General features: G+C 39.5%; 6 protein-coding genes and 1 non-coding gene across 7 annotated transcripts; 4 read left to right on the plus strand and 3 right to left on the minus strand.

Annotated features, from left to right (window-relative positions):
* Window positions 1-4,561: 4,561 nt before the first annotated feature.
* LOC103108348 (beta-defensin 107A-like) lies at window positions 4,562-7,774 on the minus strand. The gene is made up of 2 exons (XM_007517273.3): window positions 7,714-7,774; window positions 4,562-4,704 (listed from the first exon to the last, which is right to left on the minus strand). Exons 1-2 carry the CDS (start codon window positions 7,769-7,771, stop codon window positions 4,562-4,564), a joined length of 201 nt encoding a protein of 66 aa, XP_007517335.2. The 5' UTR covers window positions 7,772-7,774.
* A 3,574-nt stretch (window positions 7,775-11,348) lies between these two features.
* LOC107522219 (beta-defensin 105-like) lies at window positions 11,349-14,026 on the minus strand. The gene is made up of 3 exons (XM_016185599.1): window positions 13,957-14,026; window positions 13,548-13,589; window positions 11,349-11,485 (listed from the first exon to the last, which is right to left on the minus strand). Exons 1-3 carry the CDS (start codon window positions 14,024-14,026, stop codon window positions 11,349-11,351), a joined length of 249 nt encoding a protein of 82 aa, XP_016041085.1.
* Window positions 14,027-18,012: 3,986 nt separating this feature from the next.
* LOC132537317 (U6 spliceosomal RNA) lies at window positions 18,013-18,115 on the minus strand. Its single transcript, XR_009548768.1, has one exon. It is a non-coding gene; the product is annotated as a U6 spliceosomal RNA (small nuclear RNA).
* A 7,832-nt stretch (window positions 18,116-25,947) lies between these two features.
* Window positions 25,948-29,333, plus strand: LOC107522218 (beta-defensin 15-like). Its single transcript, XM_016185598.1, has 2 exons — window positions 25,948-25,996; window positions 29,191-29,333. Exons 1-2 carry the CDS (start codon window positions 25,948-25,950, stop codon window positions 29,331-29,333), a joined length of 192 nt encoding a protein of 63 aa, XP_016041084.1.
* A 3,697-nt stretch (window positions 29,334-33,030) lies between these two features.
* On the plus strand, window positions 33,031-35,068 carry LOC107522217 (beta-defensin 104A-like). Its single transcript, XM_016185597.1, has 2 exons — window positions 33,031-33,118; window positions 34,908-35,068. The coding sequence occupies exons 1-2, from the start codon at window positions 33,031-33,033 to the stop codon at window positions 35,066-35,068; spliced, it is 249 nt and encodes an 82-aa protein (XP_016041083.1).
* Window positions 35,069-38,084: 3,016 nt separating this feature from the next.
* Window positions 38,085-44,587, plus strand: LOC132532802 (sperm-associated antigen 11B-like). The gene is made up of 4 exons (XM_060171916.1): window positions 38,085-38,145; window positions 40,063-40,203; window positions 41,356-41,474; window positions 44,350-44,587. Exons 1-4 carry the CDS (start codon window positions 38,085-38,087, stop codon window positions 44,386-44,388), a joined length of 360 nt encoding a protein of 119 aa, XP_060027899.1. The 3' UTR covers window positions 44,389-44,587.
* Window positions 44,588-54,019: 9,432 nt separating this feature from the next.
* On the plus strand, window positions 54,020-56,631 carry LOC103108347 (sperm-associated antigen 11A-like). The gene is made up of 2 exons (XM_007517272.1): window positions 54,020-54,074; window positions 56,459-56,631. The coding sequence occupies exons 1-2, from the start codon at window positions 54,020-54,022 to the stop codon at window positions 56,629-56,631; spliced, it is 228 nt and encodes a 75-aa protein (XP_007517334.1).
* Window positions 56,632-70,946: the final 14,315 nt, after the last annotated feature.

The following is a 70,946-nucleotide window of genomic DNA, read 5'->3' on the forward strand; positions in this document are numbered from 1 at the left end:
GTCCCCTGATGTCACCACAGGGCCTCCCCTTGATGCTTCAGTCTTTGAGGGCAGTAGTCAATGGAGACTCACATTTGCATTTGGTGAGTCTTAGGGGAGTCCTCTCCTCCCTTCACCAGTCTTTTTGGTGGCAAAACAGATAGGAGATGGTGCCTCAACGGGTAAACTGCTGGACTGTTACCAGGCACTCAGGAGTACAAATGGGCCTTAGCCCCAGTAATTTTTCCTTAGTCTCCTCTCTGTCCATGAACCAACAAGTTTGCACTCACCAGTGATTTGGTATATTCCCAAAGTCATTCTACTCCTGCCTTGTTGTGGTCCCAGGTAATCTCCTTTGGTATTCCTAGTTGACCTGGGAGAGGAGAGGAGTGAAACATATCTGCTGTTGCTCCAAAGCCCCGCCTCTGGAAGTCTCCGGGAAATAAATATTCAAATAAATATCATTCTACCCAAAGAAACCTACAATTTTATTGCAAATCTATCAGGATCCCAATGATGTTTTTCAAGCAAATTGAACAGCTCATCCAAAGATTTTTCTGGAACAAGAAAAAGTCATGACTACCCAAATCACTTTTGAGGAAAAAAAAAAAAAAAAAAAAGGAAAAATGTGGAGGTATCATACTCCTCAACTTCAGTTTGCATGACAAAACAATAGAGCATGGTATTTTAATAAAAATAGATACTTGAATCAGTGGCTCAGAATTGAGGGCCCAGAATTAAGCCTACACATATGCAACCACATAATATATAACAAAGGGGACAAAATCACTTAAAACCTTCAAGAAAGCTTTTCAACAGATGGTGCTAGGAAATTGGGCAGCCACATGAACTATAAAATTTAAACAAGAAAATATCAGTGAAATTCAGGCTCTTCATTATTAAAGATGTATTAGCCATAGGAACTGACAACAAGTGTAATCAAATGGTGTTACATGAGACTAAAAAGTTTCTACACATTGAAAACAAACTACACTAGGATAAAGAGGCAACTCAGTAACTGGGAGATAATATTTGTACATTCACATCTGACAAGTGATTAATATCAAACGTTTATTCAGAGTCAGCTTCCTCCAAATCCATTAGTCAGATTTCCAGAGTTGAAGGTGGTGTTGTATTTGTACTTCAATATTTCTAGTTCGTGCCAGCAATTTACATTCTGCCTGAGAGTCTGTTGGTCTCCATACCCAGAATATGGATGTCTCTGCAGATTAAACCTAATCCTGCCTGTTTCACAAAGAGACAGAAAAATGAATATTAGTCATAGACAATTGCATATTGTCTTGTTTCAGAAATTGTGCTTCATGTTATTGCTGTTGTTTTTTCTATATATATATATATATCTATACAGCAAGCCAGTTTATATAAAAAAGAAAATTCTCTAGGCTTGAGAGATTTTTTTTTCTATTCTGGAAGTGTTATTATAATACTCTGGTATGATAAAGGAAAAAAAAAAGCCCATGAAACATATTTTGCTCTGCCTGAAACCTAGGGGCTCCAATCTTAGGCAAGTTTGGCCAAAGGTAAGTTCCAGTTTGCCTGTATAATTGCCTTCAAGGAACAAATATCACAGTACATCTAGAGGGCTTTGGAAAATATCTTTTATTTTCAGATTATTTCAACTTTTTCCTTTATCTAACTGCTCACTTAGGTTGCTATAACATTCTTTTTAATCTTAAGGACTGGTCTGATGCTGTAAACAAGACTAGAGAGATATGAGGATTTGGACAGAGGAGAAACTTTATTTATATTAATGGGCCACAAAAAGAGCTCATGCTCTCAAAGAATTCTAGGCCCTGAACAAAGGGTAGGTACAGCTTATATAGAGGGCTACAGGCTAAAAGCAAAAAGCATTCTCATAGAAATAGGCTGCAAGGTTAAGGGGGTGAGATTTGTACCTATTGTTCAGGGTCTGGTTGCCTTAGTTACTGTTATCTTTTCTTGTATAGCTGTGTCTGGAGGAAGGTTATCCTATCCTATAGTATTTAAAAGTTTTATGACCTGTCAGGATAGGATATACCACTCAGGGGTGTGGGGGCCTTTATCAAGGCTTCCTGTTATCTTGGCTTCTCTTCTTCCTATAGTTTGGTTAGGTAACTCTTTCTTTGCCTTAGCATTATCCCTTTTTATTTTTAATTCTAGGTCATTGTCATTCTGTTCAAAATGCACTGTTATTTTTTAATAGTTATACTAATAAGTCAAGACCAAAAATCCAGAACCCTGAACATAGGTGTAACTAAATCATTAGCTAAGTGATCTCCTTGAGCCTAGAGCTCCTCATCTATGATGATATTATTAAATTATATTCACTCTAGGACCTTACTTTCTAGACCATAGTTTGATAAGTTCCCATTGCAAATGAGCAGAAGAAAATTGCTACTCAATCTGTAGCAAATATGAAATTTGACATAGGCCAATTTTCTTTTTGGTAGAAATTTGATGTTTTACATCAGACATGGAACAGAAGATCTTTTTAAAAAATTTTTAAAAATATTTATTTATTTATTCCCTTTTGTTACCCTTGTTGTTTTATTGCTGTAGTTATTATTATTGTTCTTTTTGATGTCTTCATTGTTAGATAGGACAGAGAGAAATGGAGAGAGGAGGGGAAGACAGAGGGGGAGAGAATGATAGACACCTTCAGACCTGCTTCACCACTTGTGAAGCAACTCCCCTGTAGGTGGGGAGCCGGGGACTCAAACTGTGATCCATATACCAGTCCTTGTGCTTTGTGCCACCTGTGCTTAATCTGCTGCACTACTGCCTGACTCCCAGAAGATATTATAGAGCAATGTCTGTAAAGGTGGAGGAGAGCATATGGCTATGTTACTACTGAGGCAATTACAGTGCATATCTAGCAAATAATCATTTACAGTATGGTCGAATTTTCTCATGTTATAGATACAAGAATCTTAGCACAGAAGACTCAAGGTCACACATTTGTTTGAAGCCAAGGCTATGACTTTAGAACTCTGTCCATCTGAATCTCAGACCTATCTTTCCATTCCACATATTTTGGTTATTGATTTAATTATGCATTTATTGCTCAAAAATTAACAGTCTTAGAGGATGTGAAAGTGAATAACACATGAAGCCTTCCCTCGAGGATTTTATAGCATAGAAATAACTTTTCTCTGTAGCATCAGAAACTGAACTAACAACTTCAGAAAACACTTAAGTGTCTGAGAAAGAAGATCCAGAGATGTTTGTCATACTAAGGTCACAGCAAGAATAATTAAAAAATTATTATTTAAAAGTGATTTACAATATTATAAGATAATAAGGGTACAATTCCATACCACTCCCACCACCAAAGTTCATCCCTCTCCAGTGGAAACTCACTTCTAAGGTGGCTGCATTCACTTACTTTCTAAGCCGTAGCTACACCTATTACAACTTCTAGATGTCCTTCCTTATTTCTCTTCCCTCTCAGATAAGAGAAAGAGTGCCTGACTTCCTCAGGTATTACCCTGATTATCTTTCCTCTCAATGATGGTATAAAAACAAAGATTCTTGGTCACAAAAGTTCTGGGTTCTATTGGAATTAAGGTTCAGAGCCTTTTGGTCATCTTCCCCCAATATTTCTCTGTTGGTATGCTTCTAAATTTTGCTTCTAAGACCCCTTCTGTTTCATTGGTTTAATCCCCCCTGCTTAACACTGTATTCTGTTTACATAACCACTGTTAACTAAGCACTACCCTGCCTGCAGGGCATTGGTTTAATCCCACTGGTTCATACTCTCTTTTTGCTCCGCCCCCTCTCCTTGTCACACCCTGATTTCCACCAATCTTTTTTTGCTCCACCCTCTCTACGTCACATCCTGTTTCCACCCTTCTTGGAGTGTATATATATATATATAAGGACAAGATTGTTATTAGGGATAGTTTAGCTTAGATTGCGTTGCATTCCACATGAATAAAGACTGAACTGCCTACCACTCAGCCATGAGTCTCTGGTCGTCTCTGTCTCCCACCCGGCATTTCTCTCTTCCGGGAGTATGGACCAAAAATTTTTGGGGGTACAGAAGGAGGGACTTCTGGCTTCTGTAATTGCTTCTCCACTGGTCATGGACATTGGCCGATCTTTCCATATTTCCAGCCTGTCTATCTTTTCCTAGTAGGGTAGGGTTCTGAAGAGGTGAGGTTCAGGGACATATTGGTGAAGTCATCTGCCTAGAGAGGTCAGGAAGGGATTGCAGCGGTATAGGGAACTTAATGACTTAAAGGCAGTAAGATATAAAGTGGGACAAAATATTTAATAAAAAGAGACCAAACTGAATAGAGCCTTAAGGTGGAAAGAAGCTACAATACCTATTTTAGGTTTGTTCTCAGCAGCCCAGGGACTTTAGTAATCTTTGCTTGAGCTTGGCAGGTAATATGGAGGTGGACTAGAAATATTGTCTGTGAGGATAATATCAAGAGTAAAGAATAGAACTTGAAAGCTAGGTTAAAGCAGAGAGTGGCTCCCAAACTTGAAAAAAATATATAAATACAATGAAATGTTTATCACATCTGTCTGACACAGCAAGAACATCTTTACCTCTTGTTATGATTTCTTCTGAGCATTAATATTTACTTAATCTTTTGCAGCAAAGTGGAGTCAAATCAGATCTGCAACCACCAATCTTCACTTCAAAGGAAAGACATTCAATTTCACAGCGACCATCCATCTTCTGACAGTATTGTGATCTGTAAAATCCTGCCCTGCCTAAGTGAAGAAAGCATCCATCTTAGTTACCTGGTAGTTAATTGCTGGAATGCAACATTATGTCACTCAGGTCATATTCAGAATCCTTGAGTACTGAGTTGTCTGGAAACCCAGAGTATAAATCTAGAGAATAGACATTCCTGAATAGCCATGTTTAAGTTTGGATCCCCAATATTTAGTGTCCTCATCTGATATTCATTAGAAAATTTAAAAGCAGAAATTAAGCCTCTACCACAATCGTTTCTAGGATATAATAGAACCAAAACATTTCTTTATTTCTTTCTTTCTTCCTTTCTTTCTTTCTTTCTTTCTTTCTTTCTTTCTTTCTTTCTTTCTTTCTTTCTTTCTTTCCCTTCCTTCCTTCCTTCCTTCCTTCCTTCCTTCCTTCCTTCCATTTATTTATTTATGCCACCAGGGTTATAGCTGGGGCTTGGCGTAGATACTATGAATCTACCACTCCTGGTGGCTTTTTTTTTTTTAGATAGGACAGAGATAAATTGAGGGGGGGGGCTGGTGGTGGTGCACCTGGTTAAACACACTACAATGTGCAAGGACCAGGGTTCAAGCTCCTGGTCTCCACCTGCAGGAGAAAAGCTTCATGAGTGGTAAAGCAGGGCTTCTGGTGTCACTCTCTCTCCCTATATACCCCTTTCCTCTCAATTTCTCTCTGTCTCTACCCAATAATAAAAAAATTAAATAAAAAAGAAATAGAGAAAGGATGCTAAGATAGAGGTAGAGAAATATAGACACCTGCAGACCTGCTTCACTGCTTATGAAGAGGACCCCCTAAAGGTGGGGAGTGGGGGCTTGAAACTGGGTCCTTGTGCATGGTAATATGTGCACTTGACCATGTGCACCATCACCCAGCTCAAGTCAAAATAATTCTTCTTTTGTATACGACCTAATTCCAATAAATGTTTTTTCCTCTGGTTTCTAAATTAATAGCTTTTCATATTACAAATGGCAAAGACTTTTATTTACATTGTAAAAATATCAATGATAGACCATATGCATTGGCATTTAGTTGTGAAGCTTCCAATTGTGGGATACAAAGGAAAACAAAACAAAACATCCCAGTAATACTGCACAGGCCTCTCGTATTAAGTGTGATAAGTCAGAAAGAAAAGAATGAATATGGGGTGGTTTGACTTGTGGTCAAAATTTAAACAAGCACAGAAAGGGGAAATATAAAGTAAAACTTGGATTGGTTTTGTGTATTGCACCAAAGCACAGGACTCTGAGGAAAGAGGACAGGAAGGAGGGGGAGAGGCCTTTCTGGTTCAGGTACCCAGAAAATGATGGGCGTAATATGGGGGTCAGAATGTTTTTTAGACACCTATCTTGGTTAGAGGAGAAATTGTATATGTGTGCTTATAAGTATATTACAAACCAATAATCATTAACTCCCTGCTCCCCCCATAAAAAGATTATCAAAGGAATGACATTTTAAACAATTTATCAGGAACATTCAGAGTGGTAGAGGCAATGTTCCTTTGTTCAGAACAAAGAGACCAAGTTATAGTGTTTAGTGTTATCATGAAAAAGTGTTGAGCTGGGTAGAGATAAGCATAATGGTCATGCAAAAATAGCCACTAGGAGCAGTGGAATCTATTTTCACGTTCACTAATTATTTCAAAATCAACCTCAGATTATTTTGAACCATTAACCCTCTCCAATAAAATGATAAAAAATACCTTACCTAGAAAATAAAAAAAAAGGGGCAGAGGGTAGATAGCATAATGGTTATGCAAAGTGACTGTCATGCCTGAGGCTCCAAAGCCCCAGGTTCAATCCCCTGCACCACCATAAGCCAGAGCTGAACAGTGCTCTGGTAATAAAATAAAATAAAATTAAAAAACAACAACTTTATAATAGAAGTATAAAGGAATGTTGAGGAGAAACACATATAAAGATTTCCTAAAGATTAAGTCTTGAATGTATTGAGCAAAATGAGACATTTCAAATGAGTCATTGACTTAAGCAAAATAATCATAGATTTAAATGATGCAGTTTTCCCGTAATATGTAATAGCCACAAAATTCAAAATAATCTGAGGTTGATTTTGAACTAACTAGTGAACATGAAAATAGATTTTATTTTATTTTATTTATTTGTTCATTTTTTACTGCCACCAAGGTTATTGCTGGGGCTTGGTGCCAGCACTATGAATCCACTGCTTCTGGTGGCTATTTCTTTTTCCTCCCCCACCCCCATTATGCTTGATAGGATAGAGAGAAATTGAGAGGGAATGGGGAGATAGATAGACAGTCAGACAGACAGGTAGAGACACTTGCAGACCTGCTTCACTGCTCATGAAACATCTCCCCTGCAGGTGGAGGGCAAGGGCTCAAACCAGGGTCCAACTGCATGGTAATATGTGTGCTTGAGTGGATTCATTGCCACCCAGCCCCTGAAAATAGATTCTTAATAATATGCTTTATTGGACCATGGCTGGGAGATAACTCAATGTGTTAGAACACAAGATTTGCATGTCCAAGACCCCAGATGTCCTAGAATTGAATGATCTTGTAGTTCCTCTCTCTCTCTCTTATGCTTTTTAATAAAATAAACAATTTAAATGAAAAGGATATGCTATTTTAAGTAACCTAGACTACAAAGATGTACCTGTATAAATTAACAAGTGAGTTTGGAGTTTGCCTCTAAAATATTTTCTCATCTTCAAGCATTCGTTTTGGTATATAGTGAAGATAGGTTTGGGATTGCAGAAGAAGGAGCTAGATTCAAAATTAGAGATGTATATTTGAATTCCTTGTTATAGCTATTAGAGAAATTGCGTAGATTTGTTTCTGGTTGGAGATAATCTGAATTACTGTGATCTCATTTTGGGTCTGAGTTCAAGAAAAGATTGCCAGTGAGTGAATTGCTCTGGGGAAACTTATTTCCAACACAGGGATGAGTTAAGCACCTTTGTAAATGCTGAGTTATCATATCAGAAGACAGATACTGACTATAGAGTCATTCTTATACTTGTAAAAAATTATTTCTTACCTGAAAAAATCTGAGCAAGAAGAATGAAAGCAGCAAATATAAATGCAAAGATTCTCATTGTTCCAGGGGTCAGTGGACTGGAGGGAAAGAAGAGGTGCAGTAGTTGAATTGAAATTCACCTCTGAAATCAAGAGAAGACAATTTAAACAAATCCTAGAGCTGAAAGGACTGGATGGAAATTTTGGTTTGTAGTATTTATTAAGGATGACATTTTTTCATGCTCCACTGAATAATGTGTGGGCTGATGAAATAAACTTTGCCTAAATTGCATTCATGGGGGAGTAAGGTAGATAACCTTATCTTCTATCCTGGAATACTCTGTTTTACATCTCTGCTTAGACTTTTAGTTTCCCTTCAAACTTAATTTCAAGTACCTTCATTCCAATATAATCTACAGCTACCCTTCCCTTTCTTTTCCTATTTATCTAATACTTCATGCACAGTCTGCTAGATACATTTCACTGTTAGAAACAGATGCTTATGTCAGGCTTTAAGCCAGCCCCCATGCTGGCTGATCCTGCATTATTGATATTAGGGCCTATTTACATAATCATTGTTTTGCCTGAAAGATCCCCACCCATCCCAATTGATCTATCTTCTTTCTACCTGGAGAACCAGACCCGCCCTGCCTGCAGGGTAACATTAATCCCACCCTGGTTAAAACCCTCACAACAGTTGCTAAGGAAGCTTCTACCTTCCCAGTGCTTTTGACTCTCTCTACCTTCTTTCCTAGCCATTTCTGTTTCTGACTTGTCACTTCCGGTTTTGTCCTATAAAAGCATTGGCTCTCTGATCAATAGATCCTTTTGCATTACCTCGCACCACATGTTTGGTTCCTGACTCATCTATTTCCCTAAATGAGTAGCAGCCCAGGCTGAGTCCGGCCAAGTTCCCTCCAACCCAGAGAGCATGCGCCGGGGATGAAGCACCCCCACGCTAGCCAGGCATGCTTAAATAGTCGTTTTTTAATACATACAGAGGCCAGGCAGTAGTGCACCTGTGCAAGGTCCAAGGACCAGATTTTAAGCTCCTGGTCCCCATCTGTAGGGGGAAAGTTTCACAAGTGGTGAAACAGTTCTGCAGGTATATCTTTACCCATCTCCCTTTCTATCTCCCCCTTCTCTTTCAATTTCTCTCTGTTTTATAGCATAAAATTAATACAATATTTAAATAAAACAATAATAATAAATATGTAAAAATTGTATCTAAGGGCTTATCTGATAGAGCACAAAAATATCCATGTGCAAGAACCCAGGTTCAAATACCTAGTCACCACATGAGAGGACCATGTAAAGGGGAAGATTCACAAGCAATAAAGCAGCACTGTGGTGTGGTGTCTGCCCTTCTGATTTTTTCTCCATTTTTCTCACTCTCTCCACTTTTAACCCTCTATCTGGAAAGAAAAAATCTGCTGGAAATTGTGGAATAATACAGGCATGAAGCACCCTGGAGGCAAGGAAAAGAAAAACCTTATAATTATACTTTAAGATTCATAGTGAAAAACAATTTGTCTAGCTATCTGAAATGACAGAAATGGATCTGAGCGCATACATACAGTAACACATACATATATTAGGTAAAGTAGTGTTCAGTCTCTAATGTTTTCATTGCTAAAACCGAACAATCAACGTTGGCTCACTGATCACAGGACTAATAGAGCTCATTCCCCCACACCACCATAAGCTAGAGCTGAGCAGTGCTCTGGAAAAAATAAACAACAAAACCTGATGCAAATGTTATAATTTACAAGTAAAACTTAAAAGATTGTCTAGTTCAATGGGGTTTACAATATTTATAAACTTTTCCTATATTTAGGAGCTACTCTCTTCCCTGATCCAGTTTTCTAGTCCTTTTTCCAACTATGATACTATCTTTCCAGATAATACTTTGGGTTCACTTGCATATTAGATGTCAGAGTCAGGAAAAAATTAGTAAAGTCGTGGGTCTCTTGGAATATACCTAAAATAGACCTACTAGCTTTTTCTAAAATGGAGACCTCAAGTCTTTATCTGCAATATTTTTTCCTTTAAGTTCATGGTTTGTCAATAATTTGTTCTGCTTTGTATCTTAACTCTTTTTCATCCACCAGGTTCCAGATGCTACCATGATGCCAACCTGAATTCCCTGGGAAGACCACCCCACCAATGTGTCCTGGAACCCCACCTCCCCATACTCCTGTCCCACTAGGGAAAAAGAGACAGGCTGGGAGTACGGATTGACCTGTCAACACCCATGTTCAGCATAGTAGCAATTATAGAAGCCAGACCTTCCATTTTATGCATGCCATAATGACCCTAGCTCTATACTCCCAGAGGGATGAAACATAGGAAAGCTATCAAGGGAGGGGATTGGATACAGAGTTCTGGTGGTGGGAATTGTGTGGAACTGTACTCCTCTTAGCCTATGGTCTTGTCAATATTTCCATTTTATAAATAAGAATTTTAAAAAAATGTCCAATTCATAAAAAAAGAGTGATTAGAAGAATGAGGGATAAATGTGATGATGTTTAAGAATACAAACTTGGGAGCCGGGCTGTAGCGCAGCAGGTTAAGCGCAGGTGGCGCTAAGCACAAGGACCGGCATGAGGATCCCGGTTCGAGCCCCACCTGCAGGGGAGTCGCTTCACAGGCGGTGAAGCAGATCTGCCGGTGTCTGTCTTTCTCTCGTCCTCTCTGTCTTCCCTTCCTCTCTCCATTTCTCTCTGTCCTATCCAACAACGACGACATCAACTACAACAATAATAACTACAACAACAACAACAAAAAGACAACAAGGGCAACAAAAAGGGAAGATAAATAAATAAAAATTACAAAAAAAAGAATACAAACTTTCCACCCAGCTCCCCACCTGCAGGGGAGTCACTTCACAGGTAGTGAAGCAGGTCTGTAGGTGTCTATCTTTCTCTCCCCCCTCTGTCTTCCCTTCATCTCTCCATTTCTCTCTGTCCTATCCAACAATGATGACATCAATAACAACAACAATAACTATAAGAACAATAAAAACAATAAGGGCAACAAAAAGGAAAATAAATAAATATTTTTTAAAATCTTGTTTTAAAAAAAGTATAAACTTGCAACAAATAATAAGTCAAGGAGATCTACTTTGTGGCATAATGAATATAGACACCAATATTGTGCTACTATTACCATAGAAACTAAAATATAATTAGCCCAACTATCAAAGATGACATGATAGTTAACCATAATTGAAGTGATAAACATTATTATAACAGCAATCATATTACAATATAAAAATGTATCAAATTAACATGCCATACACCTTATGTTTACACAAAAGCTTTATTTTAAAATATTGTACAATATGTGAATAGAGGCTTTTGTCCCTTCAATCATTCTTAATACAATGTTACATGTCAAATATAGTTAGTAAAAATATACCACAAATACTAAAATCAACTATTGATAATGCATTGGTAGGCCAAGAAATGGTGTGGGTAAAACTAATTTCTTATATTCTGAAGGACTATAACTCCATTAACTTAGATGTGGATTTCATATCTGTTGCTCTATTTTGTGAAAATTAATACCTTTAGATAGGTAGGTAGAATATGACTGTGGTGTGTGTTATCTTTTACAGCTTCCCACTTATATGAAAAAGGCAGACTCTTCAGATGATCATTTGGCTTTTTGGATCCTTGGTCGGCAACAGAAGAAGTTCAGCCTGCAATTTCCATCAGCTTTCTCATCCTCATGGCAATACCTTCTGCATCTGCCCCGACCAAGCCTGCATGGTTTACATGCAACAAACTCACCTAATGCCAAGAAAGAACTATTGTTATGACTTTGCTAGAACTCTCTGGAAATTGGAAAGGGGGAGGATCAGAGTTGGCAAAAGGGAAGTTTTTTTGTTACTGTTGTTCTACTTAGGGCTTCACCACTCCAAGGTAAATATATATATACATATATATCACACAGAGAGAACAGAGAGATAAAGAGATTAGGAAGAGGAAGAGAGAGAGAAATAGAGAGAGAGAGAGAGAGAGAGAATAACACTGAAGCTTTCTCCATTGTGGTGAGGACTGGACTCAAACCTGGATTACATGCATGACAAAGCAAGAATATTAATTTGCCAGCCTGAAAAGTGATGGTTGTAGTTATGATTATAGAGAGTGTTTTGGAGAACCAGTCTGGATTTTCCAAAGAGTTTTCTGTAGCATGGAGTTGGGAAGGGTGTTAATTTTTAAGTATGAAAGAGGTACAATCATTATTTTCCGTGTGTAAAAACCTGGTACAGGTCTAAAAAAAAAATCAAGACAGATTATACAGAAAACAAAACCACAAAATTTAATACATATATATGTATACATACCTGAAACTCCTGTACAGTGTTCAGGATGGAAATAGGAAAGTTACCTGTGGCTTTTAAAGAACTTTGAAGATGGGGTTCTGGTGGTAGCGCAGTAGGTTAAGAACTTTGAAGATAGAGTTAAAAACTCCCAGGTTCAGTTTCTGTTTTGGTTACATGTTCTCACATTGCTGCTTAATCTTACCTTTCTTGTTTGACATTCTAGAAACACATTCTGTATTTTTCATTTCTGTGTAGTTGTTCTCACTGATCATCTTCAGCAGCTCTGGTCTTTTCAGGTGTTGTCTAAGTGAACTTGTCAGTGCCAGTGTATAGTCACTCAGAAATTTTTATATATCTCTTCAGCTAAGAAGGTTGGTAGGAACTATCTGACCTGCTTGGGAATCAGAGAATTGAGACTTGTGACTCAATTCCTGATTTGTAAGGCTCACTTAGCCACTAATACTTGGCTTCCTAGAGCAGAACTATTGAATATGTTCCCACTATGGACTTCATCAGCAGTACATGGTGGTTAGGATAGTGCCAACCTCCTCATTAGGAATTATTTTGAAGATTAAGTGGCATAATCCATACAACATAGATTGTCTAATGTGCAGTAATCACATGTAGACTAGTAATCACCTTAATATTTTCCACTCTGAAATTCTGCCCAAATATTTTGACTTTTTTGTTTTGTTTTGCAATTAAACAGGGATACTTCAGTTTTCTATAAGCTTACCTCCTGTATGAGTCAATAAAATAAAGTAAGCAAGATCAGGGACCAGACAGTGGTGTACCTGGTTGAAAACACATGTTCCCATGCTCAAGTATTCCTACTGTGGGGAAGCTTCACCAGTAAAATCAGCAGTGAAACAGTGTTGCAGGTGTCTCTTTCCCTATCACTATCCGTCATTCCCCTGTTAATTTCTCTTTGTCCAAATAGAAGAAAGCAAAAAAAAAAAAAAAAGACCATCAGTATGAATAAATTCTTTGCACAGGCACCAAGTCCCTGTAATCACCTGGTGACAAATAATAGCAACAACAACAACAACAAATCAGTTGACTAGTCACTAAAAATGACTTCTGAAATGGTGACTTGTCTAGTCTTTTTTTTTTTTTTACTTGATCTTCTTTAAACCAATGGTACATATTTATAATGCACTTCACTGGACTTAGGAGCAGATTCTGAAGAAATGATAGATTGACCCTCAGAGCAATATTTGGTGGCTGATTCAAATGTTATTATATGACCCCAATTTGTTAGATAACACCCTAAACACGAAGGAAAAAAGACATTGTGTCCAAATCTCTATGGTCAAGAGTGAAATCCAGTAACAAAAAGATTTCTTTGTGAAATGGGAACTCTCAGTAGAATGTTGGAGAGCAAGAAGGAGAGAAGACAATAGTCAATGGGCTGGAATTTCAAGTAATTTTACTTTCATTGTTATATTCTTATTTCTGGAAGTCACAAAGAGTTGGCAGGATAGAGCTCCTAGAAGTTGAAAGTATATACAAGAAATTGAACTTACCTCCTGGAAATGGCTGGGAATATTCAAGTCCTGCCTGGCCCCCTGCATTCAAAATTCAAACATATTTTAGGTATGGAAATCAATAATAGGACATGGCATTGCATTAAATAGCATTCCCACCTTCAATATGTAACTGAATGTGTCAATCATCAGCAAGTCCCAAGAAGAAAGTTGCAACCTTTTTCTATTTCTTGGAGTTCATATCCTGGTTACTAGCAATACATTTTTTACAAACATTTTTTAAAGAAGAAATAGTTATTTGGTCTTATAAATGCTACTGAAGATTCAAGAAATTTCCCTGGTAAGCTCAGTAAGTTGCTGATCATTACTCTCAACTTCAGGGTGATACCTAATAGAATAATGATTCTCTATGCTCTGTCCCGTCAAAGCCCCACAAATTTTCATTTACCTAGTGGAAATTGAGCCAAAATGAAGAGAAAAGCAAAAACAAGAGAAACTGCCTTTCTACTCAGAGCCATCTCTGATAGAAGACTCTTTAGAACAGAGTTTTGGGATTTCTTTGGGCAAATAAGAAACTCACTTATATTTGCAAGTGATGGGATAGGCCCTTGGTTAGTGAAGTGAATCAATACACAATGCCCATTCACATGCTCCATTTCCCAGGATCAAGGGCTGAGATGATAGATCTAACCCTTATCCTCCATGCAGCTTTGTACCTGGGGTATTCTGACTGGCATAGGGGAAGAAATGTCAATTCTTGGAAAGTTGGAAGAGCAGAGCATCCTACAACTCCCCCTACTAGGGGCCAGAAGCATGCTGCTTATGGTTTAAAAGTGTATTACTTAGTTCATCGATTTTTTTCTCTATGACCACACATGAATGAAATCATATGGTGCTTATCTTTCTTTGTTTTTATTTTCACTTTGCTTAATATCCTCTAAGTCCATCTATATTATTGCAAAGATAAGATTTCATCTTCTTTTTATAACTACATAATATTCCATTGTGTATACAGACCACATATTCTGTATTCATTCATCAGTTAATTAACACTTAGGTCATTTCCAGTTCTTAGCTATTGTGAATAATGCTTCAGTAAACATGGTTATGCATATATTTATCTGAGTTAATATTTTTGTTTGTTTGGGTAAGTATCCAGAAGTAGGGTGACTAGAATATATGGAAATCTTATTTTAAAATTAATTAATTTTATTTATTTATTTTAGATAGGGAGAGAGAGAAATTGAGAGGGGAGGGATAGAGATAGATAGATGTAGAGAGATATCTGTAGCACTGCTTCAACACTCATGAAGTTTCCCCCCAGCAGGTGGGGACTTCGGGGCTTGAACAAAGATAATTGTATACTGTAACATGTTTGCTTTACCAGACACACCACCACCCATCCCCTATAAAAATTGTTTTTATTTCCTAATGTGTGCCTGTATGGCTATGAATTTCCCTCTTAGTACTGCTTTAGCTGTGTCCCAAATATTTTGATAGTTGTGTATTCATTTTCATTTGATTCTAGACACATTTTAATTTAGTCCTTGAGTTCCTCTGATCCAATAGTTAAGTAGTGTATTGTTGATTTTCCATATTTTGGAACTTCTGCTAATTTTCTATTTATTGTTAAGTGTTAGTTTAATTCCACTGTAGTCTAAGAAGATGCTTGGGGTGATTTAAATGTTCTTGAATCTGTTGACACTATCTTTTTTATCCTAATATATGTTCTATCTTTGAGAATGTCCCATGTGGACTTGAATATAATATGCATGCCTGTTCTTGGGGTGAAGGACTCTGAAAACATCAGTAGGGTCTAATATATCTAACTCTTAAGTTAATTTTCTTGTTTCTTTATTAATTCTCTGCTTAGATGATATGCTAATTTGAGAAAGTGGGTTGTTGAAATAACTTATTATTACTGTGTTACTGCTGATACATTTTTGTAGCTTTTTCAGTAGATGTTTGACATATTCATATGGTCACTCACTGGGCATATAGATGTTAATAACTGTTATGTCTTCTTTGTTGACTGATCATCCTCTGATCATTATGTAATATCCATCTCTATCTTTTGTAACTTTATTTATTTTAAAGTCTAATGTGTCAGATATAAGAATAGCTGCTCTTGCCTTTCTATGTTGTCAATTAGCTTGTATGATAGCTTTTTATCCTTTCAGTTTGAGTCTATGTTTGTCCTGTTGGATTAGGTGGGATTCCTTCAGACAACCTATGGTTGGGTTGTGTTTTCTAATCCATTTTCCTACTCTGTGCCTTCCAATGAGTGAGTTCAGGTCATTGACATTTATTGATATTATGGATTTAAGATATTTCAGTGTCATTATTATAAACTTTCTTTCTGAGTGTTCTGATGTATGGCATATTTTTGGTGATGTTTTTGTTTATAGAAAACCTTTTAGAACCTCTTGCAGAGCAGGTTTGGTGATGGTTGATTCCTTCAACTATTGCTTATCTGAGAAAGTTTTTATCTCTCCATATAACCTGAATGACAGTATAGCAGGATATAGTATTCTTGGCTGAAAGCGTGGCTCATTGAGTGCTGAAAGTATTTGCTGCCATTCTCTTCTGGATTTTAGAGTTTGCATGGAGAAATCTGCTGACAATCTTATGTTTTTTTTTCTCTGTATGTGAATCTTTGGTTTTCTCTTGCAGAATCTTTGGTTTTCTCTTTTTCTCTGACAAGCCAATATTATGTATATTAATTTTTTATATTTATTTATTTTGCCTCCAGGATTATTGCTGGGGCTTGGTTCCTGCACTATGAGTCCACTGCACCTAGTGGCCATCTATTTTCCATTGTTATTGTTGTTGTTGCTGTTATTGTTGTTGTTTCTGCTGTCGTTGTTGGATAGGACATAGAGAAATTGAGAGAGGAGGTGGAGAAAGAGAAGGGATGGAAAGATAGACACCTGCAGACCTGCTTCACTGATTGTGAAGATCCATCCCCCCACTTCAGGTGGGGAGCCGGGGGCTTGAACTGGGATCCTTGAGCCATCCTTGCACTTCACACTATGTGTGATTAACTTGGTGTGCTACCGCCTGGTCCCCTGTATATTACTTTTTTTTTGAGGTCATTCCATATGTCTCTGCTGTTATTTTTAGTGTCTCTAAATCTCTTTTTTAATTTATTTTACTTATTTTTTAGTTTCCTCTAGTTCATTTTCAACCTTGCCGGCCCTGCTTTCTGTTTCAGACATTCTACTCTTACATGTTCCTCAGCTGTTTTCCTTAAACTTTTTTTTTTTTTTTAACCTTGTTCAGTTACAGAGATAGCTTGTGGAGCAAACTGAACTCTTAACTCATCTATTTCAGCTTTTAACCCTCTAATTACATCTTTTATAGTTCATCTTTTATTTCAAAGTCTTATTTGTTGTTTCCATATTTTTAAAAACTTTTTTATCTTTATTTATTTATTAGACACAGAGATAATTGAGACAAAAGGAGATAAAGAGGGAGAGAGACAGAGAGACACCTGCAGCACTGCTTCACCACTCTTGAAACTTTCCTCCTACTGGTGGAGACTATGGGCTCCAACTAGGGTCCGTTTGCATTGTAACATGTGTGCTCAACCAGGTGCACCAATATCTGGCCCTTGGTTTTCCCATTTATGATAATATTTCCCTCAAAAGTTTCCTCACTTCTGTGATTACTGCCTCAGTTAATGTTTGGATGTTTTTTTCCTCATACTTATTTGCTTCTGGATCATTGAAATATCTCTCTTGGCTTCTGTTCTGGTTCATTTCTGTGGTTTTTTTTTTTTTTTTAGCATTATATTTGGTGACTTTTGAAATTTGTATCCTGGGTGCCACTACTCAGGTATTGTGTGAGGTAACCTCTGGCTTTTGGTTACTCTATCCCTGATACCAGTCACTTTTGGTGTGTTTCAGAAGTGGGTGAGGCTGTTATTCTAATGCTGACTCCATTGCCTTTGGAAGATGAGAGGTAAGGTCTCTTGTAGTCAAGTTGTGGAGAGAGGTGGATGACTTTTTCCACTCCCTCTCCAATACTTGTTTTTTGTCTTTTGGACAATAACCATTCTCACATATGTGAGATGGTATCTTAGTGTACTTTGCATTTGATCTCCTTAGTAATAAACAATTATTATTAGCCATTAATAATAAGTGAGGTTTGGAAAGAAATAGAAAACTGTGTATTTTCAATCTATCATTCTTTAGTAGATCATTGCCGGTGCGCCGCTATGTTCCATCGCTGGGGAGCCAGAGACGACCCGAACTGCCCCTGTGGCTACAGACAGACTATGACCCACATAGTCAACGACTGCCACCTCTCCAGATTCAAAGGAGGTCTCAAAACTTTACATCAGGTTCAACCTGACGCTGTTGACTGGCTATGGAAGAAGGGCAAACGCTAGAAGAAGAAAAAGTAGATCATTCATAATACATAACCAACAAGCACACAAATATCTAACAAAATGTCATGGTGACCAAGGCTAAGGATACATGAAATAGTCTTTAATAGCTATGTATATATGGAATGCTTTGGTTTATGCATCATCCTTGCATAGGGCCATGAGGATATTCTCTGTATTGTTCCAGTTTTAGTGTATGTGCTGTTAAAGTGAGAACTTCAATAATTTTTTAAATAACATTTTTTAGTGTGGGATAATTTTAAATCTACTGAAAAATTACAAAGACTGTACAAAGAGTTCTCATATACCCTTTCCTCAACTATTGCTAATTTTAGCTTCCCTGTTAATCATTATGAATATAAATTAACATTGAAACCTTACTAGCTAAACTACTGAATTTGAGTTTATCTGATGTCTAATCATGATTATACTGGGTGAAACAGCCTCCTTATTTCATTCTCCATGCCAGGGGAATATGGCATGAATATGATCAGCCATGCTTGATATTAACCTTGGCCAGGTGGTTAGGATTGTAGCTATCTGGTGTTTCCAGCCTAAAGTAATTGATTTTTCCACAGCTTATATTTATTTATGAATTTGATCACTTATTAAGATCAGTGTGGCCTAAAGAAGTAGATTAATGATCTTATTCAGATCACATAAGAAAACCATGTTTTCTGGGAGTTGGGCAGTAGCACTGCAGGTTAAGCACAGGTGGTGCAAAGATCAAGGACTGGCACAGGGATTCCAGACTGAGCCCCAGCTCCACTGCAGGGGAGTCGCTTCACAGGTGGTGAAGCAGGTCTGCAGGTGTCTACCTTACTCTCCTTCTCTGTCTTCCCCTCCTCTCTCCATTTCTCTCTGTCCTATCCAACAACAATGACAACAATAATAACTATAATAAAACAACAAAGGAAAAAAAGGGAATAAATAAATAAAAAGAAAACCATGTTTTCAATAACAAAACAAGCATTTTTTTTTAGTTTCTTTATTGGGGAATTAATGTTTTACATTCAACAGTAAATACAATAGTTTGTACATGCATAACATTCCCCAGTTTCCCATATAACAATACATCATCCTTCTTGGACCTGTATTCTCCCCCCCCAACCCAGAGTCTTTTACTTTGGTATAATACACCAATTCCAGTTCAAGTTCTACTTATTATTATTATTATTATTTTTCTGATCTTGTTTTTCAACTTCTGCCTGAGAGTGAGATCATACCATATTGATCCTTCTATTTGTGACTTATTTCACTTAATATGAATTTTTCAAGGTCCATCAAGATTGGCTGAAAACGGTGAAGTCACCATTTTTTACAGCTGAGTAGTTTTCCATTGTGTATATATACCACAACTTGCTCAGCCACTCATCTGTTGTTGGACACCTGGGTTGCTTCCAGGTTTTAGCTATTACAAATTGTGCTTCCAAGAACATATGTGTACACAGATCTTTTTGGATGGATGTGTTGTGTTCTTTAGGATATATCCCCAGGAGAGGAATTGCAGGATCTTAGGGTAGGTCTATTTCTAGCCTTCTGAGAGAGTTCTCCAGACTGTTCTCCACAGAGGTTGGACCAATTGACATTCCCAGTAGCAGTGTAGGAGGGTTCCTTTGACCCCACACCCTCTCTAGCATTTGCTGCTGTTACCTTTTCTGACATTCTTACAGGAGTGAAGTGGTATCTCATTGTTGTCTTTATTTGCATTTCTCTGACAATCAGAGACTTGGAGCATTTTTTCTTGTGTTTCTCAGACTTTTGGATCTCTTCTGTGGTGAATATTCTTTTTTTAAATTTCTTTATTGGGGAATTAATGTTTTACATTCAACAGTAAATACAATAGTTTGTACATGCATAACATTCCCCAGTTTCCCATTTAACAATACAACCCCACTATGTCATCTATCATCCTTCATGGACCTGTATTCTCCCCACCCACCCACCCACCCCAGAGTCTTTTACTTTGGTGCGATATGCCAATTCCATTTCAGGTTCTATTTGTGTTTTCGTTTCTGATCTTGTTTGTCAACTTCTGCCTGAGAGTGAGATCATCCCATATTCATCCTTCTGTTTCTGACTTATTTCACTTAACATGAATTTTTCAAGGTCCATCCAAGATCGGCTGAAAATGGCGAAGTCACCATTTTTTACAGCTGAGTAGTATTCCATTGTGTATATATACCACAACTTGCTCAGCCTCTCATCTGTTGTTGGACACCTGGGTTGCTTCCAGGTTTTGGCTATTACAAATTGTGCTGCCAAGAGCATATGTGTACACAGATCTTTTTGGATGGATGTGTTGGGTTCCTTAGGATATATCCCCAGGAGAGGAATTGCAGGGAATAGAATTGAGAGCCCAGAAATGAGGCCCCACACCTATGGACATCTAATCTTTGACAAAGGTGCCCAGACTATTAAATGGGGAAAGCAGAGTCTCTTCAACAAATGATGTCGGAAACAATGGGTTGAAACATGCAGAAGAATGAAACTGAATCACTGTATTTCACCAAATACAAAAGTAAATTCCAAGTGGATCAAGGACTTGGATCAAGGACTTAGAAGAAAAAATTGGCAGAACTCTTTTCCGCATAAATTTTAAAGACATCTTCAATGAAACAAATCCAATTACAAAGAAGACTAAGGCAAGTATAAACCTACATCAGATTAAAAAGCTTCTTCACAGCAAAAGAAACCACTACCCAAACCAAGAGACCCCTCACAGAATGGGAGAAGATCTTTACATGCCATACATCAGATAAGAGTTTAATAACCAACATATATAAAGAGCTTGCCAAACTCAACAACAAGACAACAAATAACCCCATCCAAAAATGGGGGGAGGACTTGGACAGAATATTCACCACAGAAGAGATCCAAAAGGCCGAGAAACACATGAAAAAATGCTCCAAGTCTCTGATTGTCAGAGAAATGCAAATCAAGACAACAATAATATACCACTTCACTCCTGTGAGAATGTCATATGTCAGAAAAGGTAACAGCAGCAAATGCTGGAGAGGGTATGGGGTCAAAGGAACCCTCCTGCACTGCTGGTGGGAATGTCAATTGGTCCAACCTCTGTGGCGAACAGTCTGGAGAACTCTCAGAAGGCTAGAAATGGACCTACCTTATGACCCTGCAATTCCTCTCCTGTGGTGAATATTCTGTCCATGTCCTCCCTCCATTTTTGGATGGGGTTATTTGTTGTCTTGTTGTTGAGTTTGGCAAGCTCTTTATATATGTTGGTTATTAAACTCTTGTCTGATGTATGGCATGTAAAGATCTTCTCCCATTCTGTGAAGGGTCTCTTGGTTTGGGTAGTGGTTTCTTTTGCTGTGAAGAAGCTTTTTAATTTGATGTAGTCCTATAGGTTTATACTTGCTTTAGTCTTCTTTGTAATTGGATTTGTTTCTTTGAAGATGTCTTTAAATTTATGCGGCAAAGAGTTCTGCCAATATTTTCCCCTAAGTATCTGATAGTTTGTGGTCTAACATCCAAGTCCTTGATCCACTTGGAATTTACTTTTGTATTTGGTGAAATACAGTGGTTTGTTTCATTCTTCGGCATGTTTCAACCCATTGTTTCCAACATCATTTGTTGAAGAGACTCTGCTTTTTGTCAGAGTACTATAGTAATTTTTTTTTTTTACTGCTAACAGGGTTATTGCTGGTGCTTAGTACCTGTATGACAATTATACAGTTCTCCTGATGGCCTCTTATTTTATATGTTCTTTTTTGATAGAGACAGAAAGATGTTGAGAAGGAAGAGTGAGACAGAGAGGGAGAGAGAAGGAGAGACACCTGCAGCACTGCTTTACTGCTTCACTGCTTGTGAAGCTTCATTCCTGTAGGTGGGGACCAGGAACTTGAACCAGTGTCTTCCACATGTTAAACTGTATGCTCAACCTGGTGCTACCATGATAATTGTAATACATGTTTGTAAGGTATTTCAAGTTTTAGTAGTTATAATAAAAGTGAAGTAATGAGGAGGGGTGTTTGTTTTCTTTTTTTATTTAAACATTTTAATTTATTTGTTATTGCTTAGAGACAGAGAGAAATTGAGAAGGCAGGGGGATATAGAGAGGAAAAGAGACAAAGAGATAGCTACGGCCCTGCTTCACCACTCGTAAAGCTTTCCCCCTGCAGGTGTGGACTAGGGGCTTAAATCTGCATTCTTGCAGACTGTAATGTGTGTGCTTAACCAAGTGTGTCACTGCTTGGCCCTGGGGTTTTTTGTTTTCTTGACTTTATTTTTTTAAAGAAAGGAAGGTATCTCACTCCCTATCACTCAAGGGATAGATATTAAAGTGATAGTTCAGGTCTTTACACCACTTACCTGGCTTACTCCAAATTAGGGAGCAGTTTATCAAGTTAGTCGAAGTCTGCTCTTTATTGTATGAAGGAGAATGTCACTGTTCTTATTTGAGATTTCTGAGAATATATATATTTCTAGATATATTTTAGCATTAGAACACTATAACACATGAAGTCCTAATCAAATATATAGCAAATTTACAGGAAGCTAGATAGCTTGAAAATGAAAACAAAACAAAAACCGTGATGTATATTTCACTAAAGCATATATTAATATAACATGGTAAAATTCAATTTTTTTCAATTAAAATTTTTTCGATTTATCACTAGTTTACAAAACAAATATAAAGGGAGTCGGGCTGTAGCTCAGTGGGTTAAGCGCAGGTGGCGCAACGCGCAAGGACCTGCATAAGGATCCCGGTTCGAGCCCCCAGCTCCCCACCTGCAGGGGAGTCGCTTCACAGGTAGTGAAGCAGGTCTGCAGGTGTCTGTCTTTCTCTCCCCCTCTGTCTTCCCCTCCTCTCTCCATTTCTTTCTGTCCTATCCAACAACAACATCAATAACTACAACAACAACAACAAAAACAACAAGGACAATAAAAGGGAATAAATAAATAAATATTAAAAAAATAAATTGAGGAGGTACAACCTCCTGCCTCTGTATGTGTAGAAACTTCCCTGCACCCATTACCAAGTTCTGGTACGATCACACTATAAAATGCTATGCTCTATTCTCTTTTCCTGTCAACCTACTTCTTCTTTTTTGGTGCTTATTTTTGTTTTTGCAGAGTTTGAGCTATGTTTCCTTTTGCTTTCTTTACTACTATTTATCTATTGTTTGTTTATAAGAATACTACTCACATCTGGTTTATAGTGGTGTTAGGGATTGAACCTGTGACCTCAGAATCTCAGGCATGGGGGACTCTTTGGAAACCTTTATGTTATTCCCTCTTTGTATTTGGAGGGTATTGGTTTGCTTTAGTTATTGGTAAGTCATATATGAATATAGCTGCTACCGGTGAGATGATTGATTATAGCTTTTTACATCTGATGCACAGCTGAAATCAAACACAAGAGCACTGGTGCTTGGATTAGGGCCTAGGATGGGGAGGGGAATGATCTTGAGTTGGCCAAGAAGGAAGGGAAAAACAAAGTGTCTCAAGTCTGTTTCATTGGAGGAGGGGATACAAAAGTAAAAAGTAAAGTGTTTTATTTAAGCCAGAAAATGAGGAGGAATTTCAGAAGAACAAAATTGACGTAATTTTGAGTAATCCAATTATTTGATGTCAACTACAACTGGATCCAGGCTGCAAGCAGCCGGTGAAAGGAGGTATTAGTGTTACAGGGATTTAGTTATAAAACCATGGGGTTTGTCTTTTACTTCTTTATCTATTTCACTTAGCGTAGAAAGACATAAATTCATCTTTATAAAAAATTTATTTATGGGGGCTGGTGGTGCACTGGCTGGTGGAGGGAATATTGCCATGCCCAAAGACCTGGGTTTGAGACCCTGGCTCTCCACCTGCAGGGTGTGGGGGAACATTTCACAAGCAGTGTAGTAGGTCTCTAGGTGCCTATCTTTGTTTCTCCCTCTTTATTCCCCTGCCTCAATTAAAATAGATGGAAACGTAATAATAAAAAGGAAATAATGGCTACTGGAGCAGTGTGGATTCATAGTCCCAGTACTGAGCCCCAGCAAAAGGGGCTATATGGCGCCACACCTGGTAGATCATACATTATTACAATGTATAAGGGCCAGGGTTCAAATCCCTGGTCCCCATCTGCAGGGCGAATGTTTCATGAGTGCTGAAGCAAGTATCTCTCTTTTTCTCTCCCTATCTCCCCTTTCTTTCTCACTTTCTGTCTCTATCCAAAATATAAATAAAAAGAAAAAAACAGTTATTTACGGCATTCCACTGAACATATATCCCATAATGCTTTTACCCAGCCGTTCATCAATGGACATTCAGTTTCAATGCCTTGGCTATTGTGACTGATGTTGTTATTAGTGTATCAGTATAGATTTGCAGATCTATTTATTTATTTATTACTACTTTTGCCACCAGGGTTGTCTCTGGGGTTAGGTACCATCGCAACAAATCCACTTCTCCTGACACCATTTTCTTTTCCTTTTCTTCTTCTCCTTCTTCCTCTTCTTCTTCTTCTTCTTCTTCTTCTTCTTCTTCTTCTTCTTCTTCTTCTTCTTCTTCTTCTTCTTCTTCTTCTTCTTTCTTCTTGGTAAAGACAAAGAGACACTGAGAGGGAAGAGGGAAATATGGAGTGAGATAGATATTTGCGACACTGTTTAACTTTTGTGAAACTTCCCTTGCTGATGGGGACCTGGGGCTTGAACTTAGGTCCTTAAGCATTGTGATATATGCACTCTACTGGGTGTGCCAAGGCTGGCCCTGCAGATAGTCTTTTAAGGTCATCTTTTTCATATTCTTTGCATAAATGCCCAATAGTGGTTAGCACTGAGTCATATAGTATTTCTATTTTTAGATTTTTAAAAGAAAGACTCAAATGTTAAAATAATAAATTATATACTTTGGTCAAGCAATTTGCCAAGTGGACACAGCTTATAACTTTTGGAGCTAGAATTCAGATTCCATCTGACTCTAGTCATGTATATTATATGATCTCTCTCATTTTGCATGTGAGCATACTAAAGTTATCCTGTCAAGGAAACAAAATCTAAACTGCCAGATTCTAAATCTTTCATTCCTGCTGACTCATATATTTACATGTGGTTATCAATGTCTGCCCACTCTTGTCTCCCTCCAACCATTTTTTTTTAAAATTTTTTATTTAAGAAAGGATTAGTGAACAAAAGCATAAGGTAGGAGGGGTACAACTCCACACAATTCCCAACACCCAATCCCCATAACCCACCCCCTCCCCTGATAGCTTTCCCATTCTCTATCCCTCTGGGAGCATGGACCCAGGGTCGTTGAGGGATGCAGAAGGTAGAAGGTCTGGCTTCTGTAATTGCTTCCCCGCTGAACATGGGCGTTGACTGGTCGGTCCATACCCCCAGTCTGCCTCTCTCTTTCCCTAGTAGGGTGTGACTCTGGGGAAGCTGAGCTCCAGGACACATTGGTGGGGTCTTCAATCCAGGGAAGCCTAGCCAGCATCCTGGTGGCATCTGGAACCTGGTGATTGAAAACAGAGTTAACATATGAAGCCAAACAATTTGTTGAGCAATCATGGATCCCAAGCTTGGAATAGTGGAGCGGAAGTGTTAGGGAGGTACTCACTGCAAACTCTAGTGTAGTCCTGCTTTCAGGTATATATTTTGCAGTAGTTTATGGATACGTGTGCACATAAGCTCTCTCTCACAGAAACTGGTGTATATCTAGGTTATGGGACTTTGTTAGAAAGTGAACTACCTGAGATGAAATTAGAGTGTACTATTAAAGGAAAGGTCTCACCCGAGTAATGAAGCTGAAGGGTTGTCATTCCACACGTGAAGTCTCTGGATACATTCTGAGGTGAAGCATGTTGAGGTAGCAATCTTATTCAGAAAAATTTTACAGAATCTGGAAAATGATAAGATTGTAAGACTGGGTGGCATGCACTGGGCTGTGTGGGCTGGACTCAGCTGAGCATGGCGATGCCCTCGTCCCTGACATGCCTCACTGATCAAGATGCTCTTTGGCTTAAAGAGTATATAAATGTGGGTGTCTGTTGCTCTTTATGAGAGGACACTGTGCTGACCTCTCAAGACCCTGGACATCATGAGGACTCTCCTTTTTCTCTTTGTTCTTCTCTTCTTTCTGGGCCCAGGTAAATTGAGAACCTTTGCAAGGAAGGCTGTTGGAGGAAGTTTTTCCGAGGGTGGGTTTGCCTCAGGAAACCTGGATATGATTGACTCTAGAATACATAGGACTCTACAGGGGGACACTGGCCATGTGATATGACTTGTCCCTAATGCCTAGCCTACAGTTTTGTGGGGTTATTTTTTTTTCATTTATTTTCATTATTGCCTAGGTATACCAGGAGAGATACCTTGTGGTGTCAGTATTCATGAAGAAATATGAAAATTGTAGAGCAAAGTAGTAGCAAGTAAATGTTTAAAGAAACTTATGGTAGAAGATAAGGTGGATACTAGAACAAAAGCTTCACATACAGATTTCTAAGCCTAGAGCCTTTAAAGGAAACTTTGTCTTGCCTATAATTTCATGACTTTGGACCAACTCTCTTGGTTCAGAAGGTCTGCTTTACACAAATATTATAGATGCAGAAATTAAAGCTCAGTAGGCCTAAGCAGCTTCTCAGAGTCCCATATAGAAACAAGAGTGAAGATGGATGTGAGCCCAGCTCATTTGCTGCAGTGACATGGGATGTTCATCCTACAGCAGAACTCTTTTTATGTTTTCATGCTTCTAGGCATCTCTGATGGTTGCAATTAGATCTCCTCCCCCAAAATTAAAAGTCAAGACTAGACTTTTCCAGGTTTTGAGAACAAAAGGACACATCTTCTAGAACTCAGAAGTCAAAATATGTGCCAAATGCAAGTGATGTTACCTATCATTTTTTAATATTGTATATTTTCATTTATTTTTATTTAAGAAAGGATTAATTAACAAAACCATAGGGTAGGAGGGGTACAATTCCACACAATTCCCACCACCCAATCTCCATAACCCACCCCCTCCCCTGATAGCTTTCCCATTCTCTATCCCTCTGGGAGCATGGACCCAGGGTCATTGAGGGTTGCAGAAGGTAGAAGGTCTGGATTCTGTAATTGCTTCCCCGCTGAACATGGGCGTTGACTGGTCGGTCCATACTCCCAGTCTGCCTCTCTCTTTCCCTAGTAGGGTGTGTCTCTGGGGAAGCTGAGCTCCAGGACACATTGGTGGGGTCTTCAATCCAGGGAAGCCTGGCCAGCATCCTGGTGGCATCTGGAACCTGGTGATTGAAAAGAGAGTTAACATACGAAGCCAAACAATTTGTTGAGCAATCATGGACCCAAAGCTTGGAATAGTGGAGAGGAAGTGTTAGGGGGGGGTACCTGTCATTTTTAAAAGTCACTCTTAAGCTGTTTATTGAAATAAATGGAGAGATTTGGTTATTATTTAGAATGAGGAATCTAGATATGGGTAGTCCCAGAGCAGATCCATCCAGATACTGGCTCAATGACTCAATGAAGTTCTGCTCTTTTCCAAATGTGACAAAGTGGCTGTCAAAATCCTAATGTTTAAGGAAGGAAGCAAGACTAGCAAGGCTAGTGAGAGCCATATCCTTGAGTGCTGTCTCATATTAATGGAGCAGGATCAGCCACAAGGAACTTGGGAAAGAAAGTTAGACTCTGGAGTTCCCAAGACTTCTGATAAATTTTTTGGTCATGAAAAATGAATCTTTCTATATGTAAATGTATGGACAATTCTGTGACAAGAGAATCCTCTTCTCAGAAGTTAGAAACAGATCAAACAGGGCTAAAAACTATGTGTTTGTATATATTCCTTCTAGAGGCTCTAAAGGGAGAATCTGCTTCTTGGCCTTTCCTCTCCAGCTGTGTGTGTCTTGTGCTTGGTTTGCAGGAAGACTATGGGCTGAGAGTTTGTGTCAAGTAAATGGGAATCTGGGACCTGCATTAGACCATATCATATTCATCCTATTGGCACTGATATACATATTAGCAATTGACCAAGGCACCCTATTAAACTTAATTATTATATTCTTCAACATTATGCAAAATTATATAGTACAAAATTATACTATATAGCTAAATGAAATCTGTCTAGGCATATGTAGGTATCAATGGTCTTTCTCTTTCTGAATTTGTTCTCTTTCTGGGTCAAAATTGTGAATTGGGCTTAATATCCTGAAATAATCTTAAAATACTAAGAGAGCTGAGAGAGCATGGATCTATGCAATGGGAACACCAGCTCACAGAGACTTGAATTATCTGATATTTAACCATATAAACTTATATGATGATATTATATATGACCAGAGCACAGGCCAACATGAGTCAGTAAGGTTGTAAATTTCACATGTACATGAATTTGGTCCTTCATAGAGTGACACTGAGTGCCATTTGTGTACATTTGACACTGTCCTTACATATAAAATAATTAAGCAGCTATAAAATGTTAATACTGATGAGCTGTGTTCATTATTAACTTGCTAATCTATGATGCATACCAGTAAAGTAGCAAGGTCAGAAGCAATATTCTGCACAGAATAACATAAGACAAGGCTTGGAAAATATTTTCCAGCATACTCCCCTTTCCTGCTACTGAACTATTTTGATGGAATGTGATGAAGAGATATTCTGTAACCACTTTAATTCTATCCACTGCAGTGAACTTCCCCCCCATTCATTTATTCTTTTTTTAAAAAAAAATTATTATCTTTATTTATTTGATAGAACCAGCCAGAAATTGAGAGGGAAGGGGGAGACTGAGAGGGAGAGACAGGGAGATATCCACAGCACTGTTTCATCACTTGTGAAGCTTTCCCCCTGCAGGTGGGGACCGGGGGCTTGAACTCTGGTCCTTGCACACTTGTAACATGTGTGCTCAATCAGGTGCACCACCACCTGGCCCCCTCACTTATTCTTTTTACCCTCCAGTCTTGAGTCATCTTCTCAGTTTCAGGTTTTGCTCTCCTCTTACTAAGAAGTATTTGGGGAATCCACAGGCCCCAAAGGTGTTTATTAAACATGTTAATATTGCCTAAAACACTATTAGAAAAGAACAGTACTTTCCATTGCCGAATGTACCCACATAGTCTAACCCCAAATATTAGAAGACAAATCTATGTTTACTGGTATTTTATCCGATATGACAAACAAACTAGCAAACAGAAAAATGACATGAAACTTGTACCCCAGTTGTCTCTCATCAATTGGTAGGATAAGGCACTCATGACAGCTCCTCAAGAAGTCTTCACTCAAGAGTTACATAACTCTAACAGATAGCTTGTCCTATGTGAGAAGAGAACTAACCCCAGTGGTTCCTTCCTTTGTGTAGCCATGAATAAATTCTTGGATGAGAAATGCATCAGGCTTGACGGGAGATGCTCGGCTGATTGTAAGAAAAATGAAGAACTTGTTGGCCTCTGCCATAAAGCTCAGAAATGCTGTCTGTTGCTCGAACCATGCTGGCAGAAATGACATGGAAGGGTAATTCAGGATGACTTAATTGTGGATAAGCCAGCTTTATTTGTAGACCCTATTCTCCACATCAAGAAGGCACTTGAATCGAAATAAATGCCCATATTTTATCAATTTGCCACATACTTCACTTAGAAGAGAAACATGAGTAGTTAATTTTGAAGGTTTCTACCTCTTGATTTTTTTAACTATTGCTGTTGTAATTTTTTATATAGGTATAGGAATTGTCATAAAGATATCTGATGTTTCTTTTTAAAGGAACTAGAAGAGACTATGATTCAATACAACTTTAGCTTGCACCCGGGCACTTGGCCTCAACCAACTGTTGAGATAGATGAAAAACAGATTTTTTTCAAAAGTGAGATAGGTGATTATATTTTAAATATATATGATAGGGAGTGATATAGGTAGGTTGATATAGATGGAAGATGATGAGCAGATAGGTCTATGCCTATTAATAAAAATGAATAGGGAAGTAAATGATCTGTTTATCAAGCACTTTCATGTCTTGCATGCCTGTCTAAATTATTCACCTTAATTCTATTCTATTAGTGGGGGCAGTTATAAAGTCCATTAAAGTTTTTTTTTATTATCTTTATTTATTTATTGGATAGACAGATGGAGAGGGAAGGGGGAGATAGAGAGGCAGAGAGACAAAGAGACACCTGTAACACTGCTTCACCACTTGCAAAGCTTTCCCCTTGCAGGCGGGGACCAAAGGCTCAAACCCAGGTCCTTGTGCATTGTAACATGTACAATCAACCAGATGTGCCACCTCCCAGGCCCACATGTCCGCTCAACCAGGTATACTATCATCCAGCCCCTTTCCTCCCTTTCTGTAAGACTAGAATCAAGTTTTCTGATGACCAGGAGATGTAGACATCTCCTTTATAATTGTTAATATCAATAGCTTCGGTAACCTAGGTACCAGGCCTAAACTGATTTGCTACTACTTTTTCTATAAACTGACTCTAAGCTCTAGCATTATCTACTTCAGAGAAGGAGCTCCTCTCATAATCCTTGATTAACATCCAGGTTGGATTCCTGGCTGGGCCAGAAGTCTTTGCTTATCTCCCTCTTATGTCCTCAAGGTCCAATTCTTAATCCCTTTGAAATCAGTGAGTCTATTAGCATCTGTTTGTTTGAGTTAATTTAATAATTACGTATAGCTATAAAAAAAAATAACAACATAGGGGCTGGGCAGTGGCACACCTGGTTGAGCACACATTACAATGCGCAAGGACTTGGGTTCAAGCCCCTGGTCCCCTGTAGGGGGAAAGCTTCACAAGTGGTGAAGCAGTGTTACAGGTGTCTCTTTGTCTCTCTGCCTCTCTATCTCCCCCTTCCCTCTCCATCTGTCTATCCAATAAATAAATAAAGATAATAAAAAAAACTTTAATGGACTTTTAACTGATAGGTATCTCTGTCTCTCTCACTGTCTATTTCCCCCTTCCCTCTCAATTTCTGGCTGCCTCTATCCAATAAATAAAGATAATAATAGTTAAAAAACCAACAATACATGAAAATTCGCTGTACCTCTTACAAATCTTTTCCCCCTACACTGCAATATTGACAGGGAGGAGGAACATTTCCATCACCACAAAGACCCCATATTTTTCATGTCTCAAAGGACTCAGAAACTTAAAAGTAACTCTGAAGCTGAAATGAGGGGGAAAAAAAAGATATGGGACAACTTGTAAACACACAAGGGACATTCCACCTTTTTTGATGGACTTTGAACATATTCTGACTTGCTATTTCGAAAAGATCTCTCAGCCTGTTTATTCTATACCACTGTCTCTGAAAGTTTGCATATCAGAACAAATAAACACTTTGAAAGTCTTCTCCATAATCACTGGTAGAATATTTTAGCCCTTATTGATCATGTATCTTTGATTTGTTCCATTTGTTAGAAACACAATTCAAAATGGTCAGGCTGGAGTAGTGGCTGTGTCTGTGGACTCTGAGACAGACAGAAACGCAATTCAGGTTTCAACATTATATACTAACCAATGAGTTTTTATTATGTTTTACTGGCTTGTGGCTAAAATTTTAGGTAGAAGTTATAAGTTACTTGTTTATGTCTGTCTATGGTTATGCATGCATCATAAATATATATATAGCTATTTTTCTACTTCCTAAAGGTTCTGCGATATCATTTGACAAAATTCCTTAAACTAGCTCTATTCTGATTAGCTTAGAGGAAGAAGTGCTTATACAAATGAAGTATTCCTAAAATACGAAAATGTTGCTAAGATAAACAAATTAGCTAAATAGCTTTTCCAATTCATGTGATTTGAATAAATCTTTGGTAAAAACTATTAGTATAATAATAATAATAATAATAAAACACTTGTGTCTTTTGAGCTATCAGCCTGAAATATAATCTGAACATATAGTTTATTCCACTTAGACTTACTAGATAAATAAAGTTAAATATAATTGATAGGGAAATAAATTGAGATGGTAGTTATAATGTTTAATATCAATTTTTATAAATAATCTAAATATAGTTATGTTAAAGTCAATCTAATTGGTACAAGTATTTTATAAATTGACTTTTCAAAACTAATTATGTTTTGTAACATATTCCTAAATTAGGGTCCTCATTTTTTGAATATTTGATCCTTAAAGATCAAATATTCAATAACAATATCTCAATAACTCAATATTGAGTTATTGAGATACTCAATAACTTAATATCTACTTTAATTCTAAATGAGAAAAACTACTGAATCATTCATTGCTGAGCCTAACTTTGAGTTGACATAATTTTGGATTTTTATTAATTAAAATTTTTTTGCATTATCTTTATTTATTTATTGAATAGAGAGAGCCAAAAATCGAGAGGGAAGGGAGTGATAGAGAAACACCTGCAGCACTGCTTCACTACTTGCAAAGCTTTCCCCCTGCAGGTGGGAACTGGGGGCGTGAACCTGGGTCCCTGAGTGCTGTAACGTGAGGTGCATCACCACTCATCCCCTTGGATTTTTATTTTTACTTACTTATTTTTACTTGTATAAAGTATAGTGATAATAAAGATATTAGGGTTTGTTAATAAATATTTTTAATTTTTTTTACCACATTGAAAAGTTGTTCCATTATTTTTTTAAAGTAATTTTATTTACTTTATTTTTGAGATATATGCAGAGAGAGAGAGGGAGAGAGAAAAAGAAACACCAGAGCACTGCTTAGCTCTGGCTTATGGTGGTGTGGAAGATTGAACCTGGAACTTTGGAGCCTCAGGCATGAGAGTCTGTTTGCATAACCATTATACTATCTCCCCCACCCTCCACTCTTATTTATTAAAATATTTTTGCAAATATTCACAGGTCTAACTAGCATATTTGCTTGAAAAACTTCAAGAACAATCCACTATATTGAGTGAGGATTTTAATAACTCCAGTAGGGAAGTTGATAAGTTCATAAAACCTAACATCAGTCAGGTAAGATTATTTCTGCGGGACTGAATGAACTGCTGCATAATAATTAAAGCTTTTATTAATATTATCTTATAACATTTCTGGTTCTCCAATGTTCTACTGTCTAGATATAAAGAACTTCTCTTCCTTTTAAGCTACTTATACATAAAAGAATTTAGATTATATTTTTATAAACAAAAAAGTAACATTTTTTTCTTTCCTAATCTCTTCAGATTTGCAAAGTACTAGTCATCATTTTAATGGTCACTATCTGCATGAATTCAGCAAGAATTACTTCTTGTAACAAGGTCCAGTTGGAAATAATGACTATATTCCCGAATTTTGACTGGAATATTACATACAGTAATGATGTGCATATAATACGGTCTAGAGAAGTAAGGTTGACTTTATGGTACTAATGCTTACAAAGAAAACCCTCTCTTGGAAAACTAGTGTGTGGGGCCAGGCGGTGGTGCACCTGGTTAAGCATACATAGCTCTATGTGGAAGGACCTGTGCAAGGACGGGGTTTTGAGCCGCTGCTTCCTGTTTAAGCCTTAAATTCCCACCTGCAGGGGTGGGAAAGCCTCACAAATGGTGAAACAGTGTTGCAAATCTCTCTCCCTACATCCTGCTTCCCTCAATTTCTGTCTCCCTCCAAAAATAAATAAACAAATAAGTAAAATATATTTAAAAATAAACATATTTTTAAAATGTGCAGAGTCTAGGAGGTGGTACAAACATTGCTATAAGTGAGGACCTGAGTTCAAGCCCCCCGTCCCACCTTCACGAATGATGAAGCAGTGCTGCAGGTTTCTCTTTCTCACCACCCCCTCTTACATCTTCTCTATATCTATTAGAAAATTGAAAGAGAAAAAGTAAAAACTACTGGGAATGGTGGAGTTGTCGTGCAAGCACTAAGTCTCAGCAATAATAGCCCTGGTGGAAAAAAGAAAGTGTCTGACAACATTATGAATGTTATAAGCATATATGTTCATAATATTATAGTATGTGAGGGGTTGGCTTTATACCTGTGTAACATATGTAAGAATCATCGGCTTTACCACCAAAGTTCCAATGCCATCTCACATTCCAATAACCTATCTACTTATTCCTCTTACCCCTCCATCCTTTTCTGGTAATACATCCTTTTTTAAAAAGTTTTATTTATAAAATGGAAATATTGACAAGACCATAGGATAAGAGGGGCACAATCCCACACAGTTCCCACCACCAGAACTCCGTATCCAATCCCCTACCCTGATAACTTTCCTATTCTTTATCCCTCTGAGAGTATGGACCCAGGATCATTATGGGGTGCAGAAGGTGGGAGGTCTGGCTTCTGTAATTGCTTCCCCACTGAACACGGGTGTTGACAGGTCAATCCATACTCCCAGTCTGTCTCTTTCCCTAGTGGGGTAGGGGTATGGGGGGGGCGGTCTAGGACACATGGTCTGGTGGGGTTGTCTGCCCAGGGAATTAAGGTTGGCATCATGGTAGCACCTGGAACCTGGTGGCTGAAAAAGAGTATAGCCATAAAGCAAAACAAATTGTTGACTAATCATGAACCTAAAGGCAAGAATATTGCAGATGAAGATTTGCGGTCTCTGTTTTGTAAAAAGCTTGTAGGTCTATTTTAGGTATATTCCAAGGGGCCCATGACTTTACTAGTTTTTGCCTGAGCCTGACATCTAATATGCAGGTGGACCCAAGTTATTGTCTGGGGAGATGGTGTCATAGTTGGAAAAAGGACTAGAAAGCTGTATCAAGTAAGAGAATAGCTCCCAAATAGAGGAAAAGTATATAAATACCATTAACTGTAAACCCCATCAGTTTCATCTGGGGCCTATATATGGAACAGGAGGCTGTGTAACCTCTGCATCCCTGTAGATCTGAGCTCACATTTTGTGGTCACAGCTAGGAATATTCCAGGCTGCACTAATTTCAGGACCCAGTACATCCTTTTTAAATCATGTTGTGAGAGAACTAAATAGTCAAGATAATCAGCTAGGGAAATGTGGAAGCCACTGCCTCTGTAACTGCCCCACCATGGATCCCAGCACTCTCTATAGTCAATTTCATCTGGAGCTGGTTTGTAAATCCTGCCACCTGCATCTCGTACAATTAATCACATTGAATTATTTATAATTCAGCAAGAAGTGACATGGATGCAAACGTCATATGTGGTTATGGAACTGCTCGCTGCCAGAGGAAATGTAAAGGAAAGGAGGCCAAAATTGGAAAGTGTCCGAATGCTAATTGGTGCTGCCTGAAAAGATGGCATCCTAACCTATTGAAAATTGTGAAATATTGAAAATCCAGCTGTATCCTGTCCCTAGAGCTTCTGACAACCATACTTCTGAAGTTCCTTTCTTGAAGATTTACACCAAGAACAAGCTCAAAGGGAGTCACTAATCCAATGATTCAATGAAGGTTTGCTTGAGCACTCACTCAAGGCAGAGCTAATTAAGAGATTACAACAGAATACTGCTTCCTGAGGTCTAAGCAAACCTTATCTGTTTGTGGTTGGCAGAACTGAAACGTGGATTAAGGGGATGGAGACTTAGTTTACAACATAGGGTTCATGTCTTGCTATGCAAGCAGCCAAAGTTGAAATTCTGGTACTGCACGGGGAGTGCCACAGTATTCGGAGAATCTCTGATGCCAGACATCTTTCCTTCTCTCTGTTACTCTCTCCTAGTCTTTGAATGAAAAAGTCTGTTTAGGAGGGGTAAAATTGCACAAATGGAAGAGACTATGGCTCCAAGGAAAAAAGTGGGTTAAATGTGAATTTCAAGATTTTAAGAATAGAACAAAGAAATATCTAATTATCGGCAAGTCTAAATGAAACTTTTATCTATTCACTCCAAAAACATCCATTGGTTTTCTGATCAGAAGTTCTGCACTGAAACTATATTTACTTTTGTTAAATAAAGTGAATAACACATCATTATTAAGTGTGGCTTGTTTGACATGTACTATAATACAACACATAGAACTCTGGGAAGAAAAATCACAGACAGGGTTTGTGATGAAATAAGATGCTGAGTTGATCCAAGTGAATGTGGTGGAGGATTTTATCCAGCAGAGGGCAGCAGAGAGTCATGTTGTCAATGGGCAGATCTGGGATATTCCCAGTTACTGTCCTGAAAATTGGTAAAGAAAAGTGATATATTATTTCACCTGTCTTCCCTGTCCAGAACGTAGGCCTGAGGAGCCAGTATGTTCATGAGGAAATAATTTCTCTTTACCCAGGTGGCCCAGTAATAAGTGAAGAAAGAGTGACAGGTTGAGAATCTCACTATCTTGCAAACACCAAGGAAAATACTGATCTATGCAATAAATGCCAGTGGATAATAAAGTAAACCATTCCTGAAGCCTTCATGCTGGAGCAATACTCTGATCTCTCTCTCTCTCTTATAAAATAAATAATCAAATAATTCTTTCAAAATGAAAGAGCTAGAGAAATAGCTCACTGGGTAAGGTCAATGTCTTGCCTACAAGCCCAAGCACCACACTATAGGTGCTATGTCAGCAGAGAAAACTGAAACACTCTGACATCTCTCCTTTTCTCTCAGACTCTCCACTTGAATGAAAAAAAAAATAGTCTGGAGCTGCAAAAAGTAAATAAACATCAAATAGTACAAAGAGTGTGTTATTGAGGGAATAAGAGAGATCTCTATTTGGAGTTAATACTAACTTTCTTTGCTCCTCTGACCTTTTTTGTTTTCTCCCAACATCCAGCCATCAGACTCTGGTGACCTAATGACCTTTATCATGGGCTGACTGTGTCCCCTCCTTACCAGTGTTCTAATTCTCTTTGAATTAGAAGATTGCCTAAAGAGGCTGTGCACAGTCTCGGTCTCTCAGTCTCGTAACTCCTTGCTGTTGTAGAATTGGAGTGCTAGTATAAACTGCCCACAATCCCTACAAAGCAGCCCTTCTTACCTCATGACTGGCATATATTCTGGGCACACTGCCTTCCAAATCACCTGCACTTTATGACTGTTTCCCCAGATACCCATGTCTCTGTTGTCATCACTTTTCCTCCACCCATGTTCAAATAAATTAAAATCAAAAGTAGAAAGAAAGAAAAGAATGATGAAGTAGTGGAGGAGGCTTAGAGGAGAAAGGAGAAATCAGGAAGAGACATTTAAGAGGGGAAAGATGAGGAATAAGTAAAAAACAAACAAACAAACAAAAAAACTGGGGGGGAATGGTCAGTGGTGTACTGAGTTAAGTGCATATAGTATGAAGCCCAAGGACTCGCTCAAGTGTCCAGTTTGAGTCCCTGGCTCCCCATTTGCAGGGGTGGGAGTGTTGCTTCACAAGTGGAGAAGCAGTTTTGCAGGTGTCTATCTTTCTCTCTCCTCTATTTTTCCTTCCCCTCCCTTTCAATTTCTCTGTGTCCTATCCATAAAAAAAAAAGAAAGAAAAAGTGGCCACAGGAACAGTGGATTTGTAGTGCAGGCACCAAGCCCCAGCAATAAAATTGGAGGAAAAAAAAAAACTGGAATGATTGGGGCCTGGTGATTATGCACACACACTACCATATGCAAGAGACTAGGTTTAAATCTCTGGTGTCCATCTGCAGCAGGGAGCTTCCCAAGCAGTTAAGTAGTGCTACAGGTATCTTTCTTTCCCTCTATACTTACCTTCCCTCTCAGTTGCTCTCCTATAAAAGAAAGAAAGAAAAATGAAAAGTAAAAAGAAAAGAAAGAAAATGCCCACCAGGAGTAGTGAACTTATCATGCAGGCACAGAGCCCCAATGAATAACCCTAATTGGGGGAAAAATGAAATGGTTTGGATATTCTGGCATAATTTCTGGGGAGGGGAGTCTGAAAATCATACCTGAATGGTTTATGTTTCTCTGTATGATTTTTCATACCAAAACAAATACATCCAGAAGACCGCAATGTCACACAGTGTGTAATGCCACTATGCTATTGTACAGCAGTGCTTTTCTGAGGAGCTGTTGAGGAACTGATGACTTTGTGCTGATGACCTGTTTATCTTACCTCCTTCCTTCCTCTTCCTGTGACTCTTCTCTTCCTCTGTCATTGTGTGTTCACCAAAACCACCCAAAGCACTCAGGCATGTTATTCACTTTCTGAAATAGATGGCTCAGTGTTGGTTCCGCTCAAAGTGTGTAGGGGGTCTGAGGGGGAGTGTGTGTGTGGGGGGAATGCATCAACCTGTGTCTTTTGGGAAGAGAGTTTATTCTGGAATGTGCCCAGGTCCCTTGCTCAGCTCAGCTATAAAGGGGCCCTACTGCCTGCCAACAGTACCAGGATCTTTCTCCACTGGCAGTCCTTTCAACTTGGATGACATGAAGTGGTTCTGCTCCTCTTCTTCCAGCCTTTTCCTTGTTGTCCTGGTGCTGTTTCCAGGTAAAGCAGAAGTGTGACTTGTGTGTGGGGCCAGGTTTTCTCTACAGGCCTGTTTCTGTGATGGGAGACCAGGCTGGGCAGTGTGCTACTAAGTCCCGGGGGCATGTGTTCCTTGCAAAAGGGTCTCACAGCATTTGTGAAAGATCCTGACCTTTCTGCCGGCTTCCTGGAAGAGAATGCCCTCTCCTCACACTGCATTCATATCATTTTAACATTTCCTTTTCTCTTAGAGAGGAGGATAATTTGTTGAGGAAGGACCAAAGGACCATAGATTTCAGGGTTTCTCTCTCTTTTTAAAAGTACTTTTTATATTTATTTATTTATTTATTGGACAGAGACAGCTAGAAATCAAGAGAAGGGCATGGTAGAGAGGGAGAGAGACAGAGAGACACCTGCAACACTGCTTCACCACTCGCAAAGCTTTCCCCCTGCAGGTGGAGACCGGAGGCTTGAACCCAGGTCCTTGCACATTGTAATGTGCACTCAATCAGGTGTGCTACCATCTGGCCCTGGTTTCAGGGTTTCTCAACAACATATAATGGTAATTTCCCAAGGGAATGAGCAGTATAGCTTCTGGGAAATACCCTACCCTTTCCCAATCCTCACCTTTTATCTCTCTCCCTTACTGCTCTGCTCTCTCCTCTTTCCACCTCCTCACTTTTATACATTTTTAAATGCTTTTTAAAAAATTTTTTAAATCTTTGTTTATTGGATAGACAGCCAGAAATCAAGAGGGAAGGAGTAGATAGAGAGGGAGAGACAGAAATACACCTGCAGCACGGATTCACTACTTGCAAAGCTTTCACCCTGCAGGTGGGGACCAGGGGCTTGAACCTGGGTCCTTGTACATTGTAACATGTGCGCTCAACCAGGTGCACCAATACCCGGCTCCTTTCCCTCTACTCTTTCTTCTCTTTTCTCTCTCTCTTTCTCTCTCATGTACACACACAAGAGCCCTTACCCCTTTTCAACTCACTTCATCCCATCCTCTACTTTATTTTTCTTAATAAGAAGAAAAATATTTATTTAAAAAATATTTGTGTGTTTATTTAAATGGGAGAGAGATACAAAGAGAGTAAGATTGGAGCACAGTTCAGCTTTGGCTGATGGTGGTCCTTGGAATTGAATTTGGGACTTTAGTGCCTCAGACATGAAAGCCTTTATTTTTTTAATTTTTAAATGTTTTAAAAAATATTTATTTATTTATTCCCTTTTGTTGCCCTTGTTTTATTGTTATAGTGATTATTGTTGTTACTGTTGGATAGGGCAGAAAGAAATGGAGAGAGGAGGGGAAGGCAGAAAGGGGGAGAGAAAGATAAGACACTTGCAGACCTGCTTCACTGCTTGTGAAGCGACTCCCCTGCAGGTGGGGAGCTGGGGACTTGAACTGGGATCCTTATGCCTGTCCTTGCGCTTAACCCGATGCGCTACCGCCCGACTCCTGAAAGCCTTTTTATATAACAATTACGCTGTATCCCCAGGTCTCTTTGACAGATTTATCGAATTACATCTAAGTTGCCAAAGAATAGTACACAAGCTGTGTGAGCTTAGAATCCACAAAGACTTGCGATACCACCCCCAGAACCCAGGGAGTAGACACGGTCAACATCTCTCCAAATTTCCTGGGTCTCTTTATCTATGTTTCCACTTTTTGTATGGTAGGATTACTTAATATGAAGTCTATTCTCTTAGGAAACCTTGAAGCCTGCGACACTGTCTTGTTAACTCTTGTTAACTCTGTCTTGTTAACTCTGGCACCAGAACCCTTCCACTTGTCTTAACTACCTTCTACCTTCTGAGTCACCACATCCCTTTCCTCATTTTTCCACTGGCCCCAGAGAATCTGAACTTCATTTTCAAAGGTATGTTGAAGAGAGGTTTCTAAAGAGTCTCCACGTTTCATTTACTCCTAAACAGCTTTACCCAGAGCCAAATATGCTGACCACCCAGGCACTGGCGGTTTCAGGGAAGACTCCTCCAGACAAGGAGCAAATGGGTCTCACTTTTTACACCAGCAAGTGAAGCGCTACCTTTTGCCAATAACTCCCCCTTTCCTGGGTAAGTGACAAAGCAGGTGATGAGTTTGTCCACTTGGGGGATCTTTAAGGGATTGATGGTGCGGATGGGGGGCAGGTGGCAGGGTTTGAGGGCTGAGACAGGAATGTTCCACAAAGATATCAGGTGGGTGGCTTGAGTTATGTGTCAGAATGGTCTTGGGTGTCTTTAACCTTCTTCTTGACACTGAAAGTCCTGTGAGATGTGGGGACATGGAGAGGCCACTTCTGCAATCCCTAACTTCACCCAAACCCCACAGTTGGAGGAGATGTTAGGGAGTCAGATGTCCAGGTTTGGGCCTGACCCTAGGTCATGGGTATACTTTTTTCCCTGAAGGATTGCTAACTGTCACAGGAAATTAATTTCCTGGGGATGCTCTCAGGAAGTGGTGACAGAACCAGGCTACTTGAATGAGGGGCTTGTTAAAAATGAAGACTAGCCAAGAGCTTATAGCTACATCTCTGGAAGCTTTAGAACAGGCCCAGTCTCCTGCTTTGGCCTCAATGCCTGTCCGGGGTCAGCTTCACATCCGTAGGACCCTGAGGAGAGGGTAGTTAACAAAAACACATCCTTAACCCCATACTCATTTCTGACTGTGAAACAGGAAGAGATGGGTCTGATATCCCCGAGAAGCAGAACAGGGAGGTAGAGGGGGTGTTGGCAAAAGAAAAACAATAACAGGTGTCCTGCCAATCTACCTCATCCTGCTGTCCTTCTCTTTGGTACTGAACCTTTTATCAGTAAACTTATTAGTCTGCTTCGCTAGCACCTCTAAACAACACCCCCCAAGTGAAAGAAAAAACACAGCAAATGTCAATAGCAGGCAGCAAGTGTCACCAGTAAAAAGAGAAGACAGGGTTATTTTTACTACTTGGGAATTGAGGGGACTGAGGAGATTTGAAATAATTCCTTGGAAATCACACATCTAGGAAATGACAGAAAGGAAACTTAGATCCTGGTCCTCATCCTTTCACAGTCCTGCGTAAGACACTGACACTTCAGAATGATGGCATGGATGTATGTGAGATCATATGAAAAAGATGTCTGGTTCCCTTTCATTGCATCCTCCACCAGTTGTCCCTTAGGGCTAAGATCTCCACTGCCTGATTCTTCAAATGGTCTTAGGAGACTCTTATTGGGTGTTTATTTCTACAGAAATTGAATCAGATCTCAAAGTTGTCAACTGCAAGAAAAGTGAAGGATTCTGTCAGGACTACTGTAATTATATGGAAACGCAAGTGGGCTACTGTGTCCACAAGAAGTATGCCTGCTGTATACGGCACATATGAGGTTGCTGACTTTGAAGTCACAGTTCCAGCCTCTGCCTCTCCTCCTGGGACACAGCATCAGTCTGGACTCAGGTTACTTACAGAATGGTCTGAGAAGAGAGGGCCTGAGGAATTGTCATCTGTGCCCAACAATCTACACTTATTGTATCAAGTGGAAAAGACCAAAACTGACTGCATGTGAACTTGTAGACACAGTCTTAAAAAAGAGTTAGATTTAAGTGGGGGTGTAAAGAATCACAATTTTTTAATATTGTTGTTATTATGATTATTATTTTTGCTGGTAGATGTGGTTGTACCAATAAAGTTTCCTAGGAGAGCATTAAAATAATTTATTGTTTTACTGTAAATATATGTTTTTGAGTGCCTAGTTTTGTTCCAGGTACAAAATGGAATGGAATGGATTGGAAACAGGAATAATTGAGGAGACAAATATTTGATAAAAAAACAAAATAAGTGGGCCAGGTGGTCGTGTAGTAGGTTAAGCGCACATGGTGCAAAGCGCAAGGACCAGCCTAAGGATCTTGGTTCAGCCCCTGGCTCCCCACCTTCAGGGGGGTCACTTCATAAGCAGTGAAGCAGGTCTGCAGGTGTCTGTCTTTCTCTCCTCCTCTATGTCTCCCATCCCCTCTCCATTTCTCTCTTTCCTATGAACAAAAACAGCAATAACAGTAATAACAATAAGTCCAACAAAAAAAAGGGGGGAATGGCCTCCAGGAGCAGTGGATTCATGGTGCAGACACTGAGCCCCAGCAATAGCCCTTAAGGCAAAAAAAAAAAAACAACAAAAGAAAAACCCAACCAAACAACAAGAACAACGAAATACGAGATGCTTTATAGTTACTGTTAGGATAGTAGGTTTTAGCACCAAAATGTTAGAATTGTGAGACACAAGATGAGGTAAGTAGAGTCTGGAGTACAGACAAAGGAAAGTTTAATATAGTAGCCAAGGTGGGGGTTAGGGTACAGAGGGGAGGGGGAAAGGAGTCCCAATCAGGGTGGAGAGCCCATCTGGGTGAACTAAGAGCCTATCTGTGGGACCGACAATTGGGCCTTCTATAGAGTCCTGTTATTTTGTCTGGCATGGGAAGGAAGGGTCATGGCATGGTCATGGATTTATGATCCATTTCTGGTTGGAGGTGTCTGGTGCAGGCAGGGGTAAATCTTCCTGTGTGGGTGAGGGCTCTGCTTATTCTCAGCACGTCCCTTTCAGTCTGTCTCAGCAAGATGACTTCTTCCTGCGAGAGTAGGGGATCAGGCCGCAGCATATTTCCTTCAGTTACATATTCTATAGCACAGATATAATCAAAATAATATGTAGTGGAAGTAAATATAAAGACTTTTAAAAAGGATTCTGGGGAGAAATGAACAGGATTCGACTAGGAGATTTTTCACTGCAAGGAGAATGGGAGACTTCCAGGGAAAGGCTTCACTGAATGTTGGTTGTATACTTAATGGACTTGATCTAGGACTCAAGGGCCTGACACTCAACCCCTCAACTAGAATATGTGAACACAGATGTAGCTCACACAGGTGATCTTGCAATATTTTAGTTATCACCTAGAGGTGAATGCCTAACATTGGATCAGGATTTTGGAAGTCAGGGAGAAAGAGCTATGTACAGATTGTTTCACAGATTTTTGCATCTCCAGAGTTCTTCTTGAATCAATTCGTTGCATACTTAATTCACACACATGCACACTCACACCAGATATCTGTACTCATTGACTTAGTTTTTCTGTTTCTCAAAAATTGTTGTTCTGCTATTCAAGAGTTATATGGATATAGTTATACATAATGAGTAAGTTCTAGAGCTCAGTTGTGTATTCTGCCTATAGTTAGCAATACTATAATAAGCTCAGAAGTCCCCTCCCGCTCCCAGTTATTGCTAGTGCTTGATGCCAGCAGGGAAATTGAGAGGTGGGGGGTAGGTAGAGAGGAAGCAAGAAAAATAAAAACCTGTAGACCTGCTTCACCACTCATGAAGCATCCATGCTGCAGGTGGGGAGCTGGGACTTGAGCACAGATTCTTGCTCAAGGCCTTGCACAGTACTATGTGTGCTTAACTGCGTGTGCCACAGCCTTGCCCTCTGCCCCTCACTCCCACTTTTTAAAAATTTATTTTTTAATTTCTTTATTGGGGAATTAATGGTTTACATTTGACAGTAAATACAATAGTTTCTACATGCATAACATTTGCAATTTTCCATATAATGATACAAACCCCACTAGGTCCTCTGTCATCCTTTTTGGACCTGTATTCTCCCCCCACCCCAGTCTTTTACTTTGGTGCAATACGCCAATTCCAGTTCAGGTTCTACTGTGCTTGCTCTTCTAATCTTGTTTTTCAACTTCTGCCTGAGAGTGAGATCATCCCATATTCATCCTTCTGTTTCTGACTTATTTCACTTAACATGAATTTTTCAAGGTCCATCCAAGATTGGCAGAAAATGAAGTCACCATTTTTTATAGCTGAGTAGTATTCATATATATATATACCACAACTTGCTCAGCCACTCATCTGTTGTTGGACACCTGGGTTGCTTCCAGGTTTTGGCTAATAAAAATTATGCTTCCAAGAACATATGTGTACACAGATCTTTTTGGATGGGTGTGTTGGTTTCCTTAGGATATATTCCCAGGAGAGGAATTGCAGGGTCATAGGGTAGGTCCATTTCTAGCCTTCTGAGAGTTCTCCAGACTGTTCTCCACTTTTTTTTTTTTTTTTTTTTTTTTTACTAGAGCACTTCTCAGCTCTGGTTTATGTTGTTGGGGGTTGTGAGATTGAATTTGGGACTTTGGAACCTCAGGCATGAGAGATTTTTTTTTTTTTTTGTATAACCATTATGCTATCTACCCCCACCTGCACAGACATGTGTTAAAAGGGTCAATTTTATGTTAAGCATTCTTATTTACATCAGTTTAAAAAAATAAAGAAAAAGATGAGGTTAAGATTGTTCATCTGGGAAGACGCCTGTTATGCCATATGCCTGACTCAAGTTTGAGCCTTCAGTACACCAGATGAGAGCAGTACGGCACTGTGCTATGGTCTCTCTTCTTGTCTCCTTCTATCTAAAAAAGTTGATCTGGAGCTGCAAAACCTGGTGATAGCAAGAAAAGAAAGACATATCAATAACAAAATATTTTGAAAAAAAATTTAAAAATATATCCAAATATTTAAGATATATATTACTTAATGGATTACTGTATATCCCTTAGGTATAATAAACTTGAAAGTAAATAAAATCATCAAAAAGCAAGAGAGAGATTTTTTTCTGTCTTAGAAATTACAGAGTACAAATTTTCCTGTATTTGATATAAATTTAAGTTTGAAAGGCATATTCAAAGGCAAAAAAGAAAAAAACTCTTACATTATCTTTTAAAACACAAATGATCACATGATTTTAGCATGTTCAACATACTTTAGAAATAAAGTTCGATATACATTTTAAAAGATAAAGACAAATATTCAGGCTTATATAAGCAAAGATGTGCTTTGATCACAGGCAAAGACAACATATGGATAGACTTAAGTTGCACTGAGAGAGCCACAAAATTCACACAAGAGAACTTCTCGTGCATGAAGATTAAAAAACATTAAATATGATATGACATATAAACCATGATATCTGACAAATTTTTAAGGTTATTCTGGGATTCATAAAGAACAGGTAGAAAAACATTTCTTCTACCATTCTGGAGTGATTTCTATAGTTTATCTGGAGATGTGCTCAAGGCCTCTGGATCTTTTTTTGTTTTGTCCTTTCTGCAGAACATTTTTTGGTGCAAGACCTGAACAATGAGGAAGTTTATGGACACCTGTTGTACTCTGGTAAGAAGATGTCTTTCAGTTAACAAGTTCAAGTTGCTTTAGGTTATTAAGGATCCTCTGTGAATATGCTTGATAGCTAGCTGTCTACTCCCACCATCTACACAATGTCCTGTCCTCCCACTGCACCTGGAAAACCTTCCAGGGCCTTTGATCCTTTGACTCAGTTGCCCCCCAGGCCCTTCCATCCCACTCCCACCTTATTACCACCCCCCACCCCCTCCAGAGTTCCTTAGTCATCAGGAAGTTTCTTTTCTCCTCAGTACTCAGAGCAAGTTGGGGTTGGGTGCAGGGTAGAAAGGCTGAGTGAATACTGCCCCCATTTGGCTTCCTGTGACTTCCACAGAGGCCATACTTTAGTTTTACTTCTATGCACCCATGGGAGTTCACTACTGGCCTGACTTAGCCTTACTTCTTGAGTCTTAGGATTGACCTTACCAGACCCAGGGCATTCATTAGTAATAATGCAAATGGAAAGTAATGTTCCAAATGAGTTCACTCCTCCTGGTGCCATCCATGTTGCTCACATGTGGTGCTGGAACTCAAACCCAGATTCTCTTAAGGTTTGTGTTTACTGGGTGACCTATCTCCTGACTTAAGAAAATAACCAGTTTGCACTCAGGATATGTATGTATGAATGAGTATGATTCTAAGAGGTGGAAGATAAAATGACCTACCACTACCTGCTCTTCAGCTGGTGGGCCTGACTTCAAATGTCACAGAGTCACATAGTATGAATATGAAAACCATGTCATGTTTTCTGTCTCCAGAATGATGAGTAATCTCTTTGTACCTTACACATCAAGGAAACCTCTAATGTGTCAAATTCAAAGGAACAAATTGTCATCTGTCATTCCTCTTCTCAATAAATAAATAAATAAATAGGCATTACAGTAAAGAAACAAATGTGAAACATTATATTTTTGAAAATGGAAAGTGAGTGGAATATTTAGTTACTTGACTATTTAAAAAATGATTGAAGGGTTGGGCTAAGGCCTAATGAAGTCTAGAGTATTGCTGTGAATTCTATATTACTAATATTGTAGTTTCTCTAGCTAACTAGCTCCCAGATACTCAGCTATGAGTATTAAGTGACTGCTATGGGGATAAAGATATGACAATAAGTAGTTAGCATATATGAAGGTGGAAGTCATGCTTTTTAAAATATAATTTGCATTCAATGAATTCATCCCAGAATCTGACAAAAGCAACTGCTCACATTAGCAATATATGGAGCAATGCCCACCTCGGGTTTCTTCTGCCTTTTTCAACCAAACCCTGATTTCTAGGAATCTATCAATTTTATATCAAGAAGATCAAATCAATCATTTAAATGCTCGGATTATGCTCGGAAAAACATGTGAGCATATAAAAGAAAGTTTCTAAAGTTGTGTTGAGAATTTTTCCTTGATACTTCAACAAAATCAAATGCAGTTTTATATTATACTATAGACATTCAAGATTTCTTTTTCTCATAGTAGAGATCAACCTAATACAGAATCAGATCTACCACTGTCACATACATATGTAAAAGCATACCACAAAAGAATATACAGTTTTTAGGATAGTCAAAATAAGGAAGCTGTAAACCTTTATAAATTAGAGCAGCACTAGCAAAATTGCCTTGAGATAGCAGTAGAATAAACAGAGTCTAGCTACTGTCTCAAACTTCATGCTGAGACTGATTGATAGAAAAACTGCTTTAAATAATGAAATTGAGGGGCCGGGTGGTGGCGCACCTGGTTGAGCGCACATATCACGATGCACAAGGACCCAGGTTCAAGACCCCGGTCCCCACCTGAAGGGGGGAAGCTTCACAAGTGATGAAGCAGGGCTGCAGGTGTCTCTCTCTCTATCACCCTCTTCTCTCTCTCGATGTCTGGCTGTCTCTATGCAATAAATAAACAAGGAGAAAAAAAATAAAAAAATAAATAATGAAATTGAATGATGCAAGTTCTGTGCGGCATATATATATTATATATCCTGTAGGTGTTTGACACTTTCTAAAATTTCACTCACTGCAAGTATGAAAAGTACAAAAATCTTTATTTTTTTATCTGTCAGTTATAAGATGTTCAAATATACCCATCTACTTGAAAAGTTTCTTTTGATTGTCACATGTGTCTTATAAGTACCAGACCTTATATTCATCTATATCTTGGACTTCACAGATCCGTATGTGTGCTGATGTTGAAAGGAAATAGTAAAATTTAAAAATTGTGACCAACTTGGGACATGGTGGCAGAGGAGGACCTAGAGGGGCCCTGAATTGTTATGTAGAAAACTGAGATATGTGAACAGGGTAGATGGCATAATAGTTATGCAAAGATTATCTTATTCCTGAGGCTCTAAAGTCTCAGGTTCATGGTGAATTCACTTTCTTCACCCCATCTTGAATGGAGCTTGAAGATACCGTGTTAAGTGAGATAAGTCAGAAACAGAAGGATGAATATGGGATGATCTCACTTATAGGCAGAAATTAAAAAATAAGATCAGAAGAGAAAACTCTAAGTGGAACTTGGACTGCCCTAGGTGTATTGCAGCAAATAAAAGACTTTGGGGTGGAGGGGATGACTCAGGTCCTGGAACATGATGGCAGAGGAGGACCTAGTGGGGGTTGTATTGTTATGTGGAAATGTTATACATGTACAAACTATTGTATTTTACTGTTGACTGTAAACCACTAATCCCCCAATAAAGAAACAAAAAATTGGTCAAGTGTGTACAGACAAAAATAATTATATGAGGAATAAAAAGAAACATCCATGATACACTTCAGAATTGCATGATCCCTACATTTCTGTTTTCTTAACTTTGAAAAAATGTATTTATTTATTAGATGGAGGTAGCGAAATTGAGACAATGAGAGTTTGAGAGGGAAAGAGACAGAGAGACATCTGTAGCCCTGCTTTACCATTTCTGAAGTTTTCCCTCTGCAGGTAGGGACCAGGGGCTTGAACTTGGGTCCTTGCACACTGTAATGTGAGTGCTTAACCAGGTGTGCCACCATCTGATGCCTTTTCTCAACTATTTTAAGTGAAATAACAATTATTGTGTTGAATCAACGGTGAACAATAATAAGGGATTACCGAGCTATTGAAAAAAAAGATAGCTTGTAAATTGTAGTAAGATTTTCTTTTAATATATAAAAATATTTGATATTACCAAATGCATGAATAACCATGGATATCTTTTATTCTTCTTTTATTGTCTTGTTTTTGTGGGAAAGCACACATCAGAATAATGACTTTCTATGTTAGGACAAACTGCACTTTAGTTCCTTTCAACTCTGTAATTATACAGACCAATGAGCATAGGATCAGATTGATGAGATTATTCAGAGAATTTGATTTTCTAGTTTGTGTCTGTTTGTTTGCTTTCTTTGTTTTCTCCAAAGCTATTTATGAAATTCTTCCTTATCAGTTACATTCTGAGTCTGACTTAGAAAGAGAGGAGTTCTGATGGTGGGAATTGTGTGGAGTTGTACCCGTTTTATCCTATGGTTTTTGTCAGTGTTTCCTTTTTATAAATAAAAATTAAAAAAAAAGAAATAGTGGAGGAAAAGGTGGCTGATGAATCTCCACATTCCCAACTTATTTTTTCCTCCAAAATCCACTGAAAATTGTCAAGTTATACAGAAAATAATCTCTAAGTTATGATTTTATAACTGATAAATAACTGTACTATTAGAAAAAAATGTACCATTCCTTTACCATAGTTTTTATCTAAATAAGGTCAGTATAAATAGCAAGAATTGGTAAAAAGTATAAAACATACTTTTAAGTTGTCTTATTCACCAAAATGACTTGTTATGACCAAATTTAGTAATGACCAACTTATTAGGTTTACTATGTATACTCTTTAGAGTTTTTATTTTTTTAAAATTTTTTATTATATTTATTTATTTTCCCTTTTGTTGCCTTTGTCATCATTGTTGTTATTGCTGTCATTGTTGTTGGATAGGACAGACAGAAATGGAGAGAGGAGGGGAAGACAGAAAGGGGAAGAGAAAGAGAGGCACCTGCAGACCTGCTTAACTACTTGTGAAGCAACTCCCCTGCAGGTGGGGAGCAGGGGGCTTGAACCAGGATCCTTACACTGGTCCTTGTGCTTTTTGCCACTTGCGCTTAACCTGCTGCACTACTGCTCAACTCCCACTCTTTAGAATTTTTTAATAAAACGATAACTTCTTATATCATGTATATTCACTTTTACACCTACAGGGGACCATTCTGAATTATAATTATTCATCAGAAAATTTGAACTTAGGTTGTGAGTTTGTGTAGAAATCAGTTTTCCTAAGGATTGAATCAAACTTCTCATAAATTCTAAAAAACGGTATATTTAACATATATATTCAGTACAAATGCTCCACAGAAAAAATAAGAGTTTTGATTTTTTTTTAATTTATATAATGGAAACACTGACAAGACCATAGGATAATAGGGGTACAATTTCCACCACCAGAACTCTGTATCCTATCCCCTCCCTTGATAGCTTTCCTATTCTTTAACCCCCTGGGTGTATGGACCCAGGGTCATTATGGGGTGCAGAAGGTGGGAGGTCTGGCTTCTGTAATTGCTTCCCCACTGAACATGGGCCTTGACAGATCGATCTATACTTCCAGCCTGTCTCTCTCTTTCCCTAGTGGGGCAGAGCTCTGGGGAAGTGGGGCTCCAGGACACACTGGTGGAGTTGTCTACCCAGGGAAGTCCTGTTGGCATCATGGTAGCATCTGGAACCTGGTTGCTGAAAATGAGTTAAGATATAAAGCCATGGGAGTCGGGCGGTAGCAGTGGGTTAAGCGCACATGGCGCCAAGTGCAATGACTGGCGTGAGGATCCCAGTTTGAGCCCCCGCTCCCCACCTGCAGGGGAGTAGCTTCACAGGTGGAGAAGCAGGTCTGCAGGTGTCTGTCTTTCTCTCCCCCATCTGTCTTCCCCTTCTCTCTCCATTTCTCTCTGTCCTATCCAACAATGATGACATCATCAACAACAACAATAATAATAACTAAAGCAACAATAAAAACAAGGGCAACAAAAAGTAAATAAATAAATAAATAAATATTTTTAAAAAAAGATATAAAGTCATACAGATTGTTGACTAATCATGAACCTAAAGGCTGGAGTATTGAAGATGAAGATTTGGGGTCTCCATTTTGGAAAGAGCTAGTAAGTCTATTTTAGGTATATTCCAAAGGGCCCATGACTTTATTAGTTTTTGCCTGAGCCTGATATCTGATATACAGGTGGACCCAAGTTATTGACTGGGGAGATGGTGTCGTGGCTGGAAAAAGGGTAGAAAGCTGCATCAGGGAAGAGAGTAGCTCTTAAATATGGGAAAAGTGTTTAAATATTATTGACTGTAAACCCCATCTATTTGATCTGGGGCCCATATTCAGCATAGGAGCCTGTGTAAACTCTACCTGTAGGTCCAAACTCACATTCTGTGGTCATGAGTAGGAATAGTCCAAGTTGCACCAATTTCAGGACCCGTCTTCCTCAGGTGGTAGAGTATGTTATCCAACCCCCCTTTGGAGGATGGAACATTCCCTACCATTGTTGATCCACACTGAGGGCAAGGTCCTATAGGTTCCCCCAAAGGGATCCATTACATTGTTCCTGATGGAGATGACCAGTGATAATGGAGAGAGGGATCTATTCAAGGTCTATTTTGAGCAGATTCATTACTTGTTTAATCACCACATGCATCTTGACATTTATTTCATAATTACTTAATTCACAGTTACATCTAAGTAGTTAATTTTAGTTCTCAAATAATTTCTCCTGGAATCTGATTTTTGTATGTTTTTTTTTACAAGATACAGAAAAGCCAGAGAAATGGGTAACTTTGGCTTAGACCCATTTTTCTAGACTACAGTTTTTAGAATGAGCACCTGGCTCTTCCCTCTCTGGGATTCCCACATGCCCACCTGTGTCCTTGCTCACTTCTAGAAGGCTGAAATTGCTTTGCCTAAATTCATTTGATAGCTATGAATCATGGTCAGATGTTTTTGTGGCAGAGTAGTTAAACAAAGCAGGAGACCATATATAGAAAAGTATTTGTTGTTGTTATAAAGAGTGAGAACAAGGGCAAGAGGGAAAAAACAAAACACAACAGAGAATGCAGTTCATACTTGAAAATTTCCAGGATATATACAAAAAAGATGTAAGTCCAGGATCTGGGGAGTTGGCTTAACAACATAGCATCTGTTTTGCCTGTATACAGAAGGTTCTGATATTGATTCTAGGCACCATGGGAGAGCTACACAGACAAAACAAGTGGAACTCCATGGATGAGGAAGCTGTACTTTGATTTCTTTCTCTCTCTCTCTTCTCTTCCTTCTCTCTCTCTCTCTCTCTCTCTCTCTCTCTCTCACACACACACACACACACACACACACACACACACACAAATCAACCAGCTAACCAACGGGCAAGTGGTTCAGTAGTAGAACAGCAAATCTTGTGAGCATCTGGCCAATCTTCAATACTGGTACAATAAAAATAAAAAGTAAAATTTGACTAGGGATGTCACTCGGCAATATTGTACATAGGCTTGGTTCATTCCTTCGTGACAGAAGGAAGAAAGAAAGAAAGGAAGAAAGAAAGAAAGAAAGAAGGGAAAGGGAAAGAGATATATAAATACAGCTAAAGGAGAGAAGATCCTGTCCTCCTCACAAATAGACAACATTCAGATTTTCCTTTTTATATGGTCTCAGAGAATGAACCTGGGGCCTTGTACAGGCTCTGTGACTGAGTTTTTATTCTGTATTTTCAGTGACAGAGAGGAGAGACAACACAGCTCCACTCCATCATCCATGAAGTTCTCCCCTTGTTATCCCCATGCAATGTCAGGGCTCAAACGCAGGGTTTCACTAATGGTAAGATGAGCCCTCTGCCTACTGTGCCTACTCCTCAACAACCTGACTTTTCATTTAAAGATTTAATTTAACAAAATTTTGAATAATACAGTGTGTTGTACCCAGTCATTTTTTTCTTTTTCTCAACCAGTCTAGTGTTTGTGATACATATCCTGTGGTTTGCCTCTGTTGCTATTCTCTGTATTGCATGGGGATGGATATATTGTTGCATTGTTCTATTGCAGTATACTGGGAATGCACGGATGAATGATACTATGATGGATATCTTGGATATATAGGTCTCTGTTGGCTGTACACCCATGTTGTCTCTGAAATCTGATAAATTTGTAAAACGATGTTAAGTCGCTAAAAACAAGCAAAATTAGTATCATGATAGGACAGATGGCAATGACCCAAAGTTGAGCCCCAGACAGATACATATGCACCTATCAGCAGCTTACAGGACCTATATATGGAATGCCCACACTCCTTTGCAGTTGGGAGTCACTTTCTACACCTGCTAGGAATACTCTGTATGCTGTATACCTACTGTCCAGATGCTCAAATGTGGCAGATACAGTCCAAGCCACAGGTTTTTGAAGGCAGGAGTCTCTTTAAAAATGTTTAGTTTAGGTAGATTCCAAGGGGCCCATGACCCTACTAGTTTTTGCCTGAGCCTGACATCTAATATGCAGGTGACCTAAATTATTGTCTGGGGAGATGTTGTCATAGTTGGAAAAAGGGCCAGAAAGCTGGATCAGGGGAGAGAGTAGCTCCCAAATATGGGAAAAGAATCTACCTAAAATAGACCTACTAGCCTTTTCCAAAACAGAGACCCCAAATCTTCATAAGCGATATTCCAGCCTTTAGGTTCATGATTAGTCAACAATTTATATGGCTTTATATCTTAACTCTTTTTCAGCCACTAGATTCCAGATACTACCGTGATGCCAACAGTAATTCCCTAGGCAGACAACCCCACCAATATGTCCTGGACTTCCACTTCCCCAGAGCTCTTCCCATTAGGGAAAGAGAGAGACAGACTGGGAATATGGATCGACCTGCCAACACCCATGTTCAGTGGGAAAGCAATTACAGAAGCCAGACCTCCCACCTTCTGCACCCCATAATGACCCTGGGTCCATACTATCAGAGGGATAAGGAATGGGAAAGCTATCAAGGGAGGGAAAGGGATACAGAGTTGTGGTGGTGGGAATTGTGTGGAGTTGTGCCCCTCTTATCCTATGGTCTTGTCGATATTTCCATTTTATAAATATTTAACGTGGCACTGAGGAATGAACACAGGGTCTCCCATTGTGTAGACTTTCTGAAACATTTTTTCATTGTTTCTACGGAGAGAGAGATCAGAGACAGGGAAAGACATCATAGTAGGAAGCCACCAGCCATGGAACTCCCCAAGTACCACCCATGGTGCTCCCAAGTGGTTTTATACTACAAAGCCAGGGCCTCATGCATGGTAAAGTTTATTCTCCAGCAGGTGAACTATCTCCCTCCTGGTCTCAGGAACCTGTCTTTACATGTTTATGCCTCTATTTATCACCTAGGTGTTCAACTCTGCTGACTTTCCACCTTAGCATGGTCAAACCCACTTATCTGAACTCTTAAGAAGCTTGTCTATTTTTAGGCAGAAAGAGTTTCCAGTACCTCCTGCCCACATCCTTACTCAGTAGACCAGATAAACATGCTCATTCCTGATTAGTGTTCTATGAGACCTATTAATGTTCCATTTGTATGCCTTTTGCACTCCACACCATTTCCCCTCTTTCATCAGATTTACCTTTCTGCATTGCAGGGCTGTGAGATCCAAGGGGGCCTCAAAACATGAAGGTTCTCTTTCTTTCTGCTGTTATCATCTGTTTGACTCAAATGAACTCAGGTAAACAAATGGTTTCCTGGAAAGTGTAAAAAGTGACTTCCAGTCACAGATGGGGAAGAGAGTGTCAGGATTCTATATGTGGGAGTGGGGGAGTGGGGTCTTATAAGTTGCTAGTGGGTACATTATGAATCCTTCTGGTGTTCAGCCATCTGCCCTATCAAGATCCTAGTTTTACTTGTTTGCTTTTAGTGATTTAATATTGTTTTATACATTTATCAGATTTCAGGTGTATTTTTATACCCACAATGATACATGTAAATTACCATACCCACCCACCCACCAATGTTCTGTCACACCTTCCCCCATATACACACAATATCCCCTAAACATCTTAATTCTCATGTTGTATAAGAGACAGGCTGAGTATTCATGTTTATATTCTGCAAGTTCATTTCCTTTAGTGAGCTACATTCCACATATGAATAAGACTATCTGGTAGTTGTTCCCTAGTTTTTTTTTTCTCGTTGTGTATTATTTATTAAGTTAGAGTATATATTAGAGTATATACCGAGTCCAGTCAGAATATAGGAGACACAGAGCTGTGTCTATCACTACATCACATTAAGAAAATAGCTTTTCATGTTGCACTTTGCAGAAACATCATTCTGGACCTAGTTATTATTTTTTTTTAGATAAAATAAATATGGGTTATCAGGATCACAGTACAAGACAAAGGGACATCTTCTATCTAATACAAATAAGAATTGATCACTGTCATCTGAGAAAAAATCTTCAGAAAAAAGTGATAGCTACACAAATCTCAGTGCAGGAAGGAGAACAGGAATCTTCTATGGCGGCTCCATGCCCCACAGAGAGGAGAAATTGTGGCCATGAGAAAGCAAAAATCTTGCTGCTGTGCAGTTAAGTCATTCCCAACTAGACAATACTTTCTTTTCTTTTTTTTTAAAATTTTCTTTTTATTTTTGAGAGAGATGAAGAGAGGAGAGAGAGAGAAACACCAGAGCACTGCTCAGCTCAGGCTTATGGTGGTGCGGGGGATTGAACCTGGGACTGAGGAGCCTCAGGCATGAGAGTCTGTTTGCATAACCATTATGCTGTCTCCCCCACCCGACAATACTTTCTTAATAGGAACATTAAATGGGGGTACTTAACCTATTCATCCACAAGTCACGGTGGGGAAAAAGGTTTTACTTTTTCTTTTTCACTGAAGGATTAATAAGAATCCTTAAAATCGGGTCACTGAAAAATAGCAAGGGCAACAAAAGGGAAAATAAATACTAAAAAGTATTTAAAAAATTGGGTCACTGAGAACCATAACTATTTCTTTTTAAACTTTTTATTATATTTATTTATTGGATAGAGACAGAAATCGAGAGGAGGTAGGGGAGGTAGAAAGATAGAGTGACACAAGCAACATTGCTTCACCACTTGAAAAGTTTCCCTCCTGCAGGTGGGGATGGGGGCTCAAACCTGAGTCTTTGTGTATTGTAACATGTGCACTCAACCAAGTGTGCCTCTATTTTTTTAAACAATTTTTATTATATTTATTTATTTATTGGTAGAGACAGCCAGAAATCGAGAGGAAGGGGGTGATAGGGAGGGAGAGAGACAGAAAAACACCTGCAGCATTGTTTCACCACTTGTGAAAGCTTTCCTCCTGCAGGTGGAGGCTGGGGGCTTGAGCCTGGGTCCTGGAGCATTGTGTGCACTCACCCAGCTGCATTACCACCCGGGCCCCAGAAGTATTTCTTTTTTTTTTTTCAGCATTTTTAAAATATTTATTTATTTCCCTTTTTTATTGTTGTTGAGTTATTATTATTGTTGTTGTTGTTGATGTTGTCGTTGTTGGATAGGACAGGGAGAAATGAAGAGAGGAGGGGAAGACAAGGGGAGAGAAAGACACCTGCAGTCCTGTTTCACCACCTGTGAAGCGACTCCTCTGCAGGCGGAAAGCCGAGGGCTGGAACCGGGATCCTTAAGCGGGTCCTTGTGCTTCGCTCCATGTGTGCTTAATCTGCTGCTCTACTGCCAACTCCCAGAAGTATTTCTATTAATAATTATCCTAGACAGCAAAGCTGACCCCATCACCATCACTGTGCTCTGCTCATCCACAGTTGCTGTGCTTTTCCCCTAGTGCATTAACACACATCTACTGGTAGGGAGTTCTAGAGTCCTGGTGTAATAATATCCATAATAAAATATTGCATACATGTCCTCTCAGAAACATTTTCAGCTATAGATTATTGATTTTGTTTTCAAACAAAGACACTGATGCTCTGTTAAATTAGAACTTGTCCCAAGACACTTACTTCCTTAACTTTGTAAGCAGGTAGCAAACATTTGGAGCTGGACAGTGAGTTGTGGTCATCCTTTATAATGAGCCATATGAATTAAATTTTGATTCTATTCTATCATATTAACAGGGGATGTTCCACCTGGAATTAGAAATATTATCTGCCTGATGCAACAAGGACACTGCAGACTTTTTTTCTGCCATTATGGGGAGAAGAAATCTGAAATCTGCTCCGAACCCTGGAATAGGTGCTGCCTACCAGTTAATAATGAAGAAACCCAAGCTAAACTACAGTTGAATTAAGTAGATCTGGAACCTAAAATGTGAGCTTCTGGAAGTCGGGTGTGGGGGGTGGTCGGGGGGAAGGGAGAGGAATATTGTAGTATACTGAGGGCACAGAAGAAAGTGTGACTTAGTAGATAAATACTTGTTGACTTCAGCACCAATGGTGAATGTCTGATAGTATTCTTAAAAACTTACTGATTTTTGCCTTTTTCTATGCCGTAGGAGCTCCTGAATTTAATAATATCCCATTTACTTCACTGTTCCAGGAAGTTCCTCTTATCTACTAATAGATGGGCTAGAAATCAAGTTCTAAATCTGTCTGCAGAGGAACAGTTAATCCACTGACCTTGTTTCCATAGAGTTCTACTTTTCTTGTCATCAAAACTAACACCAGGCTTATCTTACTATTATTATTATTTGATCTTTCATTGATTTAATAATGATTGGCAAAACTGTGTGATCAGAGGGGTACAATTCCATACAATTCCCACCACCAGAGTTCCACACCCCATCCCCTCCATTGGAAGCTTTCTTATTCTTTATCCCTCTGGGAGTATGGACCCAGGATCACTATGGGGTGCAGAAGGTAGAAGGTCTGGCTTCTGCAATTGCTTCTCCACTGGACTTGGGTGTTAGCTGGTCAGTCCATATTCTCATCCCACCAGGCCTATCTTATGTGCTCACATAAACTCTAAGAAGTCCTGTCCCCTCCCCATGGCTTCCTCAAGTAATAATGATAGACCACTTGTAAAGAACTTCTATTGTTTTAAAACATTTACTCTTAGGCTATCTCCATAGTTGGACACCAATATCTTATGGAATATGTAAAAAGACTGAGGCAGTTTCACTTTTGAGATGAAAGGAAAATCAGCAATGGAAGGTTTAATAAAAGGTCCCTCATTAACTAGCAGCATTACATAAGCAGGATCTTTGACATGGTTAGTTAATCCTGTGCTCACTGTTCCATGTTCTTCCAGAGAATGACGTCAGAGCAACTAAAGAAAGGTAGGACTTTGTTCATAAAGATAATTTAAGATTATTAATCATTTAAATTTGCTTTTCTCTGACTCCGCCATTGTCTTGGTGCTTTGAATAAGTCACTCAAGCAATAGATATTAGTTAATAAGCAAAGAGTGTAAAAGTATAACAGAAGAGCCAATGTGATATAAGAATGAGACCACAAGCCCAGTTATTTCTAGACAAATAGCAGATAGCTTCATAAGAGCTCTTGTTTTAGGATTTCTGTTCACTTCTGAGTCCAGTTTACTGATGATTAAACAGAATTTACTTTAGAGTCATCTAGGAAATACATGTGTCCTGAGTTTATTCCCAGCGTTGAGTATTTAGTGTAATGCCTTGTGCATCTCTGTGGGCCCTTCTCAGTTCACATTGGTTTTTCATTTTCTAAACATAATTAGACACACTTGTGGGGTGTCATGGAGCAAAGCCTTTATGGGGCACTCACACCCCTCACTGAGAATTTGAGGACCTGTTCCAGGCCTGGGGAAGTTTTTGTCTAAAGAGGGCTTGTATCTAGGAGGTCCAGGTAACTAGTAGTAGTGTTGATATGATCCTTTTGTATCCTGTGAAAGTGCCTCTGTGAGGCAGGGGAGTCAGATCAGGCCCTCCCTGTACCCCATCCCCCCAAGACCTGAAGTGTGCAAGACTCACATTCACATTTTTACTCTGTCTCTGAAACAGTAATCCACTTATTGCATATGTATTTTCTAAAGATTAATTTAATTATTTTTATTAAAGATCAAATGAACAGAGAACCTCTCAGGCCTGGCAGTGTAGGGAAATAAAACTGAGCCCTCAGGCTTGAGACTCGTGCATTATCTGTTGAGCTATCACTCCAGTCCCACCTTACCTTTACACCATTCATATTATATATATTTAAAATATTAAATTGAGTATGATCCTAAAAAGTCTGATATGGCACTAAAGCAAATTTGCGTACACCCAAATTGCTGAATCTTTTTCAAAGTGCCAACTGACTTTTTTAGATTTACTCTTTTTAAATTTTTTATTATCTTTCATTTATTGCATAGAGACAGTCAAAAATCAAGAGGGAAGGGGATGATAGAGGGAGAGAGAGACAGAGAGACAGCTGTAATGCTGCTTCACCATTCGCAAAGCTTTCCCCCTGCAGGTGGAGCCAAGTGACTGTTTAGGTCGGCAGTCTGTCGATACCAATAATGATCAGCAGAGGGCGCACTGCTGCCTTCAGTGTTAGTTTTGATGGGAATCAAAGACGGATTGATAACCAAGGGAGGGTGGATTACCTACACTTGCAGCCTGCATTTCTTGGCATGAATTAATTACAGTGTCTCCTTCATCCCTGCCCTGCACAGAACAGGACTCTTAGGTTTGTGGAAATGAATCGACTTTAGTCTAAGCAGAATGGACGGTGAGTGTCATTCGGCATCACCTTGTCTGGGAATGGGGTCAAACAAGCAGCAGAACTTGAAATAATGAATAATGATGAAGAAAAGAAAGAAAAGGAGACTAAATGGAAGAAGAAAGGATGGAGAAGAGAGAGGGAATAAGGGGTGGGAAAAGAGAGAGAGAGAAAAAAGAGGAGGCTACTTCTGGTGATATCCACATTCAGCTTGTGGATCAGACAGGATATCAGCCATGGATTGAAGACCTGTGTTTGAGTCTAGATAACTCTCTTTCTTCTGTGACTTCACACTGATTGTGCTAATATCATGAATACAAGTGAAGTTAGATCCTGTTTTGAGGATTTCCGAGTCTGGCAGGAGATACAGACATTTCAGTTAGCCTTGGTGGCACAAGAATAAGTCTTGCATGAGAAGGCAATTGTGGAGAACAAAATAACTCACCTGCATAGTGACCTGGGCTTGGGACTGAGCACAGCACCACCTCATTGAAGGAAGCTTCCATGCTGTGTGTGTTTTCTCCTCTCCCCACCTCATTGCTCTAGAGGATGAATCTCTGGTGGCAATAACAACAACAATAATAAAAGATGAGACTTCTACATCAAGTGCCTTCCTGGCAGCTACATTTTCTCTTGTTGGTCACCTGTGTCTTTGACAACCCAGTATCAATATAGTGTATACCACTACTTCTGGAATGTTTAGTTCTGTATCTTCGGTGCACCAGGAGGGTGGGGAGGAGGAAACAGGAAGGAGGTAGAAGGGTGGAGGAGGGAGAAGGTGAAGAGTGAGCTCAGCAGTGACCTCAGGAAAAGGTACTTGGACCAGCCCTCAGTGGAAGATGGGAACCCAGGGACTCAGTGCCTGGAGTAGGGCAGGGACTGAAGACTGAAACATCAAGTGCTTTGGACATTGAGGTAGAGAAGGACTTATAAAAGGAAGGGGATAATGGACCACAAAGGTGGTCTCTACCTTCCCAGAAAGTGACCCAGGTATGAATTTAGAGACAGGGAATTTGTCAGAACCCGGGAAATACCAGAAGGAAGCTCTGTCATCACTGAGCTCTGATCCTTCCTTTTATGATGTGTCCCTCTGAACTTCCTTTTACAAGGTGCTCAGGGTCCACCCTCCTCATGATCACAATCCACAGGTGCTAGAATGACAAAGTGACAGGCGGCATGAATCTCCAGGGTGACATAAGGCTGTCCTTTCCTAGAGGACTGAGGCTACAATGTGCGCCACCCAGGGCTCCCCAGAATCACATCTGTTAGGCTCATATGGGAGGGCAGAAATGACTCAGGGTTGTGCCTGGAACAGGTGTGGTGACATCGCCAGGTGAGCACAACTGGAGCAGCTGGAGAATCTGCACAGACTGTTGTCTGTTGACTGTTGTCACTGGGCAGCCAATGAGCCTGGTCGTTTTCTTGGGGCATCTAGTCAGCACCCCAGCTTACACATGCATAGTACCCAAGGCGTGGCTGGCTGGGACTTCAGTAAGTTCCCTGCATCTCCCAGTTGGGAGGTCTAAAGTCAAGGTCAGAATGCTAATGTGACTCCGGAAGCAGCATGGCCTCCTGCTATGGGAACCTATTAGACACACAGAAGAGATGGAACAGACTCTAAGGGTCTTTCCCTTTACCAAGGTTCCCCCAAACTCCCCTATAGGCTCACAGCAGAACTTCAGGCACAAGCAGAACATCAGGTGGCTGGAACTTGTAACAGAGATAGGTCAAACATACTCTGCCACTGGAGGAAGATGGGTCCAGCAAAGAATGCAGCCTAGAATGTCCTTAGCTATGACCACAGAATGTTAGCTCAGACCTGATGCAGAGGTTACACAGGCTCCTGTGCTGAATATGGGCCCCAGATCAAATCGATGGGGGTTACAGTTAACAATATTTATATAGTTTTTCTATATTTGGGAGCTGCTCTCTTCCCTGATCCAGCTTTCTAGTCTTATTTCCAAATCTGACACCATCTCCCCAGACAATATCTTTAGCCCACCTGCATGTTAGCTGCCAGGCTCAGGCCCAAACTAGTAAAGTCATGGGTCCCTTGGAATATATCTAAAATAGACTTCCTAGCTTTTTCCAAAATGGATACTCCAAATCTAATCTGCTATATTCTTACCTTCAGGTTCCTGAATATTAAACAATTTGTTCTGCTTTATATCTTAATGCTTTTCAGCCACCAAGTTGCAGATGCTACCATGGCACCAACCCGACTTCCCGGACTTGGGGAGATGACCTCACCAATGTACCCTGGAATCGGAATCCCATCTCTCTAGACCCCTGCCCCACCAGGGAAAGATAGAAATAGGGTGGTTGTATGGATCAACCTCTAAATGCTCATGTCCAGTGGAGAAGCTATTATAGAAGCCAGACCTTACATCTTCTGCATTCCATAATGATTCTGGGTCCCTGCTTTCAGAAGGATAAAGAACAGGAAAGTTTCCAATGGAGGGGATGGGATAGGGAACTCTGGTGGTGGGAACTGTGTGGAATTGTACCCCTCTTATCCTACATTAAATAAAAAAATATTAAATAAAAATGAAAATGTTCCTCAGTAACAAATTTTCAATTCAAAGTAAGAGCTTTCCTGGGGCTCCTGCACAGTGTGGAAGAAGGTACTATAATTGGCTCCAGCCTGAAAAATCACAGCTGAGGCTGTTGGATCTGAGGCTGCTGAGCAAGGTGATGCATGCTTCTTTCAGATATGCAAAAGTAAAGGAAAGAGCACAGTTAAGAATTGATGCGATGCCAAACTCAGCAACAAAAACCCAAATGACCCCATCCAAAAGTGAGGAGAGAATATGAAAAGAATATTTATCAAAGAAGAGATCCATAAGACTGACACACATATGAAAAAATGCTCCAAGTCATTGACTGTCAGAGAAATGTAAATAAAAACAACATTGAGGTACCACTTCACTCCTGTGAGAATGTCATACATCAGAAAAGGTAATGGCAACAAATGCTGGAGAGGTTGTGGGGTCAAAGGAACCCTCCTGCACTGGAATTTAAATTAGTCCGATTCCTGTGGAGAACAGTCTGGAGAACTCTCAGAAGGCTAGAAATGGACCTGCCCTATGGCCCTCCAAATCCTCTCCTGGGTATATATCCTTAAGAATTCAACACACCCATCCAAAAAGATTTGTGTATACCTATGTTCTTAGCAGCACTATTTGTAATAGCCAAAATCTGGAAGCAACCCAGGTGTCCAACAACAGATGAGTGGCTGAGCAAGCTGTGGTCTATAAACACAATGGAATACTACTCAGCTACTAAAAATGATGAAACCATTTTCTTTTCCCCATCTTGGATGGAGCTTGAAGGAATCGTGTTAAGTGAGATAAGTCAGAAATAGAAGGATGAATATGCGATGATCTCATTCATAGCCAGAGGTTAAAAAAGAAGGGAAAACTCTAAGCAGAACTTAGACTGGAGTTGATATATTGCACCAAAATAAAAGACTCGGGGTGGGAGGGGTGTTCAAGTCCTGGAGCATGATGAAAGAGGAGGACCTAGAGGGAGGTGAATTGTTCTGTGGAAAACTGAGAAATGTTACATAAGTACAAACTACTGTATCTTACTGTCGACTATAAACCATTAATCCTCCCAGTAAAGGAAGAAAAATGTAAAAAAAAGTTAATAAGAGAATTGGTAAGATGCATTATTGCTCTAATACCTTAATACATAAAGGTCAGTTCTATCCCTGTTTCTTAAATTCTACCAAGACTTTGGGGTTCTGGTGCATGATAGTGAAGGAGGTTAAATTGGGGGTTAGAGTCTTTTGCAGACACCTGTCACAGGGAGATAGGGACTTGTTACCAGGAGTCAGGTGGTCGCGCAGCAGGTTAAGTGCAGGTGGCACAAAGCACAAGGACCAGCATGAGGATCCCAGCTCGAGCCCCCAGCTGCCCACCTGCAAGGGAGTCACTTCACAAGAGGTGAATCAGGTCTGCAGGTGTCTTTCTCTCTCCCTCTCTGTCTTCCCCTCCTCTCTCCATTTCTCTCTGTCCTATCCAACAGTGAAGACATCAATAACAACAACAATAATAACTACAATAATCAATAAAGCAATAAGGGCAACAAAAAGGAATAAATAAGTATCTAAAAAGGTAAAAAGAAATTGTTACTATGTGTAAACAACCCTATTGTAAACTGATAGCTCCCCCCACCAATAAAATGATTTTAAAAGTCAGTTTGGGGGTAAATGTGTTGGAAGTGCTATGGTACAGGGCAGGTCATCCTGGCTGGATAGAGCCAGCCTCTGGGCAGCTGATACCACAGATAGGCTCATTAGTCCTCTTTGAATTCTTCCTCTGTTGTCTTTTCCTCCTCTTCCCAATAGAATATATGTAAAATTAAATTTTTATTTTAAGATATTTTACATATTTGTATATTTCTGTGTTGTAGGCTTTGGCTTTCTCATAAAGTCCATCAAGGCTTTGAGTGCTAATTTATGTTGATTTCCAAGCCATAAATGGGCATCTCTTAGATGGAGAGGAAATCAATTCACTCCAGAGTAGAAGAAATAATAATATGACTAGTTCCTCCATAGACTTCGGAAAAGATCTACTGCCTAGTTCCTTCTACCCCTTCTCATTGTCTGACCCTCCAACCCCAACTCTACTTCTCCATCTGTCCTTGTACTATTTTGAATTTTGTCAGCAAGGGAAAGCCTGATTCTCATTTATGAGAGGGAGAGGGAAAAGATACATGTACACAGAAAAGGGGAATTGATGTGTTAGATTTTAAAATTCAAAGGATTGTTTTTTGCACTCCTCTACAACTTGTGTCTCACAGTATTATGAAGTATTATTGTCATCTGGGGTTGTTCTTGAAGTCAACCTCAACATCAGGTATCAACTTACAAAAATAAAATCAAGTTACAAGACAAAAAGCTCTTTCAGTGCTTTCTTTTTCTCCAAAATATAATGAAATCTTTTTGCTATATCTTTGGAAATAAAGATGGTAAGAGTGGAAATCAAGTATCACCTCACTTTCATATATATTTGTCACCCATGCACGCTGGAATATGGTGATTGGCTTTTGCTCCATCTTTGGAGAAGGGGGTTGTGGCATGAAAGGAAAAGCATCCTCTTTACAGTTTGAGAGGTCAGTTTCTATTTCATCAGGACCCAAAACAAGGCATAATGTAATTGCTTTTCTTGGAAGGCCCTAGCTCCCCTTACTCATACTTCTCCAAGAAATCAAAGTCATTTATTTGGATGCTAGTTAGAAGAATCCAGTTCCACCTGCTCCAGGTCACAAAGGGAGAGGGAGGTGTACCCATTGTTCCAGCACTGAGGTGGAGCAGGAAACAAAGGCCCTACTTTCTGAACAGTGACTGACTCTCTCTCTGGGGAATGAGAAAAGACTTAGTAATTAAGGATCCCTGTTCTTCCTTAGCCTGAGTTAAGGCTACATAGCCCTCCAAAGCCTAATGTATTCCAGGAAGAGGCTAGGGATTCCAGATAGAACCCATGAGCCACCTCTTTCAAGATAAGTGTGTTCTGGTTACAAAGCTCCTGCAGATTCCTTTCTATGATTTCTGGGGCTGGGATATCCCCTGACACCTCTACTGTCCTGGTGCTCCCAGGTAAGCACTCCAGACTGTGAAGATGAAAGCGAAGAGTTGATGGTGTCAAGAAATGGGGGGGGTCACCCCCCATGTGCTGCCTGTAGGTCACAGTGGGTCTCCCAGGAGGTGGGAGGGGACAGCAAGGGTAAGGCTGGAAGGAAGAAGAAAACACTGGGGATAAACTGCTTTTAAAAATATATATACTTTTGTCCAGTTTATTATCTCTTTCAAAATTTTCATTTATTTATTAAGGAGAGAGAGAGAGAGAGAGACCAAAACACCTCTCTGGTATATGAACTGTGTGGATCAAACTTGGTACTTCCTGCCTGTGAGTCCTGGGCCCTACTACTGAGATACATACTCCCCCCCACCCATCCCTGCCTCCAATAAGGCTGGTCTTTTAAGACTAAGAGATCATCACCAAAAAACAAAACAAAAGAAAACAAAACAAATATAGTATATGCCATTGTTTCTCTGTGTCTCTTCCTTTCTATCTCCCCCTTCCCTCTCAATTTATGACTTTCTCTATTCAATAAATAAATACAATGTAAGAGAAAAGAAAAATGACACAAATGACATAAATAGATGAGGATACAGCACAGTGGTTTACACAAGCAAAGCACTCTGAAGAACTGTTTTATTAACCGTGCTTTTGGATATGCAAACTTCATCCTTTTCACTCATGTACAGGTGTACTGTCGTGGTCTCTCTGGTGGGTTGATCTCCAGGGGAAAGGTAACGGACTGGTTCTTTCTCTCTCACGACAGGGGTGACACGAAGTAAAAGACACCAGGGAGCTCTCCAGTATGTTAACTCAGAACTCAGAACTCGTTTATTAGCAAGGTGGACATGAGTTAAATAGAAAAACAAACGAAGGGAATATTACTGAAATATGTCAGAAATTACAGGTTTCTTAACGGTCGGCATGCCCCTAAGGTAGGGGGCTGGTATGACAGGAATTGATGAGATACAAGACAGTTGTTCTCCATGACGCAAGCAACTTAATTATCCAAAGGTATTTGAGAGAAGCATAGGGATTAAACCCGTAGGGTGAGACAGAGAGAAGATGGATATCAAAAAGCCATATCGTTTGGAATTTCTCTTGTCTGGGGTCTGAGGTGTGTGATGAAGTGTGTGATAAGGTGTGTTCTTCTGTGATCAGATTCTGTGATCAGATTCACTTTGAATAAGTGAATCTGTGGCCATGTGGCCTGCAGTTAATGGAGGGAAGTACTGGGGTTTCTGTGGGCCTGAGAGTCAAGAAGAAAAGAACCAAGTCTGAGTTTCCCCCCTTATGCTCACCTCGGTTGAGAGAGACTTACCAAGAGGTTATCTTCTCAGACCTCCATCAAAGGACGGGGGTGGTTCTCCCTAAGCTCTATCAGGCTTACACATAGTACCAACAGTGTACACTATAGTAATTATTAAGTGTGAAGAGTGCATTCAGTAAATGTAAAGTTAAAAGTCCACTGTTCATAGTGTCTAATTTTGTTTTTAACATTGCCAGGGATTGAATGCATATGTGATATCACCACTGAGTGACCTTACCAAGCCTTTTTTTTTTTTTTTTTTAATTCTTCTATTTTTCAGAGGGAGAGAAATAGAGAAGAGAGTGAGGGGAGAGACCACAGCACCACTCCACTATCCACAGAATTTACTCAGGGTGCTCCCATATTGTGCTGGGGACCAAACCCAGGACCTCATGCAAAAAAGTGCATCTGCTCTACTGAGTGAGATACTTCCCAACCTCTTCTCATAGTTTAGCTAACATTTGTTATTAGCACTTTGGAAAAAAAATGGCACCATTTACATTTGATAACATCTGTGGAGTTAAAAAGAGTAAGAGCAGGGCCCGGAGTCTAATGGGAGATCCCAGCTGTGGAGTACCATTCCAGGAAATCGTCCTTTTATCTGCCATAGAGTTAACTTTCTACTAACAGTGAAGTGCTGACTGCTAGTAGTTCAGGTCTCATTGTGAAGATCACATGTACACACAGTGAACATATGTACCTGTCTCTCACATACATCACACATACACACCAAAAACATCAAACATAGTGCACATATATCACATACATACTACCCATAGATACACGTAGATGCAGGCATAGATGGAAATACACTAAGAGACAAAGATGCATGAACTCAGAAACAGGTTACTAGATATGGAGAGGAAAAAGCAGAAGAAAGACATAGAGGATTATTCAATCCAACAGGGCAAAGGATTAGAAAGAGACACAAATGGGGCTGGGTGGTGACACACCTGGTTGAGTGCGCTTATTAGAATGCAAAAGAACCCAGGTTTCCACCAAAGGCGAAAGCTTTGTGAGTGGTGAAACAGTGTTGCAGGTGTCTCTCTTTTCCTCTCTATCTCCCTTTCCCTCTTGATTTCTGTCTATCCAATAAATAAATAAAATTTACCAGAAAAGAAAATGACACAAATTACATAGCTGAGGATATAGCACGGCGTTTTACACAACAGACTTTTCTTCCTGAGGCACCAGAGCTGCCAATTCAACCCCCAATACCCCTGGATGCCAGAATTAAATCATATACTGGTGAGAAAAAGTGAAATACAATAAATAAAAATTTTAAAAGGTCTGCAAAGAAAAAGACACACATGTTATCTGTGATAATAGGAAAAGACAGGGAAGGGCTGGGCAGACAGTGTAATTGCTATACAAAAAGACCTTTATGGTGGGGCCAGCAGTAGTGCAGCTACTAGTGTGCTTATGGTTAAGCACACATAGCTCGAAGCACAAGGACCAGTTTGGGCCCCCAGCCCCCACCTGCAGGGAAGTGGCTTCACAAGCAGTGAAGCAAGTCTGCAGGTGCCTGTCTTTCTCTCTGTCTTGCCCTCCTCTCTTGATTTCTCTCTGTCCTCTCCAACAATAACGACAGCAATAACAACAACGATAAAAGACAACAAGGGCAACAAAAGGGAAAAAATGGTCTCCAGGAGCAGTGGGTTTATAGTGCAGGCACCTAACCCCAGCGATAACTCTGGAGGCAAAAAACAAAACAAAACAAAAATGAAGAACCTTTATGGTTGAGTCACTGAAAGTCCCAGATTCAATTCCTAGCACCATCATAAAGTCAAGTTGAGCTTTTCTTCTGGGGAAGAAAAACCACAACAACAAACCAGGGAGCTCAGGATAGACTGAAATAAAGAGAAAATATTCGTTACATGTATGGTTTCCTTTGCTGGAAATGAGTATGATTTTGCAATGGGTCTATGGCTTGGCGTCTCTGACTTACATATTGTCCCCAGGAAGAGGCAGTGAGGAAATTTTTTTTTGATAATTTATTTATTTATTAATGAGAAAGATAGGAGGAGAGAGAAAGAACCAGACATCACTCTGGTACATGTGCTGCCAGGCATTCAGCTGGGGACCTCATGCTTGAGAATCCGATGCTTTATCCACTGTGCCACCTCCCAGACCACGGTAATTTTTTTTTTTTCAAAGGGCTGGTCAGCCTCTGGCTTATGGTGGTTCTGGGGACTGAACTCGGGATTCTGGAGTCTCAGGCATAAAAGTCTGTTGCATTAACTCAGGTGCTATCTCCCCAGCCCTGAAGTTAGATTTTTAATGGAAACTTCAGGGAACTGATCAAAGAACCTATGATACTCAGCACTATCCCCTTGAAGGAAAATGTCTGGGAGGTGCTAACGAAGCAGTTGGGCACATCTCATTGCATGGAGATTAGCAAGATCTTCCTGGCCATCCCAGGTCATGAAATTTTATAATTTACATATGAGCAGCAGGTGATCCCCTCCTCAAACTCTGGGAGAATGAGAATCTTGGTTTGGTCAAAGTTATTTTTTCAAAATATGTGCTTGAATTCAAAACATCTAGATGTTTTTCTAACTTCCCTCCCCCTACACACAAACACACACACCCTAGTTTTTATATGTTTTCATCAGGTAGGTAAGTCCTCAGGGTTTACAGGTCTGAGCAGGTGCCAAGAGCCATGCTGTGCACATCACTAGAGTGAGAAAGCCAAAGCATGGCACTAATCCATAGTGTTTATAAAAACAGGTGTGTCTTGTGAAATGCTTGCAAGAGAGCACTGATGAGCCCTCAAAGCAAAACACATTTTAAGTCACAGCACTTCACAAAGGGCAGATTGGGTCTCAAAGTGGCCAAAACCTGTGGCTGGAAACATACCTTTGCTCTGTTTTAGGGAAGGTCTCAAAGCAAAAACAAGTATAATGTATGAGGCTTCCTAGAATCTCTCTGAGGCAGGCATCATGAAGATGCAAGGCAGCCCCGTGAAAGACTGTGCATTTGTGTGGGGTCTGTGTTATGTTTGAAGGCTTGTATTCCCTGCAAAGTTGTTAGAGTAAACTTATGAGGGTAGTAGGAGGGGAGACCTGGACCCGATAGGACATGCACTATGCATTTAGGATCACCTGGGAATGTATGACCCACCAAAGTGCCCACCTGCATCTACCTGGACCAAGAGACCAAGCTGACTTCACAACTGACAAATCAAATTAATGGGAAGAGAGGGACTAAGAAAAACATGAAAGCCGGGAATCCCAGCACTTGGGGCATTTTTTCCCCTCTGAAAATTGTCCACTCCTGAAGCTCCTAAAGCTCTCCAGGATAAGGTTGTTTTATCTTTATTTCTTTACTTTTTAACAAGTCATGTCCACATTTCTTTTTTTATAATATAACTTTTTTTTTTTTGCCAGCTCTGGCTTATGGTGGTGTTGGGAATTAAACCTAGGACTTTGTAGCCTCAGACATGAAAAATTAGTAAAGTCACAGGCCCCTTGGAATATACCTAAAATAGACCTACTTGCCTTTTCCAAAATGGAAAACCCAAATCTCATTTGCTATAGTCTTACCTTCAGGTTTCTAATTATTAAACAAATTGTTGTGATTTATATCTTAATGCTTTTCAGCCACCAAATTGCAGATACTACCATGACAACAATGTAAATTCCCTGGGCAGATGACCTCACCAACGTGTCCTGGAACCTCACTTCTCCAGAGCCCTGTCCAACTAAGGAAAGACATAAACAGGCTGAAAGTATGGATTGACCTGCCAACATCCATGTTTATGGTAACAAACACCAACTAATTCATTTCAAACACCAGTTCTAGATAAGTAATGTGTTTTAAAATTTTCAGGGGCCAGACAGTGGCACACCTGGTTAAGAGCACATAGTACTAAGCTCAAGGACCCATGCAAGGATCTGGGTTCTAGCCTCGGGCTCCCCACCTGCAGGGGGGATGCTTCACAAGTGGAGAAGCAGGTCTGCAGGTGTCTATCTTTCTCTCTTCTGCTGTATCTCTCTCCCTTCTTTCAATTTTTCTCTGTCCTATCCAGTAATATGGAAATAATAGCCACCAGAAGCAGCGGATTCATAGTTTCAGCACCAAGCCCCAGTGATAATCCTGGAGGAAAAAAAAAATCCCCCTGCAGTCCCACCTCTTGCATTTGGATATATGACTTCTACCAACCCAGCCCACTAATGAGACGGCTCCACAGTTATTTGGTAAGAGACACCTAAAGTATAAAAGTCCTGACAAGAAAGTCAAGCAACCTGATTTGAGTGCAAAAGTGCAAACATGAAGTAAAGGAATTTGCACACTTCACTCTATTGGCAATGAAAATACTGCTGTCAGATGAGTAGGTGGATGTCTTTAGTGTGATCTTAGACAAAATCTTTATGTGCTTATTCCACTCTGGATTTTTGCCCTTGGGAATCAAGACAACAAGCCCCCACCTTGTCAGGTATTATTTTAGACTCTGGGAATGATACATGGCTTGGCATCACTGTCAAAACTCCAAATTCCTCAGTCAGTCTAAACCTGCTATAATATGTCATATCTTTAGCCTGACTTACAGAAGGGTGTGGCTGCCTTCATGTCCTCTGGGTGGTAACACCTGTTTTCTCTTGTCCTTAATAGTAATGCCATTTCTCCACTGCTTGTGGAAATGCAAAGTGGTTTAGCTCCTATGGAAAATGGTATAGATATTCCTAAATAATAATAATGGAAACATCTTATGGTCATGTCTCCATAGTCTTTATACTTGAAGAATATAAAAGCACTAATTTGATATACAGCTATCAAGAACAATGAACCCACCTTCTCTGACCCATCTTGGACAGAGCTAGAAGGAATTATGTTAAGTGAGCTAAGTCAGAAAGATAAAGATGAGTATGGGATGATCCCACTCATCAACAGAACTTGAGAAAGAAGATCAGAAACGGAAACTAAAAGCAGGATCTGACTAACTTGAAAGTAGGGCACCAAAGTAAAAACCCTGTGGTGAGGGGTAGACATGCAGCTTCCTGGGCCGGTGGGGGTGGATGGGTGGGATGGGACACAG

The sequence above is a fragment of the Erinaceus europaeus genome, chromosome 2 (genome assembly GCF_950295315.1).
Source record: "Erinaceus europaeus chromosome 2, mEriEur2.1, whole genome shotgun sequence".
Lineage (NCBI taxonomy): Eukaryota > Metazoa > Chordata > Mammalia > Eulipotyphla > Erinaceidae > Erinaceus > Erinaceus europaeus.

Excerpts from the sequence above, each read along its gene's own strand:
- LOC103108347 (XM_007517272.1), top strand. The coding sequence starts at position 54,020 with ATGAAGGTTCTCTTTCTTTCTGCTGTTATCATCTGTTTGACTCAAATG. Across the intron at positions 54,075-56,458 it reads TTTGACTCAAATGAACTCAG|GGGATGTTCCACCTGGAATT; the intron begins GTAAACAAATGG and ends TCATATTAACAG.
- LOC107522217 (XM_016185597.1), top strand. The coding sequence starts at position 33,031 with ATGAATTCAGCAAGAATTACTTCTTGTAACAAGGTCCAGTTGGAAATA. Across the intron at positions 33,119-34,907 it reads TGACTGGAATATTACATACA|CAAGAAGTGACATGGATGCA; the intron begins GTAATGATGTGC and ends TTTATAATTCAG.
- LOC107522218 (XM_016185598.1), top strand. The coding sequence starts at position 25,948 with ATGAGGACTCTCCTTTTTCTCTTTGTTCTTCTCTTCTTTCTGGGCCCA. Across the intron at positions 25,997-29,190 it reads TCTCTTCTTTCTGGGCCCAG|CCATGAATAAATTCTTGGAT; the intron begins GTAAATTGAGAA and ends TCCTTTGTGTAG.
- LOC107522219 (XM_016185599.1), bottom strand. The coding sequence starts at position 14,026 with ATGGCTCTGAGTAGAAAGGCAGTTTCTCTTGTTTTTGCTTTTCTCTTC. Across the intron at positions 13,590-13,956 it reads TTTGGCTCAATTTCCACTAG|GGGGCCAGGCAGGACTTGAA; the intron begins GTAAATGAAAAT and ends TTTTGAATGCAG. Across the intron at positions 11,486-13,547 it reads TTCCCAGCCATTTCCAGGAG|GTGAGTTTGTTGCATGTAAA; the intron begins GTAAGTTCAATT and ends TCTTGGCATTAG.
- LOC132532802 (XM_060171916.1), top strand. The coding sequence starts at position 38,085 with ATGAAGTGGTTCTGCTCCTCTTCTTCCAGCCTTTTCCTTGTTGTCCTG. Across the intron at positions 38,146-40,062 it reads TGTCCTGGTGCTGTTTCCAG|CTTTACCCAGAGCCAAATAT; the intron begins GTAAAGCAGAAG and ends ACTCCTAAACAG. Across the intron at positions 41,475-44,349 it reads ACAAGAAGTATGCCTGCTGT|CTGCACAGACATGTGTTAAA; the intron begins ATACGGCACATA and ends ATCTACCCCCAC.
- LOC103108348 (XM_007517273.3), bottom strand. The coding sequence starts at position 7,771 with ATGAGAATCTTTGCATTTATATTTGCTGCTTTCATTCTTCTTGCTCAG. Across the intron at positions 4,705-7,713 it reads TCTTGCTCAGATTTTTTCAG|GCAGGGCAGGATTTTACAGA; the intron begins GTAAGAAATAAT and ends TTCTTCACTTAG.